The sequence below is a fragment of the Sorex araneus genome, chromosome 3, assembly GCF_027595985.1.
Source record: "Sorex araneus isolate mSorAra2 chromosome 3, mSorAra2.pri, whole genome shotgun sequence".
NCBI classification, from domain to species: Eukaryota; Metazoa; Chordata; class Mammalia; order Eulipotyphla; family Soricidae; genus Sorex; species Sorex araneus.
Genome location: NC_073304.1, coordinates 125,151,741 through 125,222,548, shown reverse-complemented (window position 1 = coordinate 125,222,548; position 70,808 = coordinate 125,151,741). Strand labels below are relative to the sequence as shown.

The 70,808-nt window shown below is 53.8% G+C and overlaps 1 protein-coding gene across 1 annotated transcript; it reads right to left on the bottom strand.

Annotated features, from left to right (window-relative positions):
* Positions 1-11,356: 11,356 nt before the first annotated feature.
* CDS2 (CDP-diacylglycerol synthase 2) lies at positions 11,357-70,469 on the bottom strand. The gene is made up of 13 exons (XM_012933268.2): positions 70,234-70,469; positions 34,316-34,446; positions 32,141-32,237; positions 31,522-31,619; positions 30,205-30,344; positions 28,894-28,952; positions 26,781-26,863; positions 24,875-24,962; positions 23,990-24,058; positions 21,285-21,437; positions 19,254-19,373; positions 18,811-18,914; positions 11,357-18,419 (listed from the first exon to the last, which is right to left on the bottom strand). Exons 1-13 carry the CDS (start codon positions 70,288-70,290, stop codon positions 18,284-18,286), a joined length of 1,335 nt encoding a protein of 444 aa, XP_012788722.1. The 5' UTR covers positions 70,291-70,469; the 3' UTR covers positions 11,357-18,283.
* Positions 70,470-70,808: the final 339 nt, after the last annotated feature.

The following is a 70,808-nucleotide window of genomic DNA, read 5'->3' as shown; positions in this document are numbered from 1 at the left end:
GGTGTGAGCAGGAAGGCAGCTCAGAACATGCCTCTGACGGAGAGCACTGGAGGCCAGGGGGCTGGCAGATCTACCCAGGTCTCATGAATCACCCAAGAGGGAGGGAGGAAGGGAGGCATGGTGGGTGGGCACAGCCATGCGCGCCGTAAAACAAACCTGGCATGACTTTCTACTTAGTCCTCCTCAGAGTGACAGTTCGGTGTCCTCAAAAGAGCCAGTGTGTCCTCAGACTGCTGTGAGAAGAAGTAATGACATTTCAGGAACGAAATGCCCAGGGAGGGGGCGGGGCCTGAGATAGTACAACGGGGAGGGCATGTGCTTTGCACCTGGCTGAGCAGGGTTAGGTCCCTGGCATCCCATATGATCCCCAGAGCACCACCAAGAGTGATTCCTGAGTGCAGAGCAGGAGTAAGCCCTGAGCAGGTGAAGAAAGAAAGAAAGAAAGAAAGAAAGAAAGAAAGAAAGAAAGAAAGAAAGAAAGAAAGAAAGAAAGAAAGAAAGGAAGGAAGGAAGGAAGGAAGGAAGGAAGGAAGGAAGGAAGGAAGGAAGGAAGGAAAGAAAGAAAGAAAGAAAGAAAGAAAGAAAGAAAGAAAGAAAGAAAGAAAGAAAGAAAGAAAGAAAGAAAGAAAGAAAGAAAGAGGAAGGAAGGAGAGGGAGAGAAAGGAGAGAGAGGGAAGGGGAGGGGGGAAGGAAGGAAGGAAGGAAGGAAGGAAGGAAGGAAGGAAGGAAGGAAGGAAGGAAGGAAGGAAGGAAGGGAAGGAAGGAAGGAAGGAAGGAAGGAAGGAAGGAAAGGAAGGAAGACAGCACCAGCCCCACACTGAACACCAAGGCAGTGTATCAGGCCCGATGGCTTCCTGCTGACAGACCGTGGCTATAAATCATTCTTTTCTAAACCACTTCTCCTCTTTAACCCTCCATGAGCTCGTCTGGCAAGTTCGTGCATGTTCGGAAAAGGAGCATCCTCCAGGCGGGTCTCCGTGCTGGCCGTCCGTGTGCTGGCCTTCCTGCCCGCACCTTCATGTAACACGCAATCTGCACGACAGGACCGACAGGCTGCGCCGTCACAGCTGGGGAGCAAGCAAGGAGGGCCCCGAATCTCCCGGATGCCACAGGATAAGTTCCTGGGAAAGCTCTGGCCGCCCCCGGCACTGAACGGCGTCAGGTTAGCCCACTGGAAGGACAGAGCGTGATGAGATGTGGCTGTTGGTGGGCATTTGGGGGATGGACACTCCTGGAAGCTCCTCTGCTCTTGTTTGCAAGTTGTGAGGTGGGGCTGGAGAGAGTGCGATGGATAAACACCTGCCTTGCACGTGGCTGACTCAGGTTGGATGCCCGGCATCCCCTTGGGTCCCTGAGCACTAAGCCAGGAGTAAGCCCTGAGCACTGCTGGGTGTGGGCCAAAAGCAAAACCAAAGCAATTAGAAGTTGTGAGGATCTCAAAGCACGACAGGGTGGCAGGCAGCAGTGAGTGCTCCAGGCGGCACGTCCGAAGCCCGCCTGAGAGAAGGTGGACCCTTGCTCTAGGTCTGTGGGCCTGGCTCTCCAGGCGCCCGTGTACAGAAGCACTTTTCGCAGAGCAATTAAACACATGCAAATATATGCAAATCAGCCCCACTCGTGGGCAGAAGGGAACTACTGTTATTCCACAAAGCCAAGCACGCTGACTCCAGCAAAGGCTGGGACAGAGACTGTCAAAACAAAGATAACAGGGAGAAACCCGGCAACACTCGGGCCCTGGGCAGCAATGATCAACTCCCACGGAGAGAGCTCGGATTTCCAGTGGGGGGGAGGGGTGTGCCAGGAAAGCTAGGAAAGCAACAATGGGCTTGGCCTGTGCAGCCCAGCAGGCCGGAGCTTTACTGGCTCATGTCAGACCGAGATTAATCTCTGGGGCCCACGTGACCCCTGAGTGCAAAGCCAGGAATAACCACTGAACACTGCTAAGTGTGCTCCCCCACACACAGAAAAAAAGAAGGGAAAAAAGAAAGGAAGGAAAGAGCGAGGGAGGGAGGGATAGAGGAAAGGAAGGAGAGAGGGAGAGAGCGAGGGAGAGGGAGGGAGAGGGAGGAAGGAAGGAAGGAAGGAAGGAAGGAAGGAAGGAAGGAAGGAAGGAAGGAAGGAAGGAAGGAAGGAAGGAAGGAAGGAAGGAGGGAGGGAGGGAGGGAGGGAGGGAGGGGAGGGAGGAAGGGAGGAAGGAGGGAAAGAGGAAGGGGGGAGGGGAGAGAGAGAGGAAAGGAGGGGGAGGGAGGGAGAGGGAGAGGGAGGAAGGAAGGAAGGAGGAAAGGTAGGGAGGGAGGGAGGGAAGGAAGGAAGGAAGGAAGGAAGGAAGGAAGGAAGGAAGGAAGGAAGGAAGGAAGGAAGGAAGGAAGGAAGGAAGGAAGGAAGGAAGGAGGGAGGGAGGGAGGGAGAGGGAGGGAGGGAGAGGGAGGGAGGGATGGAGGGAAAGAGAAGGGTAAGGAGAGAGGGAAGGGAAAGGAGGGGGAGGGGAGGAGAGAGGGAGGGAGAGGGAGAAAGGCAGAAGGAAGGGAGAAAGGAGGGAGGGAGGGGGGAAGGAAGGAAGGAGGTAAGAGAAGGGGGAGGGAGGGAGAGAGAAAAGGAGGGGGAGAGAGGGAGAGAGAGGGCCCCAGGCATCCTGCGGACATCCACTCCTCCCACCAAGTGGCAACCACGACAAATAAAATTTTCTAGTGCGTGGTGATGAGGTGCTGGCAACGTGCTTTGCCCATTTCCCCAATGACCCCCAGTTTATCTAGGATGACAGGATGGTGGAGCGACTAAAGAGTGAAAGTTCTTCGAGAGGGACTCACTGGTGACCCACTGCTGCCCTCTGCTGGCCACCCGGCAGCACTACCTGCTTTGCTGAGCGTCAGGACTCAGCGAGCTGAGCTTTTGCTTTCAGGAAGAGAAGTGAAGGGCTGCGGGGGCCCTGTGAAGAGCCAGGAGGCGGGGAGGGTAGTTTTGCTTCTCAGAGTCACCGCAAGGCCTCTCCAACTGCACCCACCAAAATTACATATATGGGGGCCGGAGCGATAGCAGGTAGGGTGTTTGCCTTCCACGCGGCCTACCTGGGTTCGACCCCCAGCATCCCATACAGTCCCCCAGCACGGCAAGGGGTAATTCCTGAGTGCAGAGCCAGGAGTAACCCCTGAGCATCGCCGGGTGTGACCCCCACAAAAAAAAGTGCAGTATGGACTGGTAAATAAGGAGGGACACATACAGAAGGACTGCACTCATTTGTGGGATATAATATAATACGTAACATGCAGAAGAAGATTAATATCCAGGGGCCAGGACTGGTCAGTGGTTGGAATCTACCACAAGTGTGTGTGGGACAGAGGGTAGGTAAGACAGAGAAGGGACCAGGATGACAATAGCAGCTGGGGATGATCACGCTGGACAAGAACCGAGGGTTAAGAGGAGGTCAAGGGATATACACGACAACCTTCCAGTACCTGTGTCACAAACCACGATGCCTCAACAGGGGGGTGGGGAGAGAGAGAGAGAGAGAGGGACATAGAGGCAGGCTGGGGTTGGGGGGATGGGAGGGAACCTGGGGACACTGGTGGAGGGATGGGTGTTGGAACACTGACTGAAATGACCGAATGACTGACACCTAATCATGAACTTCTTTTTTGCTTTTTGGGTCACACCCGGCGATGCTCAGGGGTTACTCCTAGCTCATGCACTCAGGAATTACCCCTGGCGGTGTTCAGGGGACCATATGGGATGCTGGGAATCTAACCCGGGTCAGCCACATGCAAGGCAAACGCCCTCCCCACTGTACTATCGCTCCAGCCCCCTAATCACTAAGTTTTGTCACAGTAGTTACAAAAAAAAAAAATCTTTAAAAAAGTTACAGATATTTGCCTGCTAGGAAGGGCAATAAATGGGATCGTGGTAAAACGACATGTTTACAATTTCCAGGCAAACGAGGGAGTGTGTGGCAGAGGGAGAGAATAATCATACGTGTGCAAAATATTGACTTATGGGACATTTGAGTGGAGGATGTGTGACATCCTTTTTCTGAGAAAAAAGTTGAAACTGTCACCACTCCAGGGCCCCCCCAATGCCCCCCCATCTCCTGGAACACTGAAGGGAGCCGGAAGGAGCCTGCACCCCTGTCACTCACGGCAGGGCCTGGGCACAGCAGCTGTGAGCACACACTGTGTTTCTGTCCCTGGCCACTCAGGGCCTTCAGCTCCCAGAGGGCCTCCAGGCACCCACCCCCAGGCACCCGCACACTCACAGCTACAGCGATGAGACCCCAGAGAAAGGTGAGCGTGTGTGTGTGTCACACGCTGGCCACCAGGCAAGGGGGTACAGAGGCATCTGTCTTCATCACTGTATTCTTAATAAAGTTCATAATGATTTGCTCCATTCAATATGGAGGTGTTTCTTGTGAGAAGTCAAGGGCTGAGGCGAGAAGCTTGGGGAAGGGAGGCGGGGCACCGTGGCGGGGGTGCTGGAGGGGGGTCCCGAGAGAAACACTGGCCCTTGGTACACAGACCCGAAGCCAACAGAGCTGCAGGGACAGATGACGGCCAGGGGCCAGGCACCCTACTCCCCGGGGTGGGGGGACGTGGTTCTGCAGCTTTCACAAGCGCAGGGCACTGACCACCCATGGGAGTTACTCATCAGAGAGGCATGGGGAAGGCACATCCCCCCGGCTGAACACTGACGTCCCAGGGAACACACGAGCCCCAGCCCTGGGGGTGCTGATGTCACTGTTCTGGGGTACTGTATGAATTTTTCCTATGGGAGAGCGGGTTTAGCGCCCGTATCTGGGTGCCCAGGGGTGACCCCTGGAGATGCTCCAGAGCACTGTGGTGCTCGGGCCGGAGCCTGGGCAGCAGTAAGTATTTCCACCCGCTATCTCTCCAGCCGATGAGCAGTGGGAATATTTATTTAGCTCTTTTGGTTTTGTGTTTTGGGGAGTCACAGCCGGCAATGCTCTAGGGTCACTCCGGGCTTTGCACTCAGGGATCACTCCTGGTGGTGCTCTGCTAAGGGGTGCGGGTCAGCAAGGCAAACGCCCTGCCCGACGTCCCGTGGTCTGGCCCCGAGCAGTGGTCATTTTTTTAATGTTTTGGGTGACTGTAAAGTGCAGCAAAGTTTTGGGGCTGGAGCAATAGCATAGCGGGTAGGGCGTTTATCTTGCACGCGGCTGACCCGGGTTCGAATCCCAGGATCCCATATGGTCCCCTGAGCAACGCCAGGAGTAATTCCTGAGTGCAAAGCCAGGAGTAATCCCTGTGCATTGCCAGGTGTGGCCCCAAAAACAAAACAAACAAACAAAAAAAAAGTGCAGCAAAGTTTCAAGATCAATGGCTTGAGAAACTCCCTCTTGTGCCAAGCCGAGAATGAGCAGAGAGGGAGCGAGCTCAGGACAGGATAGTAAGTTGGTTAGAAGCTCGGCGCCGAGGAGCCCAGAGCCCCTTCCCGGGAAAAGGAGCCAATGACTGGTGTAAGTGACAGGAGCAGGCATCGAGCAGGTACTACTCTGAGCACCCTACAAACCTCAGGGAGGCCCGAGGGGCGGGCGGGCTCCAGAAAGCACAGGAATCGTCTCTGCTGTGGGAAGTGGGAACCTGCAGATCCGCAGTGACTATCCGCAGTAAACACCTGGAAACCGGAGGGCTGGGCAGGACTCCTTTCTGCCAGGACACTCCTGCGGCCACCCCCAGCTCACCCCCGCAGGCCTGACGCACCTCTGCCCCCGTTGCGGGACCCGATCTTCACATCTTCACAGTGGCCCGGCCTGGGGTAGCCCTGACGTGAAGTATAAATGCCTTTATTGGTGTCTCCTACTCTGTCTCAGCCAATCCCCAGGAACTGTCAGTAAATAACAGGGCACCCCAAACGGAGAGTTCTCCAAACCTGCTGTGTTTATGCAAAAGAACAAGTTTGGCTTAGTAAGCCAGCTGGCAAATTTAACTGTAAAGGAGAGAAAGCCATGCTTCATTTCAGGGACATGGTTTCGGTGTAAAAGCCATACCCCAATTACCGGAGGTAAGGGCCCACCAGCCCACCGGGTTTCTGGGAGAGTACTGGGCCCGCACGGGAAACGGCCCCCCGAAGGCCGCACCAAATGGGCGCAATAGACCGACAGGGTCTGTTTTCCCTTTGAACACCTGAGGCCACACCACGTGGGAAGGATGCATGAATTGTGTTCTGCCAATTACCTGTCTCTCCTGTTTCATAGTAAGAATGCATGTAGGTTGCAGCCCACCTTTAGAGGATAAGAGACAGAGACCCTCTCAGCAAACGGGACTTCAAGTCTCTTTCTCTTCCGACTTGGGGTCCCCGGCGCTGAGTGTCCAATAAACTCACTGTCCCATCATCCTGAGCTGTCTGTTCGCTTGTGGCTCGCGCCAGAACAACTCTCCCACTCCTCTGGATTCTCCTTCCGTGTCTCCCGCTCCGGAGAGCGGCAACGCCACCCTCCCAGGGGCCAGGCCACCAGCCTGGAGGCGTGCTTCCACCCCGCCCCCAGCCCCACACAGAACTCATCAAATTCTTGGGATAGGGCAGGACTCACTGCAGGGCCCAAGCAGAGCCGTCCCCTGACCCAGCCTGCCACTGCCCCCGCCTCTCTGCGTCGGCCCTGGCCCCTCTGCGCCCACTGGTCCCGCGCCGGGAGGCTCACTGGAACATGGCGGGCACTGGAGCAGGCTGGAGGCAGAACAGGCGGGTGTGGGTAACGGTGAGCTCGCTCCGACGTGCAGCTGTGCCGAAGAGCAGAACTCAGCGGAAGGCGGCCAGGGCTCCAACAGGGCCGTGCCAAGCCAGGAAGTGGGAGGGGGGTCGTGCGAGCAAACGTGGTGACCCTAGTCCCCGAGGTGGGCGAGCACAGGGCACAGAGCACCTAGAGGCAGGGAGGCTGCCACCGGCCGGTGTGGAGAGCCACCATGGGACCATGCTTTGTAGCGCTCTTTGCAATCAACACCTGTGTGCTTCGAAAACAACTCCTAATAAGGAAACAGGATGTCTTGCCACGCCCATAAGCTGTGACTAACCTATCAGATGCGGACACGTGGGCATAAGCAGGCAGCGAGAGGTATATAAGGGGGGAGGTCACCTAGCTAGTGGGTTCTCCCTCATGCGTCCCTTTTTCCGCCTTACTCCACGTCCCCGTTCCTGATTTCTTCTCTAACGCATGAGAAAGTTCCTAAATAAATCACAGCCAAAAGGAACTCCGAGTTGCGTGTTTCTTCGCTGGACGAAGCGGCGCGCGACAGCTGGTGGCCCGTACGGGGAACCCGACCTCCAGTACCCCCCCGGTGGATTCAGAACTTGCTGCGATTTATTCAGGACTAAGGTTCACGAGAAATCGTGACGATGAGGTTCCTGTGGTAAGTCAGGACTAAGGTTCACGAGAAGTCGTGACGATGAGGTTCCTGTGGTAAGTCAGGACTAAGGTTCACGAGAAGTCGTGACGATCAAGTTCCTGTGGTGAGTCAGGACAATAATATCCATGGATGTGTATGTTTCGTTTGTTGGTTGGATGTTTGTTTGTCTTTCCCTTTGTCTTTTCACTTTTGCTTTCTATGCTTACTTTAAGGATCAGAAGTGCGATAAGGCCGTACAATCAGGACAAGTAGTGTTAGAAGAGACAAAGAAGGACAGAGGCAGCCGTCATGGCATTATAGCCTCTGAGCCAGAGGAGGGTTCGGACGTGGAAAGCGAGGCCCCTAGGGGAACTCCGCTGATGGAGGGACGTGCCCCAAAAAAGAGAGGAAGGCCCCGAGAACCATCTGTGACCCGTCCATCTCTTTACGTCAATTTCAGCAGGGACGGGCTAACGGGGATTCTGACCCCCCTATTGAAGAGGAAGCTGCGATACATGATAGTGACCGATACTTACCTCTAAAGGGCTCTGAGGATGATCCGCCCCCTTATTTTAATAAAGCGGGAGGCGGACTTTCTTTTGCAAAACCCGGGCTCTGGGCAGAAGTTAGGCGAGAGCTACAGTTAACTTACCCAGTTTTTGAAGATAATAATCAACAGCGATATCATGAGCCCCTAGATTTTAAAATAATTAAGTCCTTGGCAGAATCAGTAAAGATGTATGGAGCCAACACGGCATTTACCTTAACTCAAGTAGAAGGCTTATTCAGATATTGTATGACCCCAAATGATTGGCAACAGGTGGCTAGAGCGGTGTTGACGCCCAGACAATACTTAGACTGGCGTACCTTCTTAATGGAATTTGCAAAATTGAGCAAGCTCTTACCGCTGCTGGCAATACAAGCGTGCAGCCTGAGTTTCCCATTTTACTTTGTGTGCTTCCAACTTATGGGCAACCTACTGCAGTCCTATGGCAGGAGGGACCCCTTCTGTGGATTCATCCTAGGGTCTCTCCGGCAAAAGCCGTGGAATTATACCCTGCAGCTGTAGCCCGTTTGGCTATGATTGGTATTCAGGACTGCTTGCAATACTTTGGAAAACTTCCAGATGCTCTTATTACCCCCTATAATTCCACTCAAATAGTTTCTTTGTGTAACTTACATGATGATTGGGCGATTCTCCGATTTTCTTTTCCCAATGTTATTGATAATCATTATCCCAAACATCCACTAATGACCTTCTTTAAAACCCATCCAGTAATTTTCCCCAAAGTCACCTCTTATGTACCCCTTCGGGATGTTCCAAACATTTATACTGATGGTTCAAGTACAGGCTGGGGGGTTTATATGATAGAGGGTCAAGATCCTATTCGTATGCAATTTCCAACTACGTCTCCTCAAGTTGTGGAACTCCGCATTGTCTTGACAGTGTTTGAGCATTGCCCCTTTGCTTTCAATTTGATCTCTGATTCACCATATGTTGTAAATGCTCTTTGCTCACTTGAGGTGGCAGGACCCATAAAGGCCTCCAGCTCGATAGCCTCCTTGTTATCTGCTTTACAGCAAATTCTTTGGACCCGTGAAAAACCATTTTTTGTCACACATATCCGTTCTCATACAGGCCTTCCGGGTCCCTTAGCAGAAGGCAATGCTTGTGTTGATGCACTCACTAGACCATCTTGTTTTGTTATTCAGTCTCCTTTACAATTAGCAAAAAAATTTCATGACCGTTTCCATGTTTCTTCTCGGACCCTTCAACATAGATTTCAAATCCCTCGAGCCGAAGCTCGGGCAATTGTTTTTTTTTTTTTTTTTGCTTTTTGAGTCACACCCAGCAATGCACAGGGGTCACTCCTGGCTCATGCACTCAGGAATCACCCCTGGCGGTGCTCAGGGGACCATATGGGACGCTGGGATTCGAACCTGGGTTGGCTGCGTGCAAGGCAAACGCCCTACCCGCTGTGCTATCACTCCAGCCCCATCGGGCAATTGTTTTACATTGTTCACACTGTGTCCCTTTTCTTCCTGCCCCCTCCATGGGCATAAACCCTCTTGGTTTTGTGCCTTTACGCATTTGGCAAATGGATGTTACACATTTCTCGGAATTTGGCAGGCTCAAATATCTCCATGTATCTGTGGACACGTGCTCCGGTATCATTCATGCCACTCCCCTTTCTGGGGAGCGGTCCACAAATGTTATCTCTCATTGCCTTGAAGCATGGGCAGCCTGGGGCATCCCAGCCCAACTGAAAACAGATAATGGTCCGGCATACACCTCTGCTAAATTCACCGCATTTTGTGCCCAGATGGGAGTCTCTTTATCTCACGGCCTCCCATATAACCCACAAGGACAGGGCATCGTTGAGCGTGCTCATTCCACCCTTAAAGCATGCCTAATAAAACAAAAAGGGGGAGTTGGCCTGGGACGGCCCCCTCGAGAAAGAATCTCAATTGCACTTTTTACTTTAAATTTTTTGATCATTGATGATAAGGGCACCTCCTCTGCAGACAGGCATTCTTCAAAGATTCCTGTGTGCCAAGGATATGTTAAATGGAAAGATATCCTTTCTGGTGAATGGCACGGCCCGGACCCCGTGTTAACCTGGGCCAGGGGTTCTGTTTGTGTTTTTCCACAGGACAGGGCAGAACCAGTGTGGATTCCTGAACGCCTGACACGAAAGACCGCACCTCCAGTAGACCAAGAGGTGGAAACTGGTGCTCCTGTTCAGCCTGGTTCCTGTGATGATACGAGCTGAAGAAGCAGCTTTTTGGGCCATTGCTACAACTTGGCCTGCTCTAATCCCTTCCGTTCCCACCTTAATAAGACCTGAGTAGAAGTCCCCTCTATTTTATCAAAGAGTGGGTGGAGGTGGGAGTACTACTATCCTTATTGCTTCTCGCTGCTTTGGGTTTTTGCCTGGTGTCTATATAAAATGCAGCAAGTACAACTATTTACAAAGGCGTGATATTTGCAGGTATCCCGGCCCTGGAGGCACAGCAATCCCCCAAGCTTTGGCTTGCAACTTTGAATCAATAATCTCGCTTGGAACAATCAGGTCTAGCTGGATGTAGCAAAGGTATTATGCAGCTGAGAGCCCTTAACTGCAGGGGACCTCCTGTAGTTGAGGAGTTTGAAAGGGTGCATTATACCCACCTGACCCTTGGACCAACCTAAGACAGGGACCTACAAGCGAGAGGGCTCCCAATGACGGGTAAGGCCAAGGGGGCCGAGGTCGCTACACAGACTTGCTGTTCTAAAACAAAAAAGGGGGAATTGTGGAGAGCCACCATGGGACCATGCTTTGTAGCGCTCTTTGCAATCAACACCTGTGTGCTTCGAAAACAACTCCTAATAAGGAAACAGGATGTCTTGCCACGCCTATAAGCTGTGACTAACCTATCAGATGCGGACACGTGGGCATAAGCAGGCAGCGAGAGGTATATAAGGGGGGAGGTCACCTAGCTAGTGGGTTCTCCCTCATGCGTCCCTTTTTCCGCCTTACTCCACGTCCCCGTTCCTGATTTCTTCTCTAACGCATGAGAAAGTTCCTAAATAAATCGCAGCCAAAAGGATCTCCGAGTTGCGTGTTTCTTCGCTGGACGAAGCGGCGCGCGACAGGCCGGCACCCGGGGAGATGGCTGCGGAGGAGCAGCAACAGGACAGAGGAGAGTCTGCGGGGCAGGATGCAGGAACCCAGGGCAGGGCGGAGACACCCGCCCTGCATGCGGCCAACCCCGGTTCAAACCCTGGCACCACCCACAGCGCCCCAAGCACCGCCAAGGATCACGGCTGAGCCTGCCAGGGTAGCCCCGAGTACTGCTGGATGGGGCCCGAACACCCAGCCCTTCCCCCCAAAACAGTCCCCGGCAGAGAGGGGCCTCGGAGGCAGGGAGCAGTCAGCATGCAGGGAAGCGGCCCAGGGTCTATGCAACCCACCACCCCGCACTTCACACCAGACCTGCCCCCGCGACCCCGCAACCTCCAGAAGCCGCAGACACCACACGCCAGCCCGAATTTCATGGACGTTTATTTGTGTAATAGGAACATTCGGGTCTATGAACAGGGTCATACGCTCTAATGTACAACATCTCATGTTCTGAGCCACGTGTACTGTCCCACACTGTCCGGGCTGTGGGCCGTGGCAAACAATACGTGGTCCAGTGACACGCCGACACCCTCGCTGGGCGGCCCGGAGGACTGCCGTGGGGACCCCGGGCCCGCAGCGTCCAAGGCCAGGCCCTGCCTCAGCCCTGGCGTGGCACTGGGGGGACCCGGAGCCAACACTGGCGGTGACCCCCACGCCACGTGCCTGCCACGACTTCCCGGTGAGGGCAGCAGGGCCCTTGCAACCTTTCTCATTTAACAGCGCCTCCGAACACACAGAACTGGGGCAAGGTCCAGAGCCGGGCCCACTCACCCAGGAACGCCGAGACAGAGGGGCGGGCTGTCCCTACCACATCTTCCCTTCCGGGTCTGGCCAGCACGACAGCCCTGGAATCACACGGCATCACCCACCCCTCGAGTTCCAGATTGCTGGGATAGCCTGAGTCCCGCTCCTGGTCCTCGGAGCCCGCCACCAGCACCAGGCCCCCGGCCCTCCCCAGCTCCTCACGCCGCGCCGCACCCCTGCCTTCTCTAGCAGCTAAGTGCATCCGCTGAACCAGCCCTGAAGCCCCCTCAGCTCCACCCGCTGGAGCCAGGCCCCGGCCCCGGCCCATGCTGTAGGGAAGACCCCTAAGGAACGCCCCTCGCCGAGCTCCCATCCCACCCTGGGGCTCCTCTGCACAGACCCGACACCCCCGGGAGAGGAACGTAAAGGGGGGAAGGCAGAAACCTAGGCGGCCTCGTCGAGACGCACCGCTCCCCGCGGGGAGATGCGCCACACGGCCAGACCCGGCCAGGGCTCCGTGCAGGTCGCTCGCCCGGAGACCTCTGGGGGTCGGCTCCCGCCCGCACCCCTGGGCCTTTCCCTCTGCCGTGGGAGGGTGCCAAGTCCGTGAGCAACAACGACAGGGAGGAAAAGGCCAGTGCTCGGCGGCCCTCGCTGCCTTCCCGGCCCCCGTGCCGGGCCTTCTTTCCTGAGCCGAAGCCCGTTTCGGGGCTGGTGGGCCTGGACTTCCTCCTCCACTGGGCCCGGAAAACGCAGGCCAGCCGGGTGTTCAGTCACCGCTACGCCCCGGGTCCTGTCGTGCAGCCTGAGCACGTCATTAACCCGTCCTTCGGGGGAGCTTCCCCGTGGCCGCCCCGAGCCGCCCTCCGCGCACAGCTGGAAAGCCGAGTGGAAGGAAGGCCTGGCACTCAATCCTCTCTCTGTCTCGCCACCCGCCCCGCTCCAGAACCCACGTCCTACAGGAATGTCCACCTCTCCAGGCCTGCCTCTAGCCGGCTAATGTCCAGGAAGGCAGGAGCAGGCCCCGAGGGGTGCCCTGAATGGCTGAGGGCGGCGCTCGGGGCTTTCTGAACAGAGATCTCGAGACCTCTCTGCGCCCACACGGTCTCTGTGGTCCCCAGCTGCAGGGAGGAGAGGGTCCACAGCAAGTCACAAGGGACCCTCACCAGCCAGGCCCCACTCAAGCTTCTTCCCCCTCTCCTGCCTTTCTTTTGGTCCTGGGGATACTCCCAGCAGGTTTCAGGGGTGCTCCTGGCTCAGTGCTCAGGAATCGCTTCTGGTGATGCATGGGGAGGGGGGCAGGGAGGGGGCACCAAGGACGCTACGGGGCTCCCGTATGCAGAGCGAGCACTCAGCCCTTTGAGCAGGGGCCCCACTCAGAGAACCTAAGATGGGGGAGTGGGGGGTCAGGCTACAGGAAGTGGAGAAGGCCCCAAGCAACCCACCGGCAATGGGGTCCCTGAACACCCGTATGTCCTCTGCCTCTACCAGGCAGACTAGCTTTCTCGGGGGCGCTGTGGGTGGGGGATGCCTAGACAGTCTCGCCCCGGAGGACGGTGCAGTCACTCCCTGGGGTGACCACTCGGGTCACACCGAGCACGTGGCAGTGCAGTGGCTGAGAATCCAGGGTCAGGCATGACCTGGGCTGGGGGGTCAAAGTTCCAGCTGAGGGGCCGGAGTGAGAGAGCAGCGGGCAGGGAGCTCCCCTTGCAGCACGAGGCCGACCTGGGTTCAACCCCTCGCACTACATGTGTTCCCCACGCCCCACCACGAGTGATCCCTGAGTGCAGAGCCGGGCGTAAGCCCTGACCCCCACCCACCCACCCCCCACCACCCAAAAAAGTACCACCTGAGTTTTTTTAAAAGAAAACAAAAGCCTATTTAATAAAGTGCTGCTGGCACTGTGCTGCACCTCAGCCGGTCCCCCCGAGAGCCCGAGACGCGACTCACAGACCAACGGGCTCGAAGCTGCGTGACCTGCCGGCACCTCGGCCGCGGAGGCCCAAGTTTCTTCCTGACCCCCAAGCTCGGCTGTCATGGAGCCGCAGTCTCGTCTCTAATGAAACAGGGCAGCGGCGACCCAAAGACGGCTTTTCGGGGTGGGGGGGGAATAAAGGACAGTGTCTGGAAACCCTCCGCCCAGCGCCGGGCACATGCGAGCACTAAGGAAGCACAGCACAGGCTCACTGGGCGAGGGCGAAAACGCGAGGACGCGGCACAGGCCTGTGACGAGGGGCTTCTGCAGGAAGGGCGGGGCACACAGGGATCACTCCCGGTGGGCCGTGGGCCAGGACAGGGACCTACCCCCTGCCCTATCCTCCTGGCCTGGGCCTGGATGTCCCGAGATCAATGGGTCGGACACCCACTGCCACCCAGCCCGGGCCCCGCACACTCTGCCCCTCCAGGCTTGCAAGCATCCAAGTACCCCGTCCCCATCGGCCCTCCCGGTGAGCGCGGCCGCGCCACACAGACGGCGGGAAGGCCTCCAGCCACCTGGGGCCCGGGGCCTGAGGCCACTGCTGGCCAACCAGAAACAGGGGGCGCTGGGAGGGAGAGACACGCACGAGGCCACAGGCGGCCGGCACTGGACGCCACCGCTCCCTAGGGCAGGCCGCTGCTGCGGGGGCGAGGGTGAGTGGCGTCCCGGCCACAGGGACAGGCTGTCCACCTGTCCCAACCTCGGCACCCTTCACAGCACCCGGCCTGTGCCCAACCAGGGAAACTAAGTCAGGAAGCTAAAGGCAGAGGGAAGCTGGGGACCCGTGCGGAGGGGAGCAAGGGAAACACGAGATGGGGGGGACCAAGACAAGGGTTAAAAAAAAAAAAATGACGATCTGCCCAAGGGTGCCCTGCCAGGGGGCACTGGCTGCGCCGGGGGCTCTTCAGGGCCTGTGGCGATTTCCACACTGCCCCGCACTGCCACCTCTCGGCCCTCCCTCGCCCACCGGGACTCTAGAAGGACACACACCGGGACCCAGGTAAAGTCAGTCTTTCTACACGGCCCCCTCTCCCCAGCACACGGTGACCGCTGGCAAGAAAGGCGTCTTCTGGAGCCAAAGGCGGAAATCGGTCCGGGGTCTCAGCAGGACAGGGCGGGGGAAGGACAGCTACTCCCACAGAAACCTACCCCGGGAATGAAACCTACTTCCACAGAAACCTAGGGGCAAAACCTACTCCTATAGAAATCTACCCCCAAGAATGAAACCTACCCCACAGAAGTGAAATCTACTCCTCCCACAGGAATCTACCTCCAGGAATGAAAACTACCCGGCCAGGAACAAAACCTACGCCGCAGCAATCACCCCTGGTAGGAAATGAATCTACTGCCATAGAGATCTACCCCTGGGAATTCAATCTACTCCCATAGAAATCTGTGCTCCGAGAAAGGAAGTCTACTCTCACTGGCACCTACCCCCAGCAAGGACGGGATCTACTGCCACCCAAAATCTACTCCCATAAGAATCTCTGCCCACGGAAATGAAATCTACTCCCTTAGGAATGAATGAATCTGATTGGCTAATTCCTTAGGGAACAAAGCCGTTTCCCCAACACCAACATTCCCTGCCTCCGTCATCCACACACTCATTCACCTGCCACTGTCAACACCACGGATGCTTCTGGGCCCAGCAAGAGCTCCAAGCGGAAGCTACCAGCCGGACCTGCACTCAGAATCCAGCTCCAGCCATACCATCGGAGACCCGGGGCCAACTCACAGGGTCGGAGTCGTCTCCCTTAGATGTCCACAATCTTGTATAATATGTAGGTCACAGGAGAAACAGTCGACTGGCAGTAAAAAACAAACACTACGCCCTAAAAATGGTTTCAAGCCCTACCTGTATCAGGTTAAAAGTCCTACTCTGCCCCTAAGAGAGACTAGCTTCAAACACACGACAGAATTGTACAACACTGAGAATAATACACACGACACACGGGGCACCCATGGCCGCCACCACGCTCAGAACACAAGACAGGCGAGCACTAGACGGAGCGAAGGCAGGAGAGCGCGGGGCAAGCAGGAAGGTTTCTTCCCCCGCTGAACGCAGTCAGGGGGGCCGCCAGGCCTGCCCCGAGGACAGCCCGCCCCCCTCCACTCCAGGCAGGAGTCTGGCGGGCACAGCCACGGCAGCTCCGACCCGCGCCGCAGAGGGAAGGGTGCGGCCAGATGCCCAGTGCACCGTCACTTCTGTGCGTGGGGCAGGGGCTGACACGAGGCCCGCGGGGCGGCTGTCTCGGCTGCCGGCGCCCTGAAGACACGCAACAGCGGGAAGCAGAGAAGCACGCACGGGGGGAGACGTGGAATCCACAACAGGGCGGGGTGCGGTTTGGGCCACATCTTATTTCTCACCACGGCGACCGGGGGTGGAAAACTGTTGCTGCAGCGTCACGCCAGCCACGGGAGGTGCGTGGATCTATCCCACCCCCCAGGGCTGCCGGCCTGGACAAACACTCCCAGCAGCGGAGCAAGACACGAGCGGTGGGCGGCCCGCAGCTGCCATGGGGAACGCTCCCTCGCTCACCAGGAGCCGGGGGGCACTGCTGGCGGTGCCCAGCACCCTCCCACTTCCCGGCACCCCGGGACCCCCGATACTCAAGGCGGCCCCCTTCAGAGCATCTCTAGGCTGGCTGACCACCAAGCAGCGCCAGACCAACGAAGGTCCCTGCTGCCCCTCAGCGGGGGGAACCACGAGCCTTCGGCAGCCGGAGAAGGCGCCTCCGCACAGCTACCGAAACCCTCCCCAAAGGCCCCTTCCTCACGGGGCCCCACGGACGCCACCAGGCCTATATCCGGCCCCCAGGCACCGCGCCCCCCCCCCCCCCCTTATCTCTCTCTGGCTCTAGTCTCTGCTTTTTGGTAGGAGTGTAACAGTGAAACAGATACGAAACAAAGCTGTTTACTGAAGGGGAAATGAAACGAATTCATGACTAACCACCTCACGGTTCAGTGTGCTGACTGGAAGGACAAGCATTTCAGAAAGACCTGGAAAGCGCCAACCTCCGGGGACACAACCCTTTGCGGCCAGAATCCCAGAACACGGGGACACAAAGCTCTCAGAACCAGGGCCCGGTGGGGGTCACATACACGGCCCAACACCCAGGCGAGGACACTCGGCCCCGGACCTGCACTAAAACGGAAGTGAAGGCGCGGGAGGAGGAAGCCACGGGTGTGTGTGTGGGGGGGGGTGTTGCTGTGGCCCCGACTCGGCAGTGCTGGGCGCTGACTGTTGCTGAGCCTGCAGGAAGGGGGAAGGTGAGGAAAAGGAACAAGCCGGAAGGACTAGCACCAGGCTGAGGCGCAGGGCAAGGCGTGACTCCCTCGCTTGGCAACAAGAACCGTGGCACGGAGTGACAGACACCTGGGCACTGAGCTTTTCTCTCTCACACGCCCTTGCTCGCTGCCCTGACAAGGAACTTGCTCTTCCCAAAGAGAACCTCACCCCTGTAACTAGGAAGGGGGGAAAATCACAGTTTACCAAAAAAAAAAAAAAAAAAAAAAAAGGAAGAAAGAAAGAAAAAAATAAAAGGTCCCTCAGGAAAAGGCAGACTCCACGGTCACCATCTATGAAAGTGTGCACTGCATCTTCACAGCGGAGCGACCTGGGTTGCCCAGAGCTTCCGTCGGCCTCTGCGTGCCCTTCCGTGAAGAAGCCATGGTACAACTGAGATAACGGGATTAAGTGATTTTTTTTTAAACACACAGAGATACACAGTTGCCGTAAGATAAGATATATACAACACAGCAGCTACAGGGTGTGGGGCAGGCCAAGGGGGCAGGACGCGGCAGCCCTCTGCTCCCGAAAGGACTCAGCAGGGAAAAGTCTCCAGCACGACGCGTACGGCGTCGCCCCTGAATACTCGCGGTGAGCCCGCCCCATCCGAGAGGCCCCTGCGGGCCCAGGGCCCGACTACAGCCCTGACTGCGGGCACAGGGAGTCGAGCAGGGAGGCTCTGCGCCACACCACGAGGCCGATTACCCGCAGCTTCTGAAAGAAAACGAACACTCGAACCTTCTCCCCCTCCTTCCCCGGCCAAGCAGGCGACGAGCCCATCTCCCCCGGCAGAGCTCTGGCTCCGCGGGGCTCCCGGCCCCCTAGCTTGCCTTTCTCGTGGCTCCAGGGCAGGGAGGAGAGAGGAACAGGCGCACGGGCGTCCCTGCCTGAGCCTCCTTCCTGCTGGGGGCTGCGACCAGGATGGGGGGGATGGTCCCCGCCGGGTCGGACACAGAGGAGGAATACACTGTGGGGACCCTCGCCAGCTGGGCGACACTGTCCTGTAGGTGTTTTAAAAAAACCGAAATGGTTTATACCTCTATGACTCCTTTCCGACTCAGAGCTGCAGCTGACTCACAATCTAAATCATCAGCACAGAGAGTAGAGAGTATATACAAACGGTTTCACCCACACATCGAAAGTATTCTTAAAAAAAAAAAAAAAGACAGACAAAGACAGTGAGTTGAAGCCTCATCCTGGTCGAAGTGGACGGCGGGGGCTGGCCACGGAGCCCGGCCCTCGCCCAGTCCTGCGCCTTCTCCGCCGGCCCCGCTGGCCCCTACTCGTCACCCTCCATGATGGGCGTCAGCAGCCCCCTGTCGACCAGGTGAGACTTGAGCGTGTTGAAGATGTGGAGCTGCTGATCCGGCCGCAAGGTCAGGAACTGCTGAATCAGCTTGCTGGGGTTAGGGCCCCTGGAAGAGAAGGCCAGGCAGGAGCATCAGCCGGGGCCCCATGGCCCCCAGGAGCCTGGGTCCTCTCCCGACAGACAGGCCGCACGGGAACAGCCGCCACGGGAAACTGCAGTCACATTTGGGAAGCTTATTATTACAAGTGAGACACAGGGGCTGGTGCGATAGAACAAGTGGGTAGGCGCCTGCCTTGCACACGGTCAACCCAGGTTCGATCCCCAGCACCCCCACATGGTCCCCTGAGTAGCGCCAGGAGCAATTCCTGAGTGCAGAGACAGAACTTGCCCCTGAGCGTCAACAGGTATGCTGCCCTTGCCCCTCAAAAAGGAGAGATACAGGAATTTCATCGCCCCTGGAGACCCAGCGGCTTGGGCCCGAATGAACAGTCTGGTACCTGATGAAGCTGGCGATGTACACATTGACGAAGGTGGCCATGAGATACTGGCAGTCAAAGCGATCCATGATGCCTCCGTGGCCAGGAATGGTGTTGGCAAAGTCCTGCGAAGGCAGGGAGGGGCTGGTGAGCCTGGGCTGGACACACACACACACGCCAAGGACAGTCACTCTGCTGAGTCACTGAGGGAAAGGGAGAAGCAAGCACCGACACAAACACTGAGGTTCTCAACAGACGCGCCCCATCAGATCACAAATGTCTCTTCTGAAGATGGATAGTGCCCCGGAACTGAAATTCCAACCACAGAGTTATCTTATGTAACCCTCGAGACGGTACACAAAGCAGAGTTTCTAGAAAGCGGCAGGAGAAGGCAGGCAAAAGACAGATGACCGTGGACTGGCTGGGAGACAACCAGAGGATCAGAAAAAAACAGAAAATCTTACTTTGATTTTAAAAGCGCGTTTGAATCCACTTGCGAAGAACCCGCCAAAGGGGCCGATGAGTGAGGCAAAGGTGGAGAGGGCGATGCTGTGGACCTGGAAGGGGTACATCCGGACTGTTCTCTGGGGAGACAGGAGGGCAGAGATGACCAGGGGCCAGAGCGGCAGCACGCTGGGGAGGGCGCTGGCCTTGCGTGTGGCCCTCCTGGGTTCGATCCCCTGAGCACCTCCAGGAATGATTCCTGAGTGCAGAGCCAGGAGTAACCTGTGAGTATTACATGAATACCGCTTCCCATTCCCCAAAAGAGTGAAGATAGGGCCGGAGCGATAGCACAGCGGGTAGGGCGTTTGCCTTGCACGCGGCCGACCCAGGTTCGATCCCCGGCATCCCATATGGTCCCCCAAGCTCCGCCAGGAGTAATTCCTGAGTGCAAAGCCAGGAGTAACCCCTGAGCATTGCTGGGTGTGACCCAAAAAGCAAAAAAAAAAAAAAAAAAAAAGAGTGAAGATAAAAAGTTCAGCCTTCTAGCTACTAACATAAATGACTCTTTATGAAACTCTATTCTCTCCACCCCCTCCCAAAAAATACTAGGGCCAGATAAATAGCTCAAGAGGCGAAGCACTTCTGCAAGAGATGCACTGGGCTCAAGCCCTGCTCCACAGGTCCCCCAAGGATCACCAGGAGAAATTACCTTTTAGGTAAGCACTGCACCTCCAAATGCAGGAGACACATTGCAAGGACTTCACCTCTCGGTGTGCAATACTAGAAGTATGTTCTCAAACACCAAGGTTTAATGAAAAATCATCTTACTGTTTCGTCAAAGACACTGTAAGAGGAACCAGCTTATCTTCACCGTGAGTGTGAGGATAAGGTGATTCCAAATGCCGCCACTGCCTCCTTGCCAAGCTGCACCACCAACGACTTTCACAGGCTTGTTGCCCTTTGGGGACAAATGTCAACCAAGTGGAAAAGGCAGGGCTGGAGAGAGAGCTGGGGGTGAAGCACAGCGCGTGTCCCGCACGCGGCCGAGCCCAGCCTGGTCTCGGGCACACAAAAGGTCCCCAGAACACTGCCAGCAGTGATCCCTTAGCACAGGCCAGACACAGCCCAGAGCCCGTGGAAACAAGGAGCACGAGCACTGGCCCCAGGGGGGCAGGACAGCGAGGGGCAGCGACTAGGGTGGAGGGAAGCGTTCAACCGGGAGGGTTGCCGAGAGGGGCAGATGCGGTGTAAGACGCCCCATCAGCAACAGCACTGTAACCACGGCAAAGAATTCTTTTTTTTTTAAAGGGCAATGCCTCTAGTAGACGCAGACTGGTGGGTGGGAAGCAAAGGGGGTGAGGGGGGCTGGTGGAGGGAAGTGGGCACAGGGGAAGGGATTGGTATTGAAACAGTGCGTGCCTGACACCCAGACATGATTCACTGGAACTTCACAGTGACTCAACTTAAAAAAGAAGTAGGCCTGAGCATTAGAGGGTGTGACTCAATTCCCCCCAAAATGAAACTAAGTGAGAAAGGCCAGCAGGGCTGGCACACAGCTCGGCATGCCAAAGGCCAACACCTCGACAGAGCCAGAAGGAGCCCTGGGCCGAATCCTCCCTCCACCTGCACCCACAAAGAAAGGGGGGGCTGGAGCAACAGCACAGTGTGCAGGGCACCTGGTCCCCCAAGCAACACAAGGGGCAACCCCTGGGCACAGAGCCAGGGGGGCCCCAAACACCACCCCCAAAAAGAAATCAATGAAAATAAGAAGACAAATAATGCCACTACATTATTATGGAGAGTGACCTCAGGCCCCTGAGAGGACCACAGGGGTCCCCAGGAGTCTGGGGCACACCCGGAAATCTACATGATTTCTTTTCCCGGGGGAGAAAAGGGCTTCTCCGGGCCTCGCCCTGAAACGGCCCAAAGGCTCTGGCCGGGGCTCACAGTGCCGAGGGGGGAGACACGAGTGGATTTTGTGCGGCTGATGTCTGAGAGGACAGGGAGAGAGGGGGTCCTCTCAGCAGTCGTCCCACGGGAGCGGCACGTACCCAGCCAATGGCCGACTGGATGACTCCAGGAATGTTGTACTCGTGCAGGCGGAACAGGTCCGAGGGCTCACAGTCCACAGTGAAGCTGTTGGTGTCGTTGTTGTACTCCACGGGGCACACGAAGCATCGGTACCCCGACATCACGTAGGACAGCTGGGGGGAGAGGGAGGTCAAGGGCAGCCGTTCCAGCCCTGCATTCTAAGAGGCAGAGCCATATGTGTGTGTGTGTGTGTGTGTGTGTGTGTGATGAGGGACGTGTGTGTGTGTGTGTGTGTGTGTTCCAGCCCTACATTCTAAGAGGAAGAGCAGTGTGTGTGTGTGTGTGTGTGTGTGTGTGTGTGTGTGTGTGTGTGTATGATGAGGGACACGGAGTGTGTGTGTGTCCGTGTGTATGATGAGGAACATGGGTGTGTGTGTGTGTGTGTGTGTGTGTGTGTTACTTGAGCTAGGGGAACAGGAACAGGGATCTGTGGCCTCCCGGGTCTCATATACACCTGCCCTCTCAGGTCCAGGTGAGCAGGGGCCACAGGGATAGTACAGTGGGCAGAGCACTTGCTTACATGCATATGACCGGGATTCGATTCCCCGGCGTCCTGTATGGTCCTCTTAGCTCCAGCAGTTGTGATCCCTGAGCACAGAGCCTTCAGGCTTCCCGACACCCCAAAATTGCCGCTGTGCCTCTGGCCAGACCCCAACAACTTAGGACCAAGTTTCCCCAAAAATTAAATGGCCAACGCCGGAAGTCACGCCCTTGACCCACCCTCGGCGCCATCTTCCCACCTTCAACAGAGAAGAGGCCAGGCAGTCTGGTGAGCAATGCGGCCGGAGAAATGCTCCGGACCCGAATCCGGGCCAACAACACCAGGGATCCAGACGGAGGAGGTACAGCTGGCACACCTTCTCCGGATGGGGCCCTGGCGACACTGAGAAGCAACTAACACGGCTCCGGGTTGCGGGACTGGAACACATCCGAGCCGCGCAGCCGCGTCTTTTAATGACAAACCAATTATCAAATGCTTCCTTAGTAGGGCTGTTTTCCTTGGGGGGAAACTCCAACAACAATAGTGAGTTTTGTTTTGCAATATGGAATGTAATCAAGGTAGAGAGAAAATGAAGTGAAATTCATCAGTTATACAGTTGGTGGGGGCTGTGGCGGGGGGTATACTGGGGATTTTGGTGGTGGAATATGGGCACTGGTGAAGGGATGGTGTTTGAATATTGTATAACTGAGACATAAACCTGAAAACTTTGTAACTTTCCACATGGTGATATAATAAAAATTAAAAAAAAAAAAATTAAATGGCCAAAAATTATGTGGCAACCAGAGTGCCCGAAAACAGATGATTGGCTAAAGAAACTCTGGTATATTTACACAATGGAATACTACGTAGCTGTCAGAAAACATGAAGTCATGAAATTTGCATATAAGTGGATCAACATGGAAAGTATCATGCTGAGTGAAATGAGTCAGAAAGAAAGAGACAGACATAGAAAGATCGCACTCATATGTGGCATATAAAGTAGCTGAGAGGTACAAGCTTACAATGTTGCGATTCCTGGCAGACATTTCTCTGAACTTAGTTACTAAAATACTAAAATACAGAAATCCAAAACTATGCTGCTGCTAGTGCGGCCTCCTGACCTCATATCTCTTCATTCTCAGCAATGGAAAACAAATTACCAAATGCTTTCTTTTCAGCAGATCGACTTTAGGGGGGAGAAACTCCAAATCAATAATAGTAATTTTTTTTTGTTTAAATATTGAATGTAATCAAAGTAAAGTGAAAGTAAAGTGAAATTTACCAGTTACACATGCGGGGTGGGGGGCTGGGGAGGTGGGGGGAAGGGGGGAGGTATATCGTGATTCTTGGTGGTGGAATATGCGCACTGGTGAAGGGATGGGTGTTTGAGCATTGTATAACTGAGACTTTAACCTGAACGCTTTGTAACTTTCCACATGGTGAATTAATAAAAGAATTTAAAAAAAAAGTTATGTGGCAGTTATGCCCACAAACCACCTTCTACTCAGCTGTACAAGCTCATTTATTGGCCTCGATTTACAGACCTATAAATAAATCTCGAAGGAGATCAAAGAAAGGCCATGTAAGCACATTAATGGTCATGATTCAGAGACCCACAAATGCATCTCGAAAGAGAGCAGCACTTCGCAGAGATGCCTCCCAAGCCCCAGATATTTAAAAAATTTTAGAATTCCATGAGCGCGTGGCTGCTATCACGGCCACACAACATCTCATAACATTCATTAACAAGCAATACAAAATAAATGATTTAGCATCTGCTTATGAGCAGGCTTGGGTGGCGGTGGGAAGGTGTAGTGGAAGGTGGGATTGGTGTTGAAATGTTTAATGTGAACAATTACTGTGAACTTTATGAAAATAAATTTTAAAAAAATTAAAAAAGTAATGAGGAGTTAAAGCCTGCTTCAGTCAGCTTAATCAGTGGCTGAATAAACAGCAGTAAGCTACCAAGAGTATCCTGCCCACACGGCAGAGCCAGGCAAGCTCCCCGTGGAGTATTCGATATGCCAAAAACAGTAACAACAAGTCTCACAATGAAGACATTACTGGTGCCCGCTCGAGCAAATCGATGAGCAACAGGACGACAGTGCTACAGTGCTCCAGCTGTGTGAGATCACAGTGCACAGGCTCCCCGTGTATCACCCCCCAGGGGTAGCCACCACGTACCAGAAGACCAAACAGCACTGTAGCAAAGAAGCCCCCAATGAAGCCTTCCCAGGTCTTCTTCGGGGACAGCTGTGGACAGAGAAAACATTCTTAACACCCACCTTGTTAGATACACAATACAGTGTCCTCATAACACTACTTGGGAACATCGAAGGCTTGATTCTGGGGATGGGGACGTGTGGCCCAGTGAAACAGTGCATGTCTCATGTAAGAGGCCCTGGGTTTGACCCAACACCACACACACACACACACACACACACACACAGATGTAGGAGCGCGCACACACGCACACATGTGCACATGCACACAATTCTATTTTTTTTTAAGTCACTTTGCTAACTACCTAATCTTCTAACACCTCTCTGCAATCTGGTTTAATTCCTGTCCCCTGCCCACCCACCCCCAATTTTCTTTTTTCTATTGGTTATCCAAGCAATTTAAATACCAAACAATATATGAAATAAATGACAAAACTCAAGTCCAGGAATGGAGAGATAGTACAGTGGGTAGGGCACTTGCCTTGCATGTGTCCGACCTGGAATCGATCTCCAGCACCCCATATGGTTCCCCAAGCCTGCCACAGGTGATCCCTGAGCACAAAGCCAGGAGTCAGCCCTGAGCACTGCTGGGTATGGCCCCAAAGCAAAAAGACTCTAGGCCATATTCAAGTCCCCAGAGTGATTACTGTACCATCTCTGTAAGTATTTTCCACATTAGAGCCTCCGGACAGCTGTCAGTGTTCCCCGTGTCTCTTTACAGAGAAAACAGCTGACGATAACGTCTGCAGGCTGACAAACCAGCCAGATGTCATCTGAGACCCCGCACTGTCCTCCCGAGTCCTGCTGCCCCTCCCAGTGGCAGTCCATGTCAGGGCGACCCCTTTACCTTGATGAGTGGGGTGCGGCCGAAGAAGAAGCCAAACATGTAGGCCATGATGTCGTTACAGATCACACAAGATATGGGGACTATGAACCTGGGGAGAGAGTCAACAAAGGGCTAATGTCACCGAAGAATTACCTCAACCAGCCACAGAACAATGGCAGTCACACACCCCAGCACCGAAATAACTCACCAAGTACTTTTCAGCTTTGTGAGTTCATAAAGTACAATAGGAAATGAGCTTTAGGGGCCAGAGTGGTAGTACAGTGGGTAGAGCATTTGCATTGCACGTGGCCAACCCGGGTTCGAACCCCTGGCATGTCCTCTGTGCCCCAGAGCTCTGCCAGGAGTAACTCCTGGGCACAGAGTCAGGAGTAAGCCCCAAGCACCACCTCCCTACCACCAAAATTTTTTTTTCAAATAAATTATCAAGTAAGGGGCTAGAGCAATAGCACAGCAGGTAGGGCGTTTGCCTTGCACGCAGCCGACCCAGCAACCTATATGGTCCCCTGAGCACCGCCAGGAGTGATTCCTGAGTGCAGAGCCAGGAGTGACCCCTGTACATCGCCAGGTGTGACCCAAAAAGCAATAAAATTAAAATTAAAATAAAATAAAATATCAAGTAAGTGACTCCTAGGACATGGCACATACCAGGCATTCAAGTGTTTCCTGGGTACCAACTTTATCAACACAGGTGGCAATCTATCAAATGCCATTTTGGGGGGGCTGGAGAGACAGCCAAGCAGGCAGGGTGCTTGCCTTGCACACAGCCAACCCAGGTTTGCTCTGTGGCACCGTGTATGGTCCCCTGAGCCCCGCCAGGAGTGATCCATTAGCACACTGAGAACCACCAGGTGTGGCCCCAAAAACCAATATAAATAAATGTCATTTGTTATTCTGTATTATAAAGCTGAAGGTTCACATGAAAGTATAGGTAAAACAGTAAGAGAAACAAGTTTTCCCATCGCTCTCCCCGGCCTCACTCCCAAACACCCACTCTAAGTCATCTCTGCTCCTCCTGCCAGCATGGCCTCCACGGCGCCAGACTCTGATGTGTCTCTTAACCGCGTGTGGCTTTCCCTTTCTGAATCACCTACGCAGACTGCGAGCTTCAAGGAGCATCTGACCCAGGAACAGGTGGGCCCTGTGTCCTTACCCCGAGAGCTGGGGTCCGAGCAAGGGCCCTTCAACTGTCCCTGATGTACGGTGGAATGTGCTGTCCCCTCGTCACCGCGATCATCAGGTTCTCAGCCTGCTTTCGACCAAGGCCGACAGGCTACCTTTTGAAGTCACTGACTGCTGAAATAAACCTTATTAAAGGGTATTCTATCATTCTCTTGACACACTGGCACAGTCATTTGCCAAGAGCTATTTAGAACTGTTTTCTCTGTAATCATAAAAGAGGTCAGTTTATCTCTCTTTTTTCTCATCCCCAAGGCTTATCTGCTTAACCATAAAGGATTAGATAAATTTTAATTAGCCTGGGTCAATACACAACTTTCAAAGTTCTCTGATTACTGAGCTATTCAAGTTCCCTTCCCCATCCGTGACTTTTCGCAGCTGACACTTTGGCCAGAGAATCGTGGTATTTTCCTCTGGTATTTCCAATTCGTTGCCACACCACTGCACTGTCTTTGAGTCTTTAAGGATTAAACCTTTCCGTCTAGAACAGCGGTTTTCTAAGTATGCCTCGTGACCAACAGCCTTAGCATAGCCTCAGAACGTACCAGAAACTCATGTTCTCCGCTCTCACCCCAGATCTACTGCAGCACAAATCGAAGCACAGAGCCCAGAAACCAGGGTCCTATGCAGCCCTGTGAAGGAGTCTAACATACTCAAAGCAAGCAGGGCTGGCGTCAGGCTCAACAGCCACCGAGTCAAAGGGGACCATCTCCAGACCGACATCACTCACCAAATCATTCCTTCGAACAGGTTGTGGATAACGAGATGCGACTGGGTTACAACGATCAGTAACGTAACGTGGGTCCAGCCAAACTGCAAGAGAAGGGAAAGAATCCTATCCCACCGGTCTGTGGATGGGGCTCCGAACAGCCAACACCAAACAGGAAACAGCCGAGAAGGCGCAGGGCAGGCGAGCACTGCCTCCGGCCCACACCCTGCTGGCAGTGGGTGGCACAGAGCTGGCACTGGGAACTGCTCAGTCTTCCAGTGGCTACACCCTTTGGAAGGAAGGAAGGGAAGGGGTCGTCCCAGGCCCCTAATGCCAGGGTATTTGTCAGCCTCTCAGGGAGCAACGAGTCCCAGAGTTCTCCTGGAGGGCACGCGTCAAGCTGACGGAAGGAAATCTAAGAGCAAAGCCTGAAGCTTTATCTTTTTTTTTTTTTAATAAGTTTTTTCTTTTTGTTACTGTGAAATCATAAAGTTACTCATGATTGGGTTTCAGGTATTCGGTGTTACAATACGGATCCCTCCACCAGTGCTCACTTCCTTCCACCAGTGTATCTCCCCCTCAGTCCCCGACCCCCAACCCCTTTGCCTCCCACCCATTAGGCTGCTTTTATGAGTCTTTTTCATTACACACACACACACACACACACACACACACACACACACACACACACACACACACACACCCCTGCACTGTGCTTTACAGTACTGCTGATAGCGTTTATACACAACACTTTACACCTTTCAGCACCGCCTCCTCCTCCCAGTTGAATTTCCCTCCACCATAAGCGTTGTCCCCGCCCTGTCCTGTCCCCCAGCCCCCAAAAGGCATGTTTCCTACTAAGACCAGTTCTCTTGTCGTCTCCATTGTCCTTGGGTATCCGTTATCCCACCTAAGTTTCTCTGAGAGAAACTTAGAGAGAGATGCCTGAGAGAGATCACTCTCTAATTTCACTCAGCCTGACACTCTGCAGGTTGCTTCACAGAGCAGCAAATTCCATGACAGTATCTTTCCTTATGGCCGAGTAATATTCTACTGTGTGTATGGACCACAGCTTCTTTACCCAGTGATCTATTCCTGGACACTGGGGGTGTTTCCAGGTTCTGACTGTGTGGGTAGTGCTGCAAGGAACACAGGGGTGCAAATATCCCTTCTCCATTTTGTTTTAGGGCCCTTGGGATACCAAGAAGTGCGGTTGCTGGATCAAATGAGTTAGCAATTGATCTAACTCAATTCCTAGATCTTTTAGGAATGTCATATTATTTCCTAGAAAAGCTGGACCAGTCGACACTCAAACCAGCAGTGGATGAGCGCCCTTTCTCCCCGCATCCATGTCAGCACTGGCTGTTCTTGTTCTTTTGGATGTGTGCCCATCTCTGTGGTGTGAGATGATATCTCACTGTTGTTTTGATTTAAATCTCCCTGATGATTAGCAATATAGAGCATTTTTTCATGGCTTTTTTTTTTTTTTGGTTATTTGTACTTCTTCTTCAACAAAGTGTCCGTTCATCTCCTCTCCCCATTATATGATGGGGCTGGGTGCTTCTTTCTTGTAAAGTTCTACACGTGCCTTATATATCTTGGATATAAACCCCTATCAGAGATGAGTGTAGGGTAAATTATTTCCCCCATTCTGTAAGCTGTTTTGTATCCTGGTCATCACTTCCATTGAGGTGGAAGCTTCACCTTCAGTCTTTTTTTTTTTTTTCCTTTTTGGGTCACACCCGGTGAGGCACAGGGGTTACTCCTAACTCTGCACTCAGAAATTACTCCTGGAAGTGCTCGGGGGATGCTGGGAATCAAACCCGGGTTGGCCGCATGCAAGGCAAACGCCCTACCCGCTGTGCTATCGCTCCAGGCCCTTCACCTTCAGCCTTACCCAAAGCCCCCTTCGTCTCAATGGGGAAACTAGGGTACACATTATGTAAGAGGAAGCAGACTGAGATGGATGCAGGTCTGCCAGGCAGGTCCTTGTCTTCTGCAGCTGAGTCTACAGGCTCACAGAACAGACTGCAAACCTGAGTTTTCTCCGGGAAGGGCTGAGGGGAGAGGCCTGCCGGGTCTCTACAGAACTTGACTGAAGCCCTGAATTCTGACATGCAAGCATTTCCCTTACCATGTAGAACTGCAGTCGGTAATGCTTCTTGACGAGACTCAGCACAAACATGCAGAACCCTAGTGGGAGGAGAGTGGAGGAGAAAGGGCACACTGAATTGAGTTCTGCATTCATCTCTGTCCTAGCCACTTCCTCTAGCTGTGGTCAGTGATCATCTGACTGACTTCCTGGCAGCAGCCAACCCTGCACAATGACAAGGCCCAGGGGAGAAACCCGCTGCTCAGAGTGTTCCAAAGGTGGAGGGTTGGGGGGGGGAGGCAGGGGGAGGAGCAACACTCGTTAGGACAATCGAAGGAAGGTCACACTTGACAATTCTGCACGCCACAATCAACCTCCACGACTCACCAGGGAGAAATGTGCCAGAGCAGGGGTCAGCAGTCAGGCCAGCTGCTGGCCCGTGGCCACACCTGTGTGCTTCCTCGCTGCCCAGGGGCCCCGGGCTGAGCAGGTAATGGGGGATGGGACCCCATCCCGAGAATGGGACTGATGAAGGAGAGCGTGTCTGACACGGGGTCCAGGCCACTCCTGTATCTCTCCCACACCGACCCCTATGGTCACTCCCTCCCCAAAAAATATCTGCAGACTCCTGAGCCCAGTGCCCCCCCAGTCTACACCAGGTATCGAAAGAACTTTTCCAAGCAGGTGAGCCAGGCTGCTCAGCGCATCCATGCCCAGAGAAGGGCAGCAGGCTGCTATTCCAGACCTCAGCCCCCCTCCTGGGGCACCTAGTGGCAGCAACCCGCGGAGGGGAAGGTGAGTACTAAAGTCCAGGTGCGGCTCAAAGCCAAGTATCGGGTGGAAACTAGGACCAGCTGAATATCAGGCCAGAGCAATTTCCCGTGGGCCTCACACTGAACTCTGAAGGCGAGTCTGAGGGGATGCCAGCCCCATCAGAGCTGTGAGCCGGTTTCTCCCTTTCTGGCCCTCTGTGGCCCCTTCCACCTTGCTTCCTTCCTGCGACCACCCCCCGCCTCCATGCTCTCACTGCACCCTCCAGTCTTGTGCCGTGGTCCCCTTCGAATACCCGGGGGACCACAGGGGTTGAGAACCATCGTACTGCACTAACCGAGCCTTAGTGTGTCGGACGTGCCTGCTGCGACGCAGGGGGATTTGGTTCCGGCCCCTCTGGGGCGACCGCGGGTCTTGGGAGCCCAGCTCAGTGCCTTGGTCCCTGCTTTCTGTTTGTGTCACACCACAGCATCTCCGCCAACAGGGGAGCCTGAACAGGACCCAGGCGAGCCCCTCTCCAACAGGCACCGCCCTGTCACCAGGACTGCCGCGGACGCCCACTCCTCCCCGCGGGAGGCGTACCTGTCAGGTAGAGGGTGAAGGAGATGAAGCGGTGGTATTTACTGAGGATCCGCAGAGGCTCCTCCCGCTGGACCAGAGTGAAGAAGTAATCGGTCACAGTCTCTCCGTAGAAGAAGTAATTCACGCACAGCAGGAAGTACCTGCGAGGGAGACGCGGCACTCACACGGGGCTCACGCGGCCCCTCCTTGGCTGCAAGGCTGGAGAAGAACCCCGGGGCAGAGGGGCTGTCCCCACAGCGGGCAAGCCGACGGCAACCCCCACACTCTCCCGGGCCCACAATCCTGTGTTTGTTTGGGTTTTCTTTCTTGGGGCTTTTTGGGTGTTTTCTGTTTGTTTTTGGTCTGGGGGTTCCACTCGACTTGCCCCTGGCTCTGTGATCAGGGATCTCTCTGGCTCCCCTTTCTTTCGTTTTTGCTCAAAGACGGCCAAGTCTTCTCCCATAAACCGATTTCCCTAGGAGCCAATGTCCTGTGCCTTGAGTCTCACTATTCCTCATTCTAGTCCCCAGGGCACCCTCCAGGGACGAGGGCTCCAAAGGACAGTCTGGAATTCACTGACTCTAAGCTAAACTGTCTATCTTCAGAATAAGGAAACCAATGTCTAAAGGCAGTCACGTGGGGCTGGAGTGATAACAGCGGGTAGGGCGTTTGCCTTGCACGCAGCTGACCCAGTTTCGATTCCCAGCATCCCATATGGTCCCCCGAGCACCGCCAGGAGAAATTCCTGAGTGCAGAGCCAGGAGTGACCCCTGTGCATTGCCGGGTGTGATAGATAGATAAATAAAGGCAGTCACGCCAGCAATGACAATCCTCCAATAACTACTACTGGGTATGGGGACACTAGAACACAAAAATGTTGATGCTGATGGAGGCCTGAGGAGTGAGCACAGTGGGCAGAGCGTTCTCCTTAAACACGGCTGACCCAGGTCTGACCCCCAGCACCACAGATTCCCCCCAAACACTGCCAGGAATGATCCCTGAACACAGAGCCAGAAGTAAGATCTGAGCACCACCGGGTGTGGCACAGAAGCAAAAAATAAAAACATAGAAAGCTGATCCAGGGCCAAAGCTGAGCACACGCTTTGCACGCAGAGGCCTGTCCAGTCCCCAGCACACGGCGGGCTCCCCAGAGCACTGCCAGGAGCAGTCGAGAGCCCCAAACAGAAACCAGAGCCTGAGTCCCACTGCACGTGCCTCCCCCACCCCACCCGAGGAAAGAGGAAATGGAGAATAAACATACTGGAGTAGGGCCAGAACACCGGAGGCCCAGGTTCGGGGCCCGGCCTGGCCGAGTGGTGGGAGGGCGCGAGGACTCACCAGCTGAGGGTCCGGAACCAGGGCAGGTCATAGGAGTGGTAGACATTGTAGCCGATGGTGATGATCTCGTGGAAACACTTGATCTGCACACACATCACCTGCAGCGGGCACACGCGAGAACCATCTCAGCCCCGTCCCCAGGCACCTCGGAAACAGAAACCCACAGGCCCGGGCCCTCCAGAAAGCCCAGAGCATAGGTGCTATGCCCGCTCGCGGCCCCGCCAGCCTCGCACGGCAGCACCGGCTGTTCGGGCTCACGGGGCAGATCCAGCTCACCGTTCACACAGCCCCTGAAGCTTCAATGACTATTGTGAGTCCAGAACCCCCAGGACTCAGCCAACCCCCCTCTCCTTTAACACTGACTAGAAACCCTCTGACAGTCCCCGCGGAGAGAAGGCCTGAGAACCCGGGAACACACAACAAAGCCGTGAGTCACAGCGTCACAGCCAGGGTCGGTCACACGGAGCTGGCCTCCGCGGCTGGCTGCTGAAAGGCGAGCACAGACTCCTCAGGCCCCGGGAGCCCAAGTGACTCCCAGAACCGAGCCGAGGCCTGGTGCCTCGGGCGCGGCGGGGGCGGGGTGGAAGCCCAGCTGGAACGACGAGCAGGCAGCACTTACGATAATCATCAAAACCATGGGTCCCAGGTAGATGATGATGAAGAAAAACGCAATCATGGCCAGGGTCAGGATGCCTCTCACCCACCAGTTCTTCCATCTACGTAGAGTGGAGGGAGAGGAGAAGGTTAGGAGCCTGGAGACAGCCAGAGCGCCCACGCCAGGCGCCCCTGGGATGCAGTTCCGCAGGCTGGCTCATGGCTCTCCAAGGCCGCTTCCCTCCCCAGACGGAAGCCCTGACTGCGGCCACAACCAAACTCCGCAGAGGGGCTCGAGCGAGGGAGGAGAGGGTGGGGTGCGGGCTCTGCACGCAGAAGCCCCGGCTCAAACCCTGGCACTGCACAGTCCCCAGGCACTGCCAGATGCACCCCCCACCCCACTCTCTCCCCACATAACCAAAGGAACCAAGGGGCGGGGGGGGGGGGGTGGCGGGGGGACAAACAAAAACCAAGAGAAACATAATTCTCACTCCTGCCTCTGCTTGGGGGCTGGAGCGATAGAACAGCAAGTAGGGCGTTCGCCTTGCACACAGCCGACCCGGGTTCAATTCTGCCAGCTCTCTCGGAGAGCCCGGCAAGCTACCGAGAGTATCCCACCTGCACAGCAGAGCCTGGCAAGCTACCATGGAGTATTCGATATGCCAAAAACAGTAACAACAAGTCTCACAATGGAGACGTTACAGGTGCCCACTCAAGCAAATCGATGAGCAAGGGGATGACAGTGACAGGACCGTATCTGCTTGGATGACTTTTTTTTGGTTTGTTGTTGGGCAACACACAGGGTGCTCAGGGGTTATTCCTGGCCCCACACTCAGGAATTACACCTGGCAGGCTTGGGGGACCCTATCGGGCATCGGGGATGGAACCTAGATTGGCTGCATGCAAGGCAGATGTCCTACTCACTGTACTATTGCACTGGCCCTTCTACGTGGACGGCGGCTATGGGTCTATCTAGCTGATCTGAAACCATGAGACGTTCCCTGAAGAACCCTGGACTGCTTTGCTCTGAATTGCCACATCGGTATCACCACGAAGCAATCAGGATGTGCACTAGGCACTCTCGAAGGTCCCCGGTACACTGAGTCACCCAACCTTCCACACCAGCACTCACTCCTGGTGAGGGCAGGGACGGCCAGGGCAGACCGCTCTCCAGGGCTACCTGGGACGTCAATCCAGAACCTGGGGCCCTCCCCACCACACAAACCAGCCTTTCAAAGACCACGTGCCAGAGGCACACACCCATGCAGAGAATGTTTGGGGAATCTTAATTAGAGTTCATGTTCTCAAGGGAAAAACACACAGAGCTGGTACTAAAAGGACCAGGGTGTCTCAAGGGAGCCCCCCAACCCCTGCCACCAAAAAAAAAAAAGTACATATAATGAAAATGAAATTTTTAGGTCTAGATATACCCAAACTGAGACATTTCTCAATTCTTCAGGAGAATTAAAGCAGCATAGACGTGTGTGGGAGCAGGGAAAGCCGAACTCGGAGGCTGAAAGGGAGGTTCCTGGTGAGAAGCAGTACCCCCTGCCATGTGTCATGAAGCCAAGGCCACCATCGGACGTGCTGAGGCGGTGACTTAGCCCCCAGGCTCTCTCTCTCTGTCAAGCCTCCCCATCAGACTGCAGCTCCCAGCCCAGCGTGCTCCAGGCCAGGGCCTCTCGGCCTGTGCCGTGGTGCTGCTCAGCAGAGATGCTCTCCCGGGAGCACTTGGGCACGGGTGGGGAGGCATGGGGGGGGGGGTACAGGGGAGCAGGCCACTGTTCTGAAGGGGCTTGGGGCCTGCTGAAGGCAGCCACCTCGCTCTGTCAGAAGGAACGGCAGACCTGGGGAGTCAGAGCGAGAGTACAGCGGGGAGGCACTGGCCCTGCACACAATCAACCCGGGTTCAATCCCCAGCACTGCACAATCTCCAGGCACTGCCAGATGACACCCCTTGGGGTCCTCTGAGTACGAGCAGGAGTCATTTCTGAGTGCAGAGGCAGGAGGCACCCCTGAGCATCACCAGGCGTGACCCAAAATCAAAATTTAAAAAAAAAAAAAAGAAGAAGGAGGAATGGCAGCTCTGAAGGTGCTTAGCAAGCCCAGTGCTTTTCAGAAGCAGGGCTCAGACGAGGCACAAGGACCCCGGGTCTCCGGTGGCACTCACACACGCACCCGGGCCAGGAAACCCACTTACCTGGACGACAGGTTCGAGAGCGCCCGGTTGAGCACCTCGGGGGTATCGTCCACAGGTGCAGGGATGGGGGCAGCCTCCGCTCGGCTCTCGCTGTCCGACGCCGTCTCCCCCTCAGCCTTGACTTCTGCATCCTGTGCGGGAGAGAGGGGGGAAGGTGAGCAAGCTCAGCAGATGCCCGGGAAACGATGCGAGCAGCTGACAGGACAGACGGGCACACAGCGGGGCGGCTGGGGCATGGGGTGGGGGGCTGTGACTGGAGGGCGGGGGCCTCCCCCACCCTGCCCTGCAGCAGGTCTCCCGGTCACACACCCAAGACACCCGTCCGCCTCTGCGGGGCCGTCAGACCACACCTAAAGCGCCGCCACCATGGCCACCCGGGCAGCCTGGGACTCTGGCCAGGCTCCTTCAGGGCAAGCCGGGGGCACAGTCCCCCCAAGCCCGGCGTTCCTAGCAGGCTCCACAGAGCAGGCCATGAGGACGCCAGGCCTGGTCAGGGAAGAGGTGACAGAGACAGTGAATCATGGGGCTAGGGCGTCCCTGCCCTCCCTGGCCCCGGGTCCGAGTCAGCACACCCTTCGCACCCCTTCGTCCACCCGCAGGGTCAAGGCCAGAGCCCACCCGGACTGGGAGGGGCAGTGGCCGGGAGACACGGCACTACTGCCCTCTTAGTCCCCAGGGTAGGCTGAAGGGCTGTGCGGGAAGAGAAGAGCAATCACTTAGGAGGCGTCTCCCGGCTGGGGAGAAGAGCATTTCCCGAGCCTAGGAAACGCCGAGCAGTTCTGGGAAGGAGAAAACGCCCAGAAGAATCCCACTTAGGCAGGAAGTAGCAGGGACGCCGAGAGCATCAGGGGCTGGCTCCAAAGCCGGGTGGGGGCGGCCAGGGCTCCTGACTCCAAAGGGTCCACCCAGCAGGTTCCCCTCACGACACCATGCTGGGGCCCTCGGTAAGAAACTTAGAACAGGGGCTGGAGCAATAGCATAGCGGGTAGGGCATTTGCCTTGCACACGGCCGACCCGGGTTCGAATCCCAGCATCCCATATGGTCCCCTAGCACCGCCAGGGGTAATTCCTGAGTGCAAAGCCAGGAGTAACCCCTGTGCATTGACAGGCGTGACCCAAAAAGCAAAAAAAAGAAAAAAAAAAGAAACTTAGAAGAAACTGATCCCAAAACGGCAAAGGCTGTTTCACCACATCTTCAACATTTCCACTGTACACATGGGCAAGCACAGCAAATTATTTTTTGAGTTGAAGTAACAATTTAAATGTGTCTGACAGGAGTTGGAGGGGTGGTCCACTGGGGTGGGGGGGTGCCTGCCTTGCATGAGGTCACATGGGTTCGACCCCAGCACCACATAAGGTGCCCCGAACTCTATCAGGAGTGATCCCTGAGCTCAGAGCCAGGAATAAGTAATGGGCACAGTGGACGTGGCCCACAAATAAAAAATGAAACAAAGCAAATTGCCCAGCAGGGCCACAGAAACGGTTCAACGGGCTGGAACGTGGGCTGTGTATGCCGGGAGGAGGAGGCGCCGTCCCCAGACCCAGCTGGGAGCAGCCCCTAAGGTGATCAGGTATGGTCTCAAGACAAAGTCTCCCTGACCCTGGCAACGACACGACTCTGAGCACCCTATCTCATCACCACTGGCCCTTCGCCACGCCCTCCCTTCTGCGATCTGGAGGAGTATTTTCAGAGCTCCAGATTTAAGGGTGACTAATTTTAAGCGTGTGACTAATGTGTTCTCCCCGTCTGCTCTAATCCACCCCCAGCCCAGTCACTCCCTCTCAGCACTTGGGGGAGAGCTACAGCGCTGCCATCTTCGCCGTTCATCACTGCACCCCTGGCGCCCCTTGAAGATGGGGCCCATGGCCCTTACTCTCAGGCGCGGGGCAGCGCTCCTGGGCGGCAGGCAGGTGGAGGGAGCGGGTGGGGGAGGTGCTGGAGCTGCCAGGCCTACCCTCACCCAGACAGCCGTCTCTCCCAAGAGCCCCAGTGTGCCTGGGAACCCCGAGCACAGCCCACAGAGGGGCCTGGCAGAACGTGAGCCCTATCGAGCACCACGCTTGTCTCGGCCAGGCGGAGCCAAGCACCCCAGTACTGAGTCACCTCACCAGAGGGGTCCTCCTTCCCTGCCTGCTCTGGCGGGTGCGACCATCCACACCCCATGAGCACCAGCTAAGCTCACCACGGGGTCTCCAACCTGTGAGCACCCGGGCCCCATCAAAGCAGGAGAAGCAGAGGACTGAGCTCAACACACACAGAGCTCAGCATGAGGTTATTTTTAACTTACCCATCCTGTTGTCAAGGAGATTCACAAAGGCGGCTGGTTCCCAGGAGGGAAGGGCAGGAAGGAGCCCAGGCAGAGGCCCTGGGGCGGGAGCAGGGGGGAGGGGAGGAGGGATGCAATCTCTAGACCTCCTGGCAGGAGCTTCTGCCAAGGCTGGCCCCTGTGCCTGCACTACCCCACGCTGGCGAAGTGAAATGTCCTCAGGCAGAAAGCGGCAGCGTTCCACAGAGCCCGCCACAAAGACACGCGTGGCACTGCCCAAGGTCAGGGGAGCTAGGACTGAACAAGAACAACTAAAACCAGCCTGAGTCTTGGAGACTGAACCCCGGGGTTTCGCCTGTCTGCACTAGCGTGTTGCAGGGTCGGGGACTCACCTGGGCCACTAAATGCGCATCCTCAGCAGCTGTCCCTGGAGGGACCCTTTGCGCAGACAGACCGGCAGGAGACAGCCCCTTCCACCGACAGAGCTCCCAGCACGGAGGGGCAGGCGGTGGGAGGGGCAGTGCCCGGGGTGTCTGACCCCTGACAAGTGGGTGTCACAAGAGTGAGCAAGGGAACAACAACAAACCCTCGAGAGCCCCGAGGCGCCTGGCACTCAGGCCCGTGCCCACCTCCCCCGGGCTGCACCCACAGTGGGCCCCGCAGGAGCCAGCCCGGCTGGCGGCTTGCCCCCCCAGGGACGGTGAGTCCGGCACATCAACCACAAGCACGGGGAGAAGCAGCCACTCGGGGCCCACGGATGCCCACTACTCTCACACACACCCGCCGTCCTCTGTGCAAAAAGGAACCTCAGTTTCTCGGCCCAGGGCACTACAGCCCCCTGTGAGCCCCCAGCACACTCTGAGGGGGACAATAAGGAGGGGGGGGCACAGGAGGCCACAGTCACCAGGGAATGACGAAGAAACCCTGGTTTAGAGATCAGAGGGGGCATCAACGAAGCGTATGAGAACAGGGACCCGCTGCAGACCCCCACAGCTCAGCCTCCTGACCACGGCGTGGGACAGAGGGGGGAGGCACCCCAAGGCAGGTCCTGCTCACCGAGCCGGACCCCTATGCGAGAGCAGGCTGGGGAGCGCGGGGCCAGCTGCCTGAGGCGCCACTCAGGGGGAGGGACGGGCCACAGCTGATGCCCAGGTGTCGGTCCCCATTCTCTCTCCTATGGCACTTTATAATGGTGTTATGAATATGGACACACACACAAACACAAGCCTGGAAAGTGTTTGCCAACTGGGGCATGTGGCACTAACATCACATCCGCCCAAGCATAGTCTGCCAGCAGCTTTGGGCTTCCTGTTTCCTACCAGGAAGCATCACAGGCATCCAAAAGATCCCCCCCCCCCCCGCAGTGAATGAACTTCTGCAATTCTTCAATTCTTTCTTGCGCCTCTGTGGACCTGCTCTGAGGGTGTGACAGGATCCACTCTGTCTCACCCTCAGAGTGCCAGGCCCCTGCCACTACGACGGGACGTGAGCCTCAGTCCACTCCGACCCCTCTCAGCTGCACAGCAGGCTGGACCCATCGGCTCTGGGCCCGTGCAGGAGAGAGAGATCGGGGGAGAGGCCGTCGGACCATTCCAGCCTCCTCAGCCCCGATCCCAAAGCCCCTCTTCTCCCTTTTCAACCTAAGGGGAGCAGAGCAGATCCTGTCTCTGATTCCATCCTCCCGGAACCCCTCGGCCACGGTCAGAGGGGTGGGGCGCGCTGGTGTAAACAGGAAGCGGTGCTGTCAATGGCAGGGAGGAAACTCGGTTCCTGGGGAAAGGCAGAACCTGGCAGTGTTCTGGGACGCAGGGACTCGGGTGAGACCTGGCGACATTCGGGGAGATACATATGCTCGGAGAAAATCCACCTCTCACAGCAGCCCAGACGCCTTCTCGGCAAAAGAGAAGGCGGCAAGGGAGGGAGCCGCGGAGCGAGAGGGAAGTTTCTTGAGGGTGGAGAGGCATCTTCTCCACGTGCGGAGGCCGCGGGCTTCGTCAGACCAACATTGCTCACACTCACCTTCACGGCCACTCTCCACGAGAAACCCTCCCCTCGCGCCACCCTGGCTCTGTCAGGCGAACAGAAGCTCACAGGGCGGCGCCCAGTAGGGCTGAGGGAAACCCACCTCCCTGTGTCACCGCCGACAGAGCAACAGTGAGAGCTTGAGTGAAACCCACAGCGGCCGAGGCCAGACTGGACTGAGGCCCTGGCACCAGGCCAAGCAGACCCCAAGCGGGTGGGGCTGTCCCCATGACCACCAGCAGCTCCCCTTCCTGCCAGACCAAGGATCAAGCCCTGGGACTCGCAGTCATGCTCCATTTCTCTACCCGACACTGCCTCAGTTGTGCCTCACTCAAGAACAGATTCTAAGGGCCTGGTGACTCACAGTAACGCTCTGACCCTGCCTGTCTGAAGGGCCAAGGCCAAAGGAAAGTCAAGGGCCAAGGCCAAAGGAAAGTCAAGGGCCAAGGCCAAAGGAAAGTCAAGGGCCAAGGCCAAAGGAAAGTCAAGGGTCAAGGCCAAAGGAAAGTCAAGGGCCAAGGCCAAAGGAAAGTCAAGGGCCAAGGCCAAAGGAAAGTCAAGGGCCAAGGCCAAAGGAAAGTCAGGGGCGACACCAGCCAGGCTTCTCTTCTCTCTCGGCTCCAAAGACATGTTTCAGCACAGGTGGCGTCAGCGCAGGGGCGGCTGGCCTCCCGACAACTGTCCTTCCCACTGCCACTGCCTTTCAATTCCTAAGCTCCATCCAGCGACCACGTCCTTTACACGAGCCTTTTGCACCCAATACACACGTCCTGAGGAAAGCCAGCAGGTTGGGCCTCATCCTTCTGCCAAGCTGCCTTCTGCTCGCGCACGCCCCGGGAAAGCTACTGAGGTGACGGACTGGCACTCCCCTTAGACACCACAGGGGCGGGGTCGTGTCCACATGGCGCAATGCTTCTCAGGACACCTGCTCGCCATCCCCTTCCCTCCCACCTCCTCAGAGACCACCGGGGCCTCTCCACACCCACCCTGGCAGCTCAACAAGGACAGGCGCTGACACTTTCCTCCCGCTCTCGGGCCCGCCCTCCTGGGTCCTGCAGCGGCCTCTGAGTCGGGAAACACTCGTCTCCTTCCGGCTTCACGTCTCCCCTGCTCTCAGACAGACAGCACCGCAGGGAAGACAGCACCTGGCACGCAGTCAGCCCAGGTTCAATCCCCGGATCGATCCCCGGGATTCCACCAGACGTGGTTCCTCAGCGCAGGGCCAGGAGTAAGGCCCAAATGCCCCAGGTGTGGCGCAAACCTCTCCTTGCCCCCAAAATGAAGCCAACACTCAGGAGCCGTAGAAACAGAATGAATCAAGTCCTGGTGAGGTGTGAGCCCTAGATGAAACTAAGATGAGAATTTCGTTGGTCTCTGAGTTACATGAGCAAAGAGAATCCTTCTTTTCCACTTTAGGGTTTTTCCCTTTTTGCCCCCGGGAGGGTGGGGCATGCCCACTGGTACTGGGGACCACCATGGTCACACACAGAGGAAGGGGACAGAGCATGCAGAATGAAGCTGAATTCTGAATTCCTTTTCCACCCTCACGAGCTCTTCCTCCTGTTTCCCTCTAAGACCCTAATTCAGGGGCTGGAGAAATAATGCAGGGGTTAAGGAGCTTGCCTTGCATCCAACCAACCCCCATTCAACCTCTGAGCACAGGGTCCTCCCACCCAACACTGCCAAATAACCTCCCCAAAATAAAGATCCTCATCGACTTGGATGTGCTCCCTGGAAATCACTGACCTCATGACCAATTCTCCCCAAAGTCCCCTTTACTGAAAGAACGTTCCTCACTCCCATTCTCATGAATTTCTTCACCAACGTCTGAATCAGGTAGGAGTGCAGGGGAACGTCCCCCAGTACTCTGGGCTCTTCTTGGACTGCGTAAGCAAGCAGAACATTCAACACGTCGGCAAAGGAAAAACTGATTTAAATCAAACAAGGATACAATACAGAGAATTTACAAAGCAGTTCATTTCTGCCTGTTCTTGTTTGGGGGCCACACCCGGAGGTGCTTGAGGGGCTTGGAGATGCAGAGACTGAACTGAATTGGCCGTGTGCGAGGCAAGCGCCCTCCCCGCCGTACCATCTCTCCAACCCAAACAGGACAGTCAGTTCTACAAAAATGATTCAGTAGAGCTGGTATGTTCGTCCTGCACTAAGGGGCCTGGTCAGCAAGGAGAGAAGAGCAAGATTTTACGACAAGGGGTGGATTCCATCTTTGCACGGTTAGCAGGTGAGTTGCTCAGAGAGGGAGGATGCGCTCACTAAGGACCTTGACATGATGGGGCCCCGCCCCCCAAGCGACACGCTCTGAGGTCAGAACAGGAAGCAGCGGTTGTCCCTTCCGCAAGGAAACCCGCAAAGGACTGGGGCAAGGCTCTTTCTTATTCTCCAGGCTCTTCACACACACGCCTGTGACAATTAGCAGACGGTCTGGCCAACCAGAGCGAAGCAGGCCCAGAGCAAGGCCAGAAAGAGCCGTTCCTGTCCAGACCCCTGTCCAGGGCCGCCCAGAGAAAGCGGCTGCAGAGCGGCCCTGAGCTCCTTCCCGCCAGGCAAGTCTGGGAGGCAAGTCTGGGTTTCACTGGTCCTGACAAGTGAGTCACTCCCCAAGGACACCTGACACTTGGAGCAGCTGCTGGGGACAAGGCGTCTGTCTGTCTCTCAGGGTCTCCGGAAGAGCAGAGCATCTGGGGCCAAGGCCGGAGAGGTCTCGCAACGCCGCGGCAAGGTGCCCCTGAGTGCAACCAGGAGCCAGTCCAGGCCCTGAACAGGGATCAGGCCGAGCACCGCAGGGTGTGACCCTTCTCCCCAAGGAGTTTTCACTTGGACTTGGAAATCCGGGGCAGAAAACATCCTAGAACTGAGGAAAGGCGAATGAGGAGGTAAGGACCCATCTTCCCAAAAAAAAGTGGGGTCCTGTTCCCAGCGGATACGGTCTGACTGCCTGCCTGCCTCCCTCCCTCCCTCTCTCTCTACTTCTCTCTCTCCTTCCCTCCCTCCCTTCCTCCCTCCTTTCTGTTGGACCACACAAGTGATGCTCGGGGCTTGCTTCTGGCACTGTGCTCAGGAGTCACTCCAGGCAGGCTCGGAGGACCAGAACATTCGGGGATGATGGGGCTGGAACCCAGGCTGGTCACAGGCAAGGCAAGTGCCCTGCCCTCTGCACTGTCTTTCCGGCCAGACCCCTGGGAACCATGACTTGGAACCTGCCTCTCCTCAAATTTTATTCCATACTGTCACTCATCACTCACACAGATTAGGAACCGGGAAAGTGACGTCCAAATAAATAAAGCTGGCGAAAGGGCAAGTAAAAGCAGTAAGGCCCCCGGGCTGCAGGAGAACGACGGCAGTCACCTGCGAGTTCCCTGGGCTGAGAGCACTGAGCAGGGTGACAGCGCTAGGCCAACACCCGGGTGGGACTGGCGGGAGTGCCAGGTGGGTAGAAGGCACACTCTGAAGGCCTCTGGAGGCGACAACAGGCGACACCGCGACCGTCCACGGAGGCCTAGCTCGAGCACTTCAGAAGAGCAGCCCTCCGCCACACCGGGGAGATGGATCCCACCTGGCAAAGCTACAAGCCCCCCAGGCTCCTCCACATCCTCCTCTGGGCCGCGCCACGCACGGCCAGGTTAGTGATCGAGCCCAGCCGACTGGCCCACCCCTCCACTCACTTCTGCCCACTGAAGACAAGACGCCCACCACGAAAGGCAGTCCCCAGCCCAGCCGACCCCCACACCCTCCCTCTGCTGACCCTTCAGTCCCGACTGCTCGAGGAAAACCTCCCCGAATCCTATTTACAGGAGATGGGGGGGAGTAAAGGGAGAGGGGAGTCCTCCTCTCAAACAAAAGGATTTGCCAAGCATCTGGGACTGTTACCTTAATTGACAACGGAACAAATATGACCTTTCACGGTGGATGGTATGGCTCAAGGTCTTGAGAGGACAGGCTCCGAGGCAGAAGGCAGAGGCAAGCCAGCAAGGAGAGACGAGGCCGAGTCGGGAGTGTCAACAGTCCGCAGAACCCGGCGCCTCAGGGAGGAGGAGCCCTGCGAACTACCTGGCTTCCGCCAGCAGAACTGGAAAGGGTCGAGCTGCACCGACACTTTCCCTCCCAGGGCTCCCAGAGATGACAGGTCCCACCTCCTCCCCACGCCTCTGTCGGGCTCCACAATCTACAGGTCAGAAAGGGAGGAGGAGGGCCAGAGCAACAGTACAGCGGAGAGGGCACTTGCCCTGCACGCGGCTAGCCTAGGTTCGCTCCCCGGCTCCCCTTAGGGACCCCCGTGCATGCCAGGAGTAATTCCTGAGCACAGGCTCAGGCAGGAGTAACCCCTGGCCCCGCTGGGTGTGGCCCCAAAGCCAAGAGAGAGAAAAAGAAAGAGGGAGGGGGGAGAGAGAGACAAAGAGACAGAGAGACAGAGAGAAGAAAAAGAAGAAAGGAAAAAAACCCAGGGAAGTAAGAAAGCCCTCAGTCACCCATTTCCCTAAAGTGCTCCCTGGCCTTCATCCGGTAAAAGTGCAAGGAGTTCATTTTACTTTGTTGTGCTTTAATCCTTGAACTTTTATAAGATTCATCACCCGTGGGGCCAGGGAACAGGAGTTTCGGCACTCGTAATGCACAAGACTGACCTCCACCATCCTTCGTCCCCAGGCCCCTCATGTGCCCCGCCCCAGCCCCACCAGGAGTTATCCCTGAGCACTGTGGGTGTGGGCACCAACCCACCCCGCAACACAGTCATCAACCTGTATCCCCCAGGCCTGGAGTGGGTGGGGAGGATAACCCCAGAACTGCCATTACACAAACACACCTAATGACTAAAAGGGCCGACTCTTCAGTCCTCTACGGAGAGATGAGTGCAGGGAAAGGAGAGGAGGAACACTCCCAGGGCACTCATGAAACCAGGGTGGTGGTGAGCTGCACTCCAGGCAGCAACTGCGATGCCAGGAGAAATGCTTCAAGTAAGGCAGAATAAAGCCTGTTAAGCCCTAGAGGGCTGGGCTCTGCTCGCAGAGTATGTAGATCTGTGCATATTTCCACTGATTTCCCTAGAGTAATGGGAAGTGACTTCACTAGACAGAACCAGAACCCACCCACCCTGTTAGCCCCAGAACTGCAGCTGGAAAAGTCCTGAAAGGTAGTACAGCACGCAGAGCATCTGCCAACTGGGTTCGATCCCTGCACCCCAAATGGTCTCCTGAGCCCCCCAGAAGTGCTCCCTGAGCACAGAGCCAGGAGAAAGCCCTGAGCGCAGCCGGATGTGGCCCAAACCCAGAAATCAAGGCCAGTTCTCCAAGCACTGCCCAGGGCTCTGTGGATACAGCAGACCACATACCACGCGCTCATCATGAGTCCTGAGCCTCACCCCTGGCACCAAGGCACCCCTGCCCGGCACCACAAGGTGTGAGACCCCACAACCAAAACAGTAGCAAAAATTGCTGCCTTGGAGGCTGGAGCGATAGCACAGCGGGTGGGGCATTTGCCTCGCACGCGGCTGACCCGGGTTCGATTCCCAGCATCCCATATGGTCCCCTGAGCACCGCTAGGAGTAATTCCTGAGTGCAGAGCCAGGAGTAAGCCTGTGCATCGCCAGGTGTGATTCAAAAAGAAAAAAAAAAATTGCTGCCTTCACATTAAGAGGCATCTGCTTGGGCCAGAAAGACAGTCCAGAGGGTAAAGGTGTTTGCCTCACACACACCCGACTGAGGTTCAGTTCTCAGCATTCCGTACGGTCCCCTGAGCCCTGCCAGGAGACACCCCTGAGCATGCAGCCAGGAGTAAGCCCTGAGCACCACATGTGGCCCCAAAACATACAAAATTTCAAAACAGACTCAATTGTTTTGGAAGACTTGTTTCCTTTTTAACCCACAGAATAAAAGTATACTGTTTAATTTCCAAGTACTCAGGGCCAGGGATCTATCGCAGTGGCTTCAAGAGCACGTGAATGAGGCCCCTGCAATGCCAAGAGTCAAAACTTCTGCGGAATCCTGCTCTCTGGTGCATGTTCTGATAAGGAAAATGAATCAAAGGTCAGCGTGTGAGAGCCCCAAGTTAGATTCCCCGCACCGCAGTCCGCCAAGCCTAAAAGAGGGGTCAAAGAAAAAAATATTTTTTTGTTATTGATCTACAGTTTATAGTTGGAGAACATTTTGTATGAATAAAATTCTATAAAAGATAATAAAAATCAAGTCACAAAAGTAGTGAAAGAATTAATCAGGAAAGAAAAAAACTATGAATCACAGAGAGTAAACACACGGCTTGGGATGCTTACATTGGAGCAGAATGCAAAATGTGTTTATTCCTGAGGGCAAAAATGCCCGGAAGGCCCAGAGGCAGAGAACTGTCATCAGTTAAGTCACCCCACAGAAGCTGCTTGTTACTGGGGAGCAGGAATCACTATTAACTTTTCCCCTCAAAAAACTACGACGGGAGGGGGGGCACTGGAGTGGGGCGGCGCCAGCCCAACCTCCAAGTGGCCCCGGCCACCAGAAGTCACGCCCTCAACCCACCCTCGGCGCCATCTTGCCACATTCAACAGAGAAGAGGCCAGGCATTCTGGTGAGCAACGCGGCTGGAGAAATGCTCCGGACCTGAAACCGGGCCCAAAACCAGGCCAGCAACACCGGGGATCCAGACGGAGGAGGTACAGCTGGTACACATTCTCCAGATGGAGCCCTGGCGACACTGAGCAGCAACTAACACGGCTCCGGCTTGCGGGACTGGGACACATCCGAACCGCGTGGCCACATGACCTTTTCTAAAAACTGAAAACATACAATCTTTTAATGGAAAACCAATTATCAAATGCTTCCTTAGTAGGGCTGTCTTTCTTGGGGGGAAACTCCAACAACAATAGTGAGTTTTGTTTTGCAATATGGAACGTAATCAAGGTAAAGAGAAAATGAAGTGAAATTCATCAGTTATACAGTTGGGGGTGGGGGGCGGGGGCGGGGGGTATACTGGGGATTTTGGTGGTGGAATATGGGCACTGGTGAAGGGATGGTGTTTGAATATTGTATAACTGAGACATAAACCTGAAAACTTTGTAACTTTCCACATGGTGATAAAATAAAAATTTTAAAAAAACTACGACAGGGATCTGGAGCTGGAGAGACAGTACAGTGGGTGGGGCGTTTCCTTGCATGAAGCTGTCCTCGGTTCAATCCCAGCCAGGAGTGACCCCTGAGCACAGAGCCAGGAGTAAGCCCCGAGCACTGCCTGGTGAGGCCAAAAACCAAAACCAAAACCAAAAAAAATGAAAACATAAAAGCACCACACCTGCTTGCTCTTCAAGCCCGTGCTCTCTCTCTCTCTCTCTCTCTCTCTCTCTCTCTCTCTCTCTCTCTCTCTTTTGGATTTTTGGGTCACACCCGGTGATGCTCAGGGATTACTCCTGGCTTTGCACTCAGAAATTACTTCTGGCAGTGCTCAGGGTACCACATGGGATGCTGGGAATCGAACCCGGGTCGGCTGCATGCAAGGCAAACGCCCTACCCACTGTGCTATCACTCCAGCCCCCCCCAAGCTCTCTCTTAACACAGACGTCCTCTCTCTCTCTCTCTCCCCCTTACATCGTTCTAAGCTTCATTCCATAAAAACTGACTTGAGTCGCGTTTTGGCCTCCTCCTGAAACTCCTTTCTGTGATGGAAGATGCTGGGCCCAGAAAAACCAGGCAGTGAAAAAAGCACTGCCTGGCTCCGGCCTGGGAAACCAGGCCGCGGGGCTCGTCTCCCAAACCGTGCAGAACAAGCGGAGTCAGGACCCTCCTAACGGCTGCCTCATGGGCTGGTGGGACAACGTCTGTGCAGGTGCTCACGGCCGGCTTGGCCAGCCCTGATCTAAGCCAGGCTCGCCCTGAGTGCAGGAGGGGGGAGCAGAGAGGTGGAAGCACTCTACTCTCAAGCCCCCACTTCACTGAGCTACTGGCAGCAGGAGGCTTCAACCCCAGAGGCTGTGGAGAGAGGACTCGAAAGCCCTTGGTGAGCGCAGGCCTCCCCACTCCAGCACCGATGTCTCTGGGCGGTGGGCTCATGCAAACTGCAGAGATCTGCAATTTGGAAAGGCCTGTGGAAATCATGTGCCAACGATTTTAAGGCTTCTCCAACTACGGACACATCATTCGAGTGTCAGATGATGGGATGTGTTAGCACGTTCACTGTTCTGGAAGAATAAACTGAAGAGTCGACAGAGCTTAAAAAAAAAAAAAAAAAACACGAGGCCCATGTCCCACTGCAGCCGCTGTTAAGCTCATCTACCAGCCTGGTTCCAGAGGCTCATAAGTAAATCTCGAAAGAGATCAACCAGCCACAAAAATTTCTGGATTCCAGTTCCTGGGGAGACCTCCAGGTGATCTCAGGAGGGGGGCAGGCCAGCTCCCACCCCAGCAGACGCCCCACCCCCAGGGCCGAGGCCAGTCTCCAGCCAGACTGACCAATTAAATATTCTGGGCCTCCTGGAGCCTCCAAACTCGACAACACTGACATCCCCAGTAGTAGCGCACCAGACTGGAGGGAATGTGACAGAGAAGCCACCCAATCTCAACTAACACAAGCATTCACACAGAAGACTTAACTTGCAACAACAGCTTAGAAACCCTCAGTACTGTGCCTCCCCGAGATGAGATACAACCATTTCCACATGTTTTCTCCTACAAAATATTGTTTGGTTATTCCATCAGTCACTTAGTGGTAACAAGCAATATAAAATAAATTACTGTGGGCCTGCCCACAGTAATTTATCGCTGGAGTGATAGCACAGCGGGTAGGGTGTTTGCCTTGCACACGGATGACCCGGGTTTGATTCCCAGCATCCCATATGGTCCCCTGAGCACCGCCAGGAGTAATTCCTGAATGCAGAGCCAGGAGTAACCCCTGTGCTTCGCCAGGTGTGACTCAGAAAGAAAAAAAAAAAATTAAAATTAATTAAAAATAAATAAATTACCATGGGCCTGCCACAGGAAGCAGGCTTGAGGGGTGGCTGGGAAACTGGGAAACGGGACGACGGTGGAGGGAAAGTGAGTGCGGTAGGTTAGAACACCGCGTGCCTGTAACAAACCATCATGAACAACGCTGTAAACCACAGCGTTTAAATCAAGTGGGAGGGGGCGGGCGTGGAGAGAGGAACACATGGCACCTGTACTTAAAGCAAGTCCTTGACGGGCCTTTCTCGTTATCCTATCTGTTACCCATTAACGTCTGAGACTTAAGAACTCGGAAGGTATCGGTTAAAAACCTTCTTCCTCTCCAGAATCATCCGGGGAGAAAGAAAAATAACTAGTCAGCAAAATTTCTGCCTGCAGTCTTGCCCACACTTCATTCAAAAGATTTTTCAAGGTATGCTGAAACTAAAGAACACCAAGACAAACTGGAAGTGCTACTCTTTTTTTCCCTTTACTTTTGGGGTCACACCCGGCAATGCACTCAGGAATTACTCCTGGCAGAGCTCAGGGGACCATACAGGAACCCAGCTCAGCCGCAAGTCAGGCAAAAGCCCTCCTGCTGTACTAGCGCTCCTGGCCCCCGGGAATGCTACTCTTAAGCTGAAAACCACATCACATGAGCAATTCAAAAGCCTATTTGGGGGCTGGAGCAATAGCACAGCGGGTAGGGCGTTTGCCTTGCATGCGGACAACCCGGGTTCGATTCCCAGCATCCCATATGGTCCCCTGAGCACCACCAAGGGTAATTCCTGAGTGCAGAGCCAGGAGTAACCCCTGTGCATCGCCGGGTATGATGCAAAAAGCAAAAAAAAAAAAAAAAAAAGCCTATTTGGGGCTGGTGGCCCTGAGCACCGCAAGCATGAGCACCATACCAGGGCTGTACCGGCATCACAGGAAATGGCCCTGGCCCCAAATAACCACTGGGTATCTTCCATTATTTAAAAAAAAAAAAAATCCTATCTTAAAAATTAGCATATGGTTGGAGAGACCTACAGGGATTAAGGCACTCACCCTGCACGAGACTGACCCCAGTCGTATTCCCAACACCGCCTATGGTCCCCGAGCACAGGGGACTGACCACCGGGCACAGGGCTAGGAGCAGCCCCTACGCACCGCAAGATAGGACCCAAACCACTCCCCCAAAATACATGTAAGGAAAAGGAAGACTACAAAAGAAACTCTGTGCCAAAAATTTTTTTTTTCTTCAAAGTTATCCAAAAAAGATTGAATTAGGGGCTGGAGCGATAGCACAGTGGGTAGTGCATTTGCCTTGCACGCAGTCAACCTGGGTTCAATTCCCAACATCCCATATGGTCCCCTGAGCACCGCCAGGGGTAATTCCTGCGTGCAGAGCCAGGAGTAACCCTGTGCATCGCCAGGTGTGACCCAAAAAGAAGAAAAAAAAAAAAGATGGAGAGCTGCAATTCAGTGGATCTATCATTCCCCTACTCCCAAAGTTTTTTAACCTGGGAAAAAAAAAGTGAAACAAAAATATGCTTCATAAATGTTACCACTGATGATAATTATAAAAGAGCACTGCATTCTAAATTTTTATTAAATTACCGACAATGGAACTTTGGTGGAACAGGTAAAAGCTATTCCCCTAAAAAAAATCAAAATTTAACACCAATATTAATTTAATATACCTAATTTTAAATTTTAATTAAAATTTGGAGTTATTAGTAAATGCAGTTAATTTATTTTGAATAAGACTTAATTTTAATTATTTTATCCACTAACCTACCTAGTAATGGTAATTTGCCTAGCATTTAAATTTTTATAAATTTGGGGGGCCAGAGAGATAGTACAGAGGGTAAGACACCTACCTTGCTTGCAAGCAACCAGGGTTCGATGCCCAGGAGTACACATGGTCCCTGAGACCTGCCAAGACTGACTCTTTGGAGTAAACAAACTCAGCATCACTGGGTGTGGCCCAAGAGCAAAAAAAAAATCTGTTTTTATGAATTTAGCTTTTTTGTTTGGGGACCACACCTGGCTAGTGCTCAGTGTAGAGGATCAAACCCACAGCCCCACACATGCCCTAGAGAAGTGCTCCGTAGCCCCAGCCCCACACATTTCTATAAATGTAAAGATATTGAGGTCCATACTATGCCCAATCTTTGTGCTACCACCCAGTTTTGTTAGTTTTCCACGCCATTAATTCAACACACTTTTAAAGCTAGTAGTAAAGTTGACATTAAGCATTATCATCCGTCCACACAGCGTGGTGCTTCCGTACTGCATGCAGTTACCAGCTAAAATTTTCTTTCTGCTGCACAACTCTACTCATGCAGTTCAACCAGTTCCTCTTCGACCAGAGACCTGGCTCTCGCTGCCTAGCCAGCGGCTAATCTGCACAGCTAATCTGCCTCGCTTAGCCTTCAGGGCTCAGGACAATCCAATCAGGGGCTCAGGACTGACTTAACAGAATAGCTGCACCATTTCAGGGGCTGCCAGCTTCGTCCCTCCCAAGCCCTGCCAGAGAGACTGTTTTGCCACTCTGCCAGGAACCCCCGATGGATGGACACGGCTGGATGGAATCACGTGGGGCTACAAAACCCCCGCAACAAGGAACCCAGAGACTCCAGCTGTGGAGGCGACACCTAGCCAGGTTCTGGACACCTGGATTTCCCCAGAAGCCCAAGAGGGGAGGAGGTGCAGAAAGGGAGGCGAGGAAATGGGTGCAGGAGGTGAGAGGGCTCTGAGTAGGAGGGAGCCTGGTGTACAGAGCTCAACCCCCCGCCCACGAGCCCCATCTGGCCTGTGCCTGAGGACATCATCGGCCACTGTCACTCCCCCTCTTCAAGAGAGGTACAAGTGGAGGAGAGCTCCCCCCAAGAAAAAATTTAGTGGCCCTAAGAAACCATTTTTCTCATCAGACTGAAGTTCACTGTGGGCTGAAAAAAGCAGTGTGCTCACATATATCCGTGGAAATGTACATTACTAAATGCAACCTTTTCAAAAGGCCATTTAAAATTTTGAAGAGGCCCTCATGGGGCCAGAGACAGCTCAAAGGCTGGGTATAAGCTCTCCATGCGGGAGGCCTGGGTTCAACCCCTGGCACAGCATGGTCCCCCGCGATACACAGGGGGACTGTGTATCGCCGCGTTCTGCCAGGAAAGACCCCTGAGCATGGAGCTGAGAGTAGCCCACAGTACCACCCAGTGAGGCCCAAAAGCAAACAAAAGCGTCTCTCACAAGTCACATCTCCTCTGATCTAGCTGCTCCGTGTCTCCATGTTGGGAAAAAACTGCCCTCAGAGAATTCTCAGAGATCCGGCTGCTGGAAAGACTCAAGAGACAAACATTGGTTCAAAGAGCAGATTTTTCCAGCCTCCGAAAATGTCACGTTAGGGCCCAAGCCATCACTCACCAGGCTAGAGCACATGCTGTGTATGCGGGACTCGGGTTCAATCCCCAGGAGCAGAGCCCAGCATCAGCAGGACTGCCTGGGCACTGCGGGCCGTGCCCCATCCCCAACAGAAGGGAAAAGGGGTGGAAGGACAACGGCTAGTGAGGAGGGTCCAGTCATATGACTGCCCAGCTGGCAGTAGAGGTCTGATAATTAGGGTTTTGCTTCTGGAAAAAGCATTGAAAAAACAACTTCTCGCACACATGTGCACAAAGCTGGTGTCAGCTCTCTCCCGTTTGTCTGACTCCTGGTTTAACACTAACACACAATCAAGGGGCTGGAGCGATAGCACAGCGGGTATGGCGTTTGCCTTGCACACAGCCAACCCGGGTTCGATTCCCAGCATCCCATATGGTCCCCTGAGCACCACCAGGAGTAATTCCTGAGTGCATGAACAGGAGTAATCCCTGTGCATCGCTGGGTGTGACCCACAAAGCAAAAAAAAAAACAACAAGGCCAAGGCCAAAGAGGGTGATGTTCTAAGACGTCAGAACTAGAGGGAGTCCAATGGCCCTTCAGAGACAGCTCTGCTGTACTAACACATCCCTGGCCTTTCCTGGAATCGCCAGCATGCCCGCACCACTCCAGGTTCCCTTGCTCATTCTCCCATCCTCGAGGCACATTCCAGCTCCTCCTCATGCATCAACCGGCCACCAGCCCTGAGATCAACATACCCAGATGAGAAGGGAACCCAAGATTCACAAACAGATGATTCCAAGAGCCTATGAGATTCTTCCAGGACACTGGAAGAAGTTCCACGACCACTTACTCCCTTACTGAACTCAAAGCTAAAATTTTGGTACCAGCAACCAATGAAGGCAAGAAACCCTGGGCCAGCTTTCCCTGAACGGATGAAAGGGCTCTGAAGAATGTCAAACCATCGTGGTTCTGACCCCTGGACACAGTCTTATTTCTTCAACTTCCAGTGGTGGCTCATTCTAGTGTTTTGGATATTTTAAATGAAATGGGAAATGCAAGAATCACGTATAAAAACAAAAAAGCCAACAACAAGATAATTCCTCCCTTAGACCAAGGAAATGTAGGATGCCTAACCCCTGCTCTCAACACTCGGTGGGGGTCTCTAGAATAATGTGATGTCATAATCTCATCATCTGTCTAATGGAAAGGTCCCAGAAAAGGCTGTTACCTCTGGGGGAAAAAATGGTTTTTTCGGCAGAAGTTCTCATAAATAGCTACCCCCCAGAGGCAAGTTTTCAAGAGACCAATATGCACAAAATGAATATTCCGAGTACAGAGAATTCTGTGGAACAGAGAGGAAGTGGAAATGGTAACTGTTGGAAGAGAAATCTGGGCGTTTGGCTGACGGCCCTATGAAAACACAAAGCTCATGTAGTCCTTTGCTCCCGCAAAACTACAGGAGAGGACGAACATTGGCCCAAGCAGGGTTGGTGACATTATAGCAGGAGGGCAGCGGAGATGGCACCAAGGGCTCCTGTACAGGCTTGGCAAGCCAGGAGTGACTCCGAGCACTGAGCCAGGAGCAACCCAGTATTGCCAGGTGTGGTCCAAAACTAAAGGGAAGGAAAAGGTTGGAGGCCAGAGCATTGGTCCAGTGGGTAGGCCGTTTGCCTTGTGTGTGTCCAGCCCGGTTCAATCCCCAGCATCCCATATGGTCCCCCGAGCACATATGGCCTGTGCTCCGGAGTTCCTGCAGTGCCGGGACTGAGCCTGGACTTCCTGCAGGCAAAGCACACATCAGCTCTCTACACCCTCCCTGCGTCCTGAAGATGCAGTTATTAATGGCACATTAGTTCCTCCCTAGAGAACTGCCACCTGAAGCACTAAGGCATCCCCACGAGGGACAGGCACCTGGGTTTCAAACCCAGCCCTGCCAGTGGCTACACCGGATGCAGCAAACAGCTATTCCAACGTCAAGAGCCACGGTCTTCAATCACCCTTGGCAGGCAGGGGAAGGCTGAGAACCACTGCTTCCACACCCTGCTCATACCCCAGCCCACGGGCCAGCATGCAGGACAGGGATGATCCACAGGTGTAAAATGGTATAAGAACAACTGGGCCAGAGACACAGTACAAAGTTAAGACTGCTTATGGTCGCCTGAGCACTGCCAGGAATGACTCCAAAGCACAGAGCCAAAAGTAGGCCTTTGGGTGGGGAGAGAGGCAGGAGGGAAACTAGGGACATTGGTGGTGGGAAACGTGTACTGGTGAAGGGATGGGTATTGGAACATTGAAACGCAGTCGTGAACAACCTTGTAACTGTATATCTCACTGTGATTCAATTAAAAAAGAAAAAAAAGTAGGTCCTGTGATTCAATTAAAAAAAAGATCTGGCCAGGCTGGCTGGGGGGTGAGGGAGTAAGAGCAGAAATCACAGATAACATCAACCAAGAGGAAATCTTTTGTTTCACCCTTGAACAATAGAAGTGTCACAACTACCTGATTCCGAATGTTGTAAGATGAGTTCAGTATCTCGAAACACAGAACTTCCTATTAAGGAGGGCAGACAGCCCATTCCTATGACCCCTAGGGCCCATGGAACTGAATGCCCGTGATTACAGAAAGGATCACAACAACTTTCTTGGGAAGAGCAAGGAGGGTGGCGCCCGCCGTGCACGCAGCTGATTCCCCGTTCATTCCCAGCACATGCACGCGCGCGCGCGCGCACACACACACACACACACACACACACGCCACGCCCCCCTTCCCCCCTACACACACAAACACACACACACACCACCACTGCCGCCGCCACCATCACCACTGGGAGCGATCCTGGAGGGCAAGGCCGGGAATAAGCCCTGAGCATGGCGGGCTGTGGTCCCAACCACCCTCCCCCAAACACAAAACAAAAGATAGCAATCGACTGCAATCAGCAGCAGGCTGATCTGAGCAAATTTCTAGATGATGAAATAGACTGAAGATGTAAGAGGATAAAATGAAATGAAATGAAATGAAATGAAATGAAATGAAATGAGATGAAAATGCACCCCAGAGGACATACCTGAGGGAGACGGGAGGGAGTAGAAGCCACACCGTCCTCTGAAAGCCAAGGAGGGCTCTGGTGAGACCTGACACTCCAGATGGGGATTCTGCGCCCCACCACTCAACTGAAAACAAAGTCTACCAGGCTCCAGGCCCCAGCAGGCCCCTAAATCTCACCTCCCTCTAAGGAGAGAGGAGAGCCAAGACACACAGCCCTGTTCTTTCATTGTTTGGATGGGACAGGGGGTTTGGGTTGTCCTTCCCGGCTACTCCTGTCCCTCCTCTAGAGCTGACACGAAGAGCAATGATCAATAACCCCTTCGTGCACAGCCGCCAGACCCAGTGAGGAAAGTATGAGGCGTCCACACTGACTGTGAGTGGAACTGAGACACAGGCAATGCCCACAGGCTGGACAGGCCTTTCCGCTGCCCGGTCTGCGAGAACGGTTCTGTTCACCAAGCTGAAAGAAAGCCACAACCACAGTACAGCAGGGAGGGCATTTGCCTTGCACAGGGCCGACCTGGGCTCAATCCCCGTATCCCATATGATCCCTAAGTTCCACCAGGAGTAATTCCAGGGTGCAGAGCCAGGAGTAACCCCTGAGCATCGCTGGGTGTGGCCCCAAAACAAATCCAAGCTAAGGAAGCCAAGCAAGCACACAGTGCAAACCTCCCGCTACCTAGCCAATGCATCCCAGAAAAACACAACGGCTTGTTAAACATGCTTCTTAGGAGTCATGGTGACTTCTACCAGTGTTTGTAAAGACAGGACAAAAATGAATGTACATTTATGTCTCAGAGATCCATTCAGCCCGTTTAAAAGAACAACTCTGGGGGCTGGAGCGATAGCACAGTGGAGAGGGAGTCTGCCTTGCACTCGGCCAACCTGGGTTCGATCCCTGGCATCCTATACAGTCCCCCAAGCACCTCCAAAAGTGATTCCTGAGTGCAGAGCCAGGAGTAAGCCCTGAGCCTTGCGAGGTGTGGCCCAAGAACAAAAAAAGAAAATATTTCCAAACATGGGAAAATGAGCTACATTTTACGTCACACTGGGAGAGGGGTCCGGGAGACAGCTCAAGGGGTCAGAGCACATGCTTTGCCCCACCTGGGCACCCAGTACCACCATGAGTTGGGAATAGTGGCTGCCCCATTACCTCCTACGGGGGCCCCAAACATACAAATAAGTGCTGGGAAAATGTCAGAATCATTCATATTTTCTCCAAGTATGTCCAAACACAAAACTAACGTGGGGTAGCGGAGAGCTCGTGAGCTGGAGCATACGCTTTGCATGCAGGAGGCTTGAGTCTGACCCCAGGTACCCCATCTCATGGCCACCCCCCCCCCAAGCAGCACCAGAAGCAACCCCCAGTACTAAGCCAGGAGTGGCTCAAGGAAAAGAAATAATTTAAATTTGTATGTATATATGGGGGCTGGAGCAATAGCACAGCGGGTAGGGCGTTTGCCTTGCACGCAGCCGACCCGGGTTCGATTCCCAGCATCCCACATGGTCCCCTGAGCACCGCCAGGGGTAATTCCTGAGTGCAGAGCCAGGAGCAACCCCTGTGCATCGCCGGGTGTGACCCAAAAAGCAAAAAAAAAAAAAAAAGTAAATTTGTATGTATATAAATGTATGTGTGTCTGTGGGTCCGTGTGTGTGGTCTCCATGCATGCGTACACTGAGAATCATGCTGGCAACACAGGTCTTGCAAAGGTGAGTTTTTATGGGGCTGGAGCGATAGTACAGGTAGGGTATTTGCCTTGCACGCGGCTGACCCAGGTCCAATTCCCAGCATCTCATATGGTCCCCTGAGAACTACCAGGAGTAATTCCTGAGTGCAGAGCCAGGAGTAACCCCTGGACATCGCTGGGTGTGACCCAAGAAGAAAAAAAAAAATGAGTTTTTATTTTTAAAACAGCCTGAGGTCTGGGCCGGAGACAGAGAGAGTACAGTGAGGAACGCACCTACCTTTTGCATGCAGCCAACCCAGGTTCAATCCCCAACATCCCATATGGTTCCCCAAGCCTGACCAGGAGTGAGTCCTGAGCAGCACCAGGTGTGGTCCAAAAACAAAACAAAAGTAAAAGAGCCTCAGGTCATATTGCATCACAGATATAATTTAGCACTGTCATTGTCCCGTTATTCATCGATTAGCTCAAGCGGGCACCAGTAACGTCTCCATTGTGAGACTTGTTGTTACTGCGTTTGGCATCTCGAATACGCCACAGGGAGCTTGCCAGGCTCTGCCGTGTGGGCGGGATACTCTCGGTAGCTTGCTGGGCTCTCCGAGAGGGATGGAGGAATCGAACCCGGGTTGGCCACATGCAAAGCAAACACCCTACCCGCTGTGCTATCGTTCCAGTCCAGCCCCTTTTAAACGACTACAGTCCAGTCTTTCTTTAAAAGATGTAACTTATCAACCAGAAATATAACACATCCAGAACTTTTTTTTTTTTGACTCCATGCTGTACGAAAGAAGAAAGCTCCCATTCATGAAGCTCTACACAACCACAACAAAGCTGAGTGTTACAAAGTCTGACACGGCCCCTGACAGAGACCCATCATTAGGGCCCACATACTGCTTCCTCCAAACTGCCAAGCTTGAGATCAAAAGACTCACTCCACTTATCACCCACTCCTCCACGCCCATTACCACTGCTGCTCTCACCCCTCTCTTCCTTGGTAACACAGTTCCTTCAAAGCTGCCCAGTTTCTTGAGTTGTTCTTATTTCAGCTCAGCAAAAAAACAGATAGTATAGGGGTCAAGGACCTTGTCTTACATGCAGCCAATCCAAGTTCAACCCCTGGCACTGCACAGGTTTCCCCAAGTACTGCTGGGTGTGGCCCAAAACCCAAAACTAAAATCTTGAAATGTTCTTGTTTTTATATTCTTTTGATAGTTTTAATTACTGAGGTACTCAATAGTAGGGTTTTTTTGTTTTGTTTTGTTTTGGTTTTTGGGTCACACCTGGTGATGCACAGGGGTTACTCCTGGCTCTGCACTCAGGAATTACTCCTGGCAGTGCTCAGGGGACCATATGGGATGCTGGGAATCGAACCCGGGTCGGCTGCGTGCAAGGCAAACGCCCTACCCGCTATGCTATCACTCCAGCCCCAGTAGGGTTTTTTTTATGGTGGGTGGGGTGTAGGTTTTACACAAATGAGAAATTTCTGAAATACAAGAATATGCTAAATATTGAAGTTCCTCAGAAATTTAAGCAGAATTGGGGCTGGAGAGAAAGTACAGCAGGGAGGGTGTTTGCCTTGCATGCAGCTGACCCTGGTTCAATCCTCAGCATCTAATATGTCCCCTGAGCACAGCCAGGAATAACTCCTGGAGGCTGGAGTGATAGCACAGCGGGTAGAGCGTTTGCCTTGCATGCGGCAGAACCAGGTTCAATCCCAGGCATCCCATATGGTCCCCCAAGCACCGCCAGGAGTAATTCCTGAGTGCAGAGCCAGGAGTAACCCCTGAGCATCGCTGGGTGTGACCCAAAAAGCAAAAAAAAAAAAAAAAACACAAATAGGAGTAACTCCTGATCATAGAAACTGGTGACCCCGACCCCAAGAAAAAAAGTTTTTTAACAGAAGTAGTGGATGAGTCAGGAAATTATTCCACTTCAGATTATATTTCCAGAAGAATCCCAAGACAAGACTCCAACAGATTTCTAAAGCCACAACAGTAGCATTATTCATAATTTGTGTTACTTATAGCTTGGAGCTACCATAGCCCCGGTTCAATTCCTCTGTCCCTCTCGGAGAGCCCAGAGCTACCATATTTAAAAAAAAAAAAAATTTAAATCACTAATTCCAAGAATTGGTCATTTGATGAACATATTCACAGACTTCTACTGTTAATCACCTAGGAGTGGCACTAAATCAGATTTGTGCATATTCCGTTTTAGTAAATAGTGCCACTGTTCTAGAGTGGCTGGACCTACGTATACTCTCACAAACTATGAAAGCTCCACTTCAGAGATAAACAAATGGGAATACCTTAAACTAAGAAGTTTCTGTACCTCAAAAGAAACAGTGACCAAAACACAAAGACAATCTACATTCTGAATGGGGAAGGATATTCACCCAATACCTATCTGATAAGGGGATGAGATCAAGGATATACAAGGCACTGGTTGAACTCTGTAAGAAGAAAACATCCAACCCCATCAGAAAATGGGGCAATGAATTGAACAGAAACTTTCTCAAAGAAGAAATCCGAATGGCCAAAAGACACATGAAAAAATGCTCTTCAGGACTGGAGCGACAGCACAGCGGGTAGGGCATTCGCCTTGCAAGGGGCTGACCCGGATTCGATTCCCAGCATCCCATATGGTCCCCTGAGCACTGCCAGGAGTAATTCCTGAGTGCAAAGCCAGGAGTAACCCCTGTGTATCGCCGGGTGTGACCCAAAAAGAAAAAAAAAAAAGCTCTTCATCACTAATCATCAGGGAGATGCAGATCAAAACAATGAGATATCATCTCACATCTCACACCAGAGACTGGCCCACATCCAAAGAACAAAAGCAACTGGTGTTGGCGCGGATGTGGGCAGAAAGGGACCCTCCTTCACTGCTGCTGGGAATGCCGACTGGTTCAGCCCTTTTAGAAAAACTGCATGGACGCTTCTCAAAAAATTAGAAATTGAGCTCCCATTTGACCCAGCAATACCACTGCTGGAAATATATCCCAGAGAAGCAAAAAAGTATAGTCAAAATGACATCTGCACTTGTATGTTCATTGCAGCACTGTTTAGAATGCCCAGAACCTGGAAAAAACCCGACTGCCCGAGAACAGATGACTGGTTAAAGAAACTTTGGTACATCTACACAATGGAATACTATACTACTGTTAGAAAAGATGAAGTCATGAAATTTGCATATAAGTGGACATCATGTTAAGTGAAATGAGTCAGAAAGAGAGGGACAGACATAGAAAGATTGTACTCATTTGTGGACTATAAGTAACAGAATGGGAGACTAACACCCAAGGATAGTAGAGATAAGTACCAGGAGGTTTGCTCCATGGTATGGAAGCCGGCCTCACATGCTGGGGGAAAAGGCAGCTCAGACAGAGAAGGGACCAAGTAAAGGGTGTTTAGAGAGCCCACTCGGAATGGGAGGAGAGTGCCGAAAGTAAGACTATAGACCGAACATGATAGCCATTCAATACTTGCATTGCAGACCACAACACCCTAAAGGAGAGAGAGAGTAAAAGGGAATGGGCCTGTCACAGAGGCAGAGCAGGGGAAGGCGGGGAGATGGAGGGGGGATGGGAGGGATACTGGGAACATTGGTGGTGGAGGGATGGGCACTCGATCACTGTATGACTGAAATGTAAGCACAAAAGTGTGTAAGTCTGTAAATGTACCTCACGGTGATTCATTTAAAAATTAGAAAGATTGGGGCTGGAGCGATAGCACAGTGGGTAGGGCGTTTGCCTTGCACGCGGCCGACCAGGGTTCAAATCCCAGCATCCCATATGGTCCCCTGAGCATGGCCAGGAGTAACCCCTGTGCATCGCCAGGTGTGACCCCCCCAAAAAAAAGGCAAAAAAAAAAATTAGAAACATTAAAAAAAAAAAGCTCCACTTCTCTGCACACTTGCCAGTCCTTAGCATTTTCAGCACCTCAAATTTCAGCCACTGGTGGGACATCGTGGGATCTTCTCAGTGTGTTTTACTCTGCATTTCCCCATGACTAACAGTGTCAGGCACTATCCGTACACTTATCAACCACCTGCTTTTTATTGTCCTTTATATCTCTATGCAGTAGTAAATCTTTATTGATTCTGAATATGAATCACCTGTCAGACACACTTAAGGAGGGAGGCTGGGCCACCCCCACCTGTGCTGAGGGTTCACTCCCAGGGGTACCCAGGGGGACTGAACCGGGGTAGGGTGTGGGCAAGGCACTGGCTATCTTGTTACAAATATCCTCTCATGGTCTATGTCTTTCTTCATACTCTTTACTTGTTTGATAGAAGTCGTCAGTTTTGGGTTTTTGGTGGGGTTTTTTTTGGGTTTTTGTTTTGTTTTGTTTTGTTTTTTTGCTTTTTGGGTCACACCCGGTGATGCACAGGGGTTACTCCTGGCTCTGCACTCAGGAATTACTCCTGGCGGTGCTCAGGGGACCATATGGGCTGCTGGGATTTGAACCCCGGTTGGCCGCGTGTAAGGCAAACGCCCTAGCTGCTGAACTGTCGTTCCAGCCCCAGAAGCCATCGGTTTTACCTAGCTCCATTCATATTCTAACTGGTGCGTTTTTTTAAATGGCCCAAGAACCACACCATCCCCTGCTGGGCCCACTGCAGAACCAGGACTTCAAATGAAGCTCAGACTGTGCCAAATGGAAGTGACCATGTAACTTAAGGCAAAAGAATTGGAAGACATCAGGTTTGGGTTTGGGTTAGGGTTTGTTGGGTTTTCAAACCATACTCGGCGGTGCTCAGGGGTCACCCCTGGAGGGACTTGAGAGACCATATGTGGCGCCAGAGACTGAAGCAGGTCAGCCGTTCGCGAAGCAAATGCTCTACCCGCCGTACTATCTCAGGGCTGAAGAGACAGTCCAGTGAGTAGGCACCTGCACTGCACGTGGCCAATCCATGTTCAGTGCAGCAGCACATGTGGCCCCCTGACCCCCACCACGGCTAAGCCCTGAGCAAAGGCTGGTGTGTTAAAATAAATGTTTAAATTCAAAACATTTTTAAAATAATAATAATTGGTTGGTTTTGAGGGCCAAAGCAATCGTGCAGCGGACAGGGCATTTGCCTTGCACGTGGCCAACCTGGGTTCAATCCCCAGCATCCTATATGGTCCCCTGAGCCCACCAGTAGTGATTCCTGAGTGCAGAGCCAGGAGTAACCCCTGAGCACCAGCAGATGCGCCCCCCCAAAATAAATAAATAAATAAATAAATAACTAGTTTTCAAATAAATCTGAGTTTTTGCCCATGTATATTTGATGTATGTAGCTATTTTATATGCCTACAAAGACAGGATCATGTAAAAATTTCTCTCACAAATGGGTTCACAAATAGAAACAGCTTAAGAAGATCTGCTATAGGGGCTGGAGTGAGATAGCACAGTGGGTAGGGCATTTGCCTTGCATGCGGCCGCCCCGGGTTTGATTCCCAGCATCCCATATGGTCCCCTGAGCACTGCCAGGGGTAATTCCTGAGTGCAGAGCCAGGAATGACCCCTGTGCCTCGCCGGGTGTGACCCAAAAAGAAAAAAAAAAAAAAAGAAGATCGGCTCTAAACTACAGCTAGTATAAGAAACGGCACGGTAATGGACCAGACAGGCCCATTCAAAGCCCCGCTGTTCAGATGGGAAAAGTTAAGCAAATCAGTAGTGGTACCTGATTACAAACCAACCATCGACGGCAACTCCCTCTGTGCTTGTAACTGGGCAACACCACCTCTCCTAAAACCAGGAGGCCAAGTACACTTCTGGAATCCCTCTTCTGAAAAGACTCACTAATCTGGTTATTAAAATGGCTACATATCTACTGTCCGCTTAAATTTACACAACAAAAAAAATATTTCACTGTGGGAAGGAAACGGATTATTTTGTATCAAAAAAACTCAAACAACGTACATTGCCTTTTAGGTCTTTAGTTCTAAATATAGACCTTATCTGGGGATATCAGGCATGTGCAGAAAGGTTTATTTTTGTACTATTTCCTGCAGCCTGCTTCCAATAGCAAATAGCTTAAAACAGTTTACATGTCTGAATAATCTAATATGCCAAGGGACAGCACACAAAGAAATGACAGTCATTAAAAAGGATTCTGAGTTCAAATGTTTATCAAGAGGCCAGGGAGGACTGGGGACATGGCTCAGCGGCAGTGCACTTGCCTTGCAAGAGTGAGGCCCTGGGCGCCATGCCCAGCTCTGCCAAAAAAATTATTAATAAGGAGCCGGGGAAATAGATCAAAGGGCTGGAGCACACGCCTGGCAGACAGCGTCCAGGACTCCGTCACTAAACTGCAAGGTCCACCAAGCACCACGGGTGGCGCCCTGCCAGCCCCCCCGGCATCATTCAGGAGGACCCTCCAATGAAAAAGTCTCAGGGGACAGCACATGCTTTGCGCACCAGAGACCCAGGTTCAATCCCCAGCACTGCAGGAGTCAGGGCAGCCCCTGTGCACCATTATTAGTTGCGGCACCCCCAGCCCCCAGAAAGGAACAAGGAAAGCAGTACACAAGCGAGCAAAAATGCACCGTGCACATTTTTTGTTCTGTTTTGGACAACATCCGGTAGCTCAGGGATCATTCCTCGAGGGCTCAGGGAACCATATGGGGTACCAGTGATCGAAATCCGGGCTGGCCACAAACAAGGCAAATGCCTACCCACTGTACTAATATGGGCTGTATTATCACACCAGCCCCCAGTACGGCGCATATTAAAAGAGAAAGGCTTTATAGCAACAGAGGACGATTATTATTGTTTTGTTCTGTTTTGTTTTGGTTCCATACCTGGCAATGCTGGGGGCTTCCTGTCCTGGCTCTCCACTCAGGAATCACTCCTGGAAAGGCTCTGGGGATTAAATATTAAACGTGGGGGGGTTGGAGCGATAGCACAGTGGGTAGGGCGTTTGCCTTGCACGCAGCTGACCCGGGTTCGATTCCCAGCATCCCATATGGTCCCCTGAGCACCGCCAGGGGTAATTCCTGAGTGCAAAAACCCCTGTGCATCGCCGGGTGCGACCCAAAAAGAAAAAAAAAGAAATATTAAATGTGGGTGGACCCATGCAAGGGTACCCCACTGTACTATCTCTCCAACCCCCTAGAATGATTATTCCTGAGTGGCAATATTAAGGTGGTTAATTTTCTTTTTCTTTTCTTTTTTTTTCTTCTTGGGTCATACCGGATGATGCTCAGGGGTTACTTCTGACTCTGCACTGAGGATTTACTTCTGGCGGTACTCGGAGGACCATATGGAATGTCAGAATTTGAACCCAGGTCGACCGTGTGTAAGGCAAACGCCTGACCCACTTTGGTCCCAAGGTGGTTTATTTTCTTGCTGTTGCTCTACAATGACTATCTTTTATTTTAATCTGTTTCTTTCATTTAAGGGTTTTATTTGCGGGGGGGGGGGGGGGGCAGAGGTGAAGACAAAGAGGTAGCATAGGAGACCAGGCACCTGTCTTGCATTTGGCTGTGATCATGACCCTGGTTCTAATCCCAGCACCCAGATGGTCCCCTGAGCACTCCCAGAGGTCTGTCCTGAGCACAGAGCTGGTGAGGCAGGAGTGGTGTGTCAGGGGCCTTTGTGGGCCTGGAGCATTCCGGCTGAGAGATCCTGCCAAAAGCCACAGGACAGGCCATTGTCAGGAGATGCCCCATCCCTCACTCTTATTTGTTTCTCTTATCAGACCTTTCTCACCATCTCCCGCCCTCTTGCCAGTCCTCCCAGCCGTCCACCTCTGTTTGTGCTGGGCCCCGGCCAAAGCAGCACAGGAGCAGAACCCCTGGGTCTGGCCAGAGTGCATCAATCCTAGTCCTAAAGCTCTGAGAGAGCCTCTGGCTTTTCCCAGCCCAGCGGGTCATAATCCCCTAGCACTAGAAGCAGGGCCCAAGCACCGCAGGGTGTGACCCAAACCACCCCCCCCACACATTTTTTTTAATTGAGCAAAGAACCAGGGCTGTGGCTCAAGAGTGAAGTGATGGGGTGGGGGGGGGGGGCAAGTCTGCCTTGCCGCAGAAGGCTCTCAGACAATCAAAACAGAACCAGTGAAAGGTCGGCCTCCCCGGAGACCTGCGGTCCAAACTTCCATACTGGAAAGAAGAGAAAAGAGGGGGAGGGGAGGAAAAAAGGAGAAGGGAAAAAGAGGGCCAAAGAGACAGTACATACAGGGCTGGAGTGACAGCACAGCAGGTAGGGCGTTTGCTTTGCCTGCAGCCAACCCGGGTTCAATTCTCAGCATCCCATAGGGTCCCCTGAGCAGCGCCAGGGGTAATTCCTGAGTGCAGAGCCAGGAGTGACCCCTGTGCATCGCCGGGTGTGACCCAAAAAGAAAACAAACAAAAAAAAAGAGATAGTACAGCAGGCAGGGCATTTGCCTTGCATGAGGCTCACCAGGATACAATGCTCAGCACCATAAACGTCGGTCAGAGTGCCACCAAGACTGATGCCTAAGCAAAGTCAGGAGTAAGCCCTGAGCAGAGTCAGGTATGGACCCAAGCAGTTTTTTTTTTTGGGGGGGGGGTTCTTTTTGGGTCACACCAGACCATCCATATTCAGGGGTCACACCTGGCTCTGCACTCAGGAATTACTCCTGGCCGTGCTCGGGATTCCAGGAATCGAACCTGGGTGGGCCGTGTGCAAGGCAAATGCCCTGGCCCCTGTACTATCATTCCAGCCCCATCCCAAGCCCTTTTCTAAAAAAACAACAAGGCCTGCTTTTGTACATATGCCTGTTCCTTCAACCGGGAGTGCCAGGGACTGAAGGCAGGCCCTCAAACAGGAGGAGATGCACTCTGCTAAGCTACAGCCCTAGCCTGAGCAAAGTTTTTCAAAGAAAGAAAACCTGGGTTGGCTACCCAGGAGAGGCTGCTGAAGGGTGACCAGATCCCATCTGATTTTGAAAAGACTGGCCAGCCGCTGCACAACACCTCATCCTGACAGGCAGGGGGCCTGCGGGCAGGAGAACCAGGGAAGGAAGGAAGAGGGGGTCCCGGGCACCTTTGCACCGTAATGACATTTAACTTCATCCAAAAGGTCAGTCCCCTCCACGAGTCCCAAGTCATCCTCACTATTGGGGCAAACAACACGAGAGCAAAGATCAGGGACTAGCAGGGCAAGCTGCCCAGCGATGCCACACCACCACGCCAACCAGGCAGCACCGCATGACAAGGCCCAGAAGGCAAGCTCAGGGTGGGACTCCAGGGACCAATTTCGTTTTCTTTCAACAGGACCCTAAGAAACCGGGAGTAAGAGCCAGGTGGGCTTTCCTCGGGAGGCCATGGGCCCCAGGGCAGATGGAAGGACAGAGAGCGACTCAGAGTGATTCCTGAGTACAGAACTGCCAGCCTAAACCCTAATGGGATCAACAGGCCCCACCTGTGTGCATCCGCTGGGTGCACACAGGTGGGGCCTAACAGATCCCTAACACCCATGCAAGCTGGAGAAGTAACAGAGGTGAAGGTGTTGGCCGCACGTGTGGTCAGTCTGGTGCCCGTCACTGCCGACGTTCCCCCAAGCACCACTGGAAGTAAGCCTTGAGTTTACTATCAGGTATGGCCCCAAAACAAAACAAACAAAAACCAGACACACACTCATGTTGCTGTCAGCTAAAAGCTAAATAATTCTCTACACTGTGGAATTACTTACTAGTCATTTCAGAAGCATTCATATGCATTCATAATTATCGTTTTTCAAATCTGTAGAAGAACAACAACAAATTTGGAAGTGCCCGAGTTTTCTCTGTTGGAGGTACCAGGAGAAATGAGCTCTCTGCAGCGGAGCTAAAAATCATCCACAGCCCTGCCTGATGCCCTGAGCACTAAACCGGGAACAGCCTTTGAGCACTTCTGGGTGTGTCCTCCTCCCTCCTGGCCCCCCACCCCCCCAAAAAAAAAGCAGTTACACAGCTACTATGTGACAGAGCCCAAATCCAGATGACCAACCTGGTTAGATCGAGGAGTCCCTTAGCGCCCTGGGGTCCCACAAGGAGTGATTCCTGAGTACAGAACCAGGAGAAACCCCTAAGCATTGCTAGGTGTGAGCCCCACCCCGTGCCCCAAAAAGAAAAAAAGAAAAAAAACTACTACAAATACTGGGTCTTAATGACTCATCCTAAGGCCCTGCTCTTAACCACTGTCTCCAGTTAAAATGTAAACTGCCTTTTAAAGTGATGTCACCGTTTCCTCCATACTGCTTTCACGGATGGAGAAAGGAAGCCTTGAGACAAGTAAACAGGTCTAAAGAGCACTCCGGCACCGCAGAGAAGGAGAAAACCGCGAGAACCTTCACAGTACACGGGCGGCCTGAACCACCGGGTCACGATGCTTGAGATGGCTAGTCCTGCCCACCTCTTATCCTTTCCTCTCATACGTGCCTCGGGAAGGCCAGGACTGATAGCGCCGTGTGCTGGGCGTCTGCCTGGCCCGGGCCCACAGAGGTTCCATCCTCAGCTCCCCATATACGGTCCCTGAGCCCTCCAGGAGTGTTCCCTGAGCTCACAGTCAGGAGTAAGCCCTGAGCACCACAGGGTGTGGCCCCAAAACAAAACAAACAACAACATGAAAAAAACATTTGGGAAAAAAAAAAACATTGGAAAAACAGAGCTGGGCGAGAAGCTCATTCCCAAAGCTTAAATTCCTGATTTCTTAGTTTGGCATCAACACTGTGCTTTGGGACCTTAACATTTTAAGCATGACTCCCAGAGGAAAACGTTTCCTTTATTAGCAATTGGCTTTGAAAATTCCACTCTAGGATGCTAAATATAACAAAATACCTTCTGAGTTTTAGAATAAACACATTCTCCGGATTATTTTAAAAGTAACAACTGTCTGCTTATTTATTCCTAATAAGGCAAGTCACCACAGCACCTAAGCAACTATAATATCTTAGAATGGTAATGTTTTTGTGTTCTTCTGTGAATGCTTATCTTGCTTACTTCTCTGTTTCTTTGCTTCTCTATTTCCACTCTGGAGAAGACAGCGTTTCTCTCTCCCATGTTACTTCTCCCTTTCTCTCCCCTCACATCTTTCTAAATAAGTTTCAATAAAAACTGCTTTGCTTCACACACACACACAAAAAAAAGAATCTTAATTTTTTCCCCAGATCCTCTTGTAAAATGATCTAATACTGCTTCCGAATTCTAAAGAATGAGAAATTTCACACTTTTTTAAAGACATTATTGTTTCATTACTTCTAATTTATCTTGTTCTAGCCCAAGATGGAAGAATTCAATGTTATATATATTTCAGACCATGAAACAGAAATCAAAATTTTAAAGAATTCTACCAAATACAATTGTCAAAAGAGAGCATTTTACAATTCTTGAAACATGTCTTTTTAAATCCCAAACAATGACAAGTGAAGAAAACTCAGTGATGGGGTGAAGGGATGAGCAGCTTGTGCTGGGCTAGTGGCCGGAGTCAGAGAATGCAACAGCTCCTGGGCTTCCGGGCAGCGCTCCTCAGCCAGGGCCTCTGAAGGCCCCCGGAACAGTCCAAGGAAGCCAGAGCTAAAAATCTCCATTAACGGAGTGGTCACAGCGCCAGACAAGGGGGCCTGCTGCTCAGACTGGGAGCACAAGAAGGAAACAAAGTCGGAAGGCAGCCGAGGTTGGAGAAAGGGTGAGACATGCCGGGCTGGAGAGTAACATGCGCTTAGTGGACCTCAAAACCCCCAGGCCACAGCTGAGTATACGTGGTTTAAGTGCAGCCTGTGAGAAACTACGGCGGCCTCAGCTGGACAGCTCCGTAGGTTCTCCCTGTCTAAAACACAGATGAGAAAGCATTGAAGGCAGCAGCCACTGCGAGCACAACCAGAGAGCAAGCTTTGCACGCAGGAGGCCCAGGTTTGATTCCCAGCACCTCCAGGTCCTGAGTACAGAATTCAGAGCAGTCCTTAAGCATCACTAGATAAGGCTCCAAAATCAAAATTTAAAAAGCAACAGAAAAATAGTACAGTGGGTAAGCACTTGCCTTGCCCCCCACCTAGTCAAGCGCCCCCTCCAGGGAAGCCCTGTCTGGAGTGACTCCTGAATGCAGAGTAGCAAGCCCTGAGCGCCACAGGGTATAGACCAGAAAACACAAAAATTAATTAAAAGCAACAGAGAATGTTTCTACGGAAGAAGGATTCAAGGATTTTCAGTGGGGAGGACGGGAGGTGTTTCCCCTCAGGCCCCATGACTTGTTTTTAACCAGTTAAGTATATATGGCTCATCAGACGCATGGTCTCTTTTTGTCTCTTTTCAGGCCTCCTAGAATCCTAAAGTCCCAGTATCATCAAGTCTCTTCTCTTCACCCTCCAAAATGGCTACTACACAGCCTCCAAATATCTGCTCCCCAACGAGTATATAAAGTCTGGGCAGGATTCTCTTATGTGAGATTAAAATATTTAATAATAATAAAAAAAAAAGATAAGAGGAGCTAAAGCAATAACGCAGCGGGTAGGGTGTTTACCTTGCACTCGACCAACCTGGGTTTGATTCCCAGCATCCCCTATGGTCCCCCAGCACCACCAAGAGTAATTCCTGAGTGCAAAGTCAGGAGTAACCCCTGAGCATCGCCAGATGTGACCCCAAAAAGAAAAAAAAAATTAGAGGGGCGAGTGCCGGGAACCAATGCCTGGGAACCAATATGTCAGTAAAACCTGACCTGTAACTAAGGAACAACCACTTCTCAGGAAGAATATCAAAGTACCTTTTGAAGGTTGCAGAACAATACTCAGGGTAACTGCCATCAGGGCCCACATCCAGTTTGATTAAACTTTTGCATTCTTGCTATTCTCCCATTCTGCCCACTTCCTCATATAATCGACTATAAAAAAACTAGCTTAGGAGAAATAAAATTGGAGCTTGCTCCCATTCTTCTTGTGTCCGTCTCTTCTTGTGTCCATCTCTTCCTTCTTGTGTCTGTCAGTGTCTGTCTCTTTCTTCTTGTGTCTGTCTCCTTTTCACTCGCATACCCTCTCCCGGCCACCAACGTTGACCAAGTCCCGAGGGACGGGACAGGTGAGAAAGAGATTGCCACCCATAAGGCACTTGCCTTGATGCAAACAACCCGGTTCCAACCTGGCACCAGGTGTGGCCCCCAGACCCCTAGGAAGTGATCCCTGAGCACAGCCAGGAGTAAGCCTGAAGGAGAGCAGCCCTGTGTGGTCCAAAACAAACAAAACCCAGGAAGATCAGACTCTGAAGTCTTTAAAGAACCTAGACCGTTTTAAACTTGCATCCAGAAGCTGAAGAGGTAGTACAGCAGGTAGGCTCTTGCCTTGCACACAGAACAGGGTTGATCCCCCACACCCCATATGGCCCCCTGAGCCCCCCCAGGAATGATCCCTGGACACAGAGCCAGGAGCAAGCCCAGAGCACCACAGCGTCTCCCACCCCCGACACACAAAGACTTGCATCCAAGCTCTAAATTTTCTCAAAATACATACTAAAAATCAGTATGAGCGTTACGAGAGTCCTCCTTGGACAAACCACTGTCAATAGCAATAGCAAACTAGCAAAAAAAATTAAATAAATAAAAAAAAAAACAGTTTCCAACCTCAATACCTCATCCAAAATATTCTAGCCTAAGTGCTGTCACCCAAATTCCCTTGCTTGCTATCCTTCCCGGCGCAGACCCTGGCGAGGTGCGCAGAGGAGCGCTGCGCTGGGGCCCAGCCAGCGGGGCAAGCAGGTAGGCACGAGAAAGCAGCGCTTCCAATTCTCCAAAAGGGGCGAGCAAAAAGGAACGGGTTCAGAGGAACACTCTGGGGGTCCCCGAGCTCCGTGTGGACCCCAGCAAAGCGCCGTCGCCGTCGCTGGTGGGCACTGTCCGAGCTCGGGGCTTCCCCTGGCATCCGGGTCCCCCCTCCCCCGCCCGCAGTCCATCACGCACCACGCGGATGGTCGGGGATCAGTTCCACCCCCCACCCCGCGGCTCCCAAGGCAGGGAGGTGGGGGCAAGCCCCCCCCCGCGCCGCACCCCCCGGAGCGTAGCTGGCCCTTCGGACCCCGCCACCCGCTGCGTCCCCGCCAAAATGGCCTCGATTCTTTTTTTTTCCTTTTTCACCTCATCCATCCATCCATCCATCCATCCCCGCGCGCCCCGGAGGCGACCCTGCAACACCTGCCGCGGGGCAGGCGGGGCCGGGGCCTCGGGGGGCCGCCACACAGGTGAACCTGCACTCCGGGGGATCGCAGCCCCCCTCCCGCCGGGGCCACGGCCGCGTCCGGCTCAGCCGCACCCCCGGGTTCAAGTTGTTCCCGGGGGGCGGAAAGTCGCGGCGCGGGTCGGAGGAGGGGCGGAGAGGAGGGGCGAGGGTCTGCGGGGCCACCAAGGCCTCTCCGCTCCCAGGAGGGTCTCGGGGACGCCGGGTCGGGGGCGGAGGACCCCGGAGGTGGACGCCGCGAGGCCGGCGGCCGTGCGCGAGCCCCCCCCCCACGCGCGCCTCCCGGGGGTCGCCCCTCCCGAGCCAGCCCCCGACCTGCAGACCCCCGCCGGGCGCTCGGCACGGGTTCCCCGCCCCTGGCGCCCCCCACCCCGACGCCGTGCGCTCTCCGGGCCTCTCGGCGTCGCCCGCGGACGGCGACAAAGGGTCCGAGGGCGCGAGGACCCCTGGGGCGCACGCCCCCCGCCCGTCCCCGGGTACCTTGTCCTCGGGCGCGGCGTCCGGGTCGCGGGCCCCCCTCTGCCTCAGCTCCGACATGCTGGAGACCCGGCGCGGCGCCGACTCCGCTACGCCAGCGAGCGAGCAGCTCCGCGGCCGCCGCTGCAAGGCCCCTCCGCAGCCGCTCGGCCCCGCCCACCGCGCCGCCGCCCTTTCACCCGAGCTCGGCGCGGGCGGCCGCCCAGGCCCGGCCCGCTCGCTCCTCCTCCTCCTCCTTCTCCTCCTCCTCCTCCTCCTCGCCGGAGGGCCCGCGGAGCCAGCGCGCACGCGCAGCGCCGCCGGCGAGCCCGGGAGCCGCACCGACGACGCCGCGCCGCTAGGGGGCGGGGCGGGGGCGGGGGCGGGGCGCAGAGGGCCTGCGGGACGCCCATTGGACGGGAGCCGGAGGCGGCGGGAAAAGGCGTTGCGTTTCCGAGTCGGAAAAAGCCAGATCCAGTGGGCAAGGCCGACCTCTGGGGCTGGGGCGCTGGGTCCTAGAGGTCACGGGTTCCCGCGAGCGCAGTGCCCTGCCAGGCCTTGTCTGTGACCACTCCATTGCACAATGTTTTGTTTCTTTT

Excerpts from the sequence above, each read along its gene's own strand:
- CDS2 (XM_012933268.2), bottom strand. The coding sequence starts at position 70,290 with ATGTCGGAGCTGAGGCAGAGGGGGGCCCGCGACCCGGACGCCGCGCCC. Across the intron at positions 26,864-28,893 it reads ACCGACTGCAGTTCTACATG|TTTGGCTGGACCCACGTTAC; the intron begins GTAAGGGAAATG and ends CTTCTCTTGCAG. Across the intron at positions 21,438-23,989 it reads CAGTGCTGTTTGGTCTTCTG|CTGTCCTACGTGATGTCGGG; the intron begins GTACGTGGTGGC and ends CTCTCCCCCCAG.